General features: G+C 40.0%; 2 protein-coding genes and 2 long non-coding RNA genes across 5 annotated transcripts; 1 reads left to right on the forward strand and 3 right to left on the reverse strand.

The window, feature by feature from the left end:
* Positions 1 to 5,720: 5,720 nt before the first annotated feature.
* On the forward strand, positions 5,721 to 45,036 carry BAIAP2L1 (BAR/IMD domain containing adaptor protein 2 like 1). Its single transcript, XM_061357086.1, has 14 exons — positions 5,721 to 5,961; positions 15,010 to 15,085; positions 18,675 to 18,761; positions 35,031 to 35,092; positions 35,189 to 35,260; positions 35,591 to 35,728; positions 37,010 to 37,162; positions 37,586 to 37,753; positions 38,529 to 38,679; positions 39,801 to 40,008; positions 40,317 to 40,394; positions 40,701 to 40,866; positions 43,885 to 43,925; positions 44,436 to 45,036. Exons 1-14 carry the CDS (start codon positions 5,911 to 5,913, stop codon positions 44,509 to 44,511), a joined length of 1,527 nt encoding a protein of 508 aa, XP_061213070.1. The 5' UTR covers positions 5,721 to 5,910; the 3' UTR covers positions 44,512 to 45,036.
* LOC133214291 (uncharacterized) lies at positions 28,743 to 34,419 on the reverse strand. Of its 2 annotated transcripts, none has more exons than XR_009726079.1 (3): positions 32,435 to 34,419; positions 30,987 to 31,133; positions 28,743 to 29,342 (listed from the first exon to the last, which is right to left on the reverse strand). It is a non-coding gene; the product is annotated as an uncharacterized LOC133214291 (long non-coding RNA). The 2 variants fall into 2 exon arrangements; XR_009726080.1 differs by lacking the exon at positions 28,743 to 29,342 and adding an exon at positions 29,350 to 30,309.
* Positions 35,550 to 39,804, reverse strand: LOC133214292 (uncharacterized). Its single transcript, XR_009726081.1, has 3 exons — positions 39,366 to 39,804; positions 37,566 to 37,652; positions 35,550 to 35,659 (listed from the first exon to the last, which is right to left on the reverse strand). It is a non-coding gene; the product is annotated as an uncharacterized LOC133214292 (long non-coding RNA).
* A 1,357-nt stretch (positions 45,037 to 46,393) lies between the features above and the next one.
* On the reverse strand, positions 46,394 to 60,063 carry BRI3 (brain protein I3). The gene is made up of 3 exons (XM_061357087.1): positions 59,719 to 60,063; positions 57,963 to 58,077; positions 46,394 to 46,782 (listed from the first exon to the last, which is right to left on the reverse strand). Exons 1-3 carry the CDS (start codon positions 59,882 to 59,884, stop codon positions 46,650 to 46,652), a joined length of 414 nt encoding a protein of 137 aa, XP_061213071.1. The 5' UTR covers positions 59,885 to 60,063; the 3' UTR covers positions 46,394 to 46,649.
* Between the last annotated feature and the right edge of the window lie 885 nt (positions 60,064 to 60,948).

Here is a 60,948-nt window from a genome sequence, read left to right on the forward strand (position 1 = left end):
TCACAACACACGAATTAAACTAAGGGTCTCTCAGCAAGAAACACTCAAAAGGTAACAGGTTTGAATTAAGTATTTCAATTAACAGCAGAAAAAGGTTAGCACTCCCACCATTGCCAACTGCCTACGAGAGTCTCTTCAATGGTAAATTTACACTAAATTCTGGGCAATCTCAAAAAAAAAAAAAAATGGAAAGGAAAGAACTTGACAAAAATCTGCATTCTTCTACACCATTCTTTGCAGTCTCAAAAAATAAACCTTAAGAAGAAATCAGATCATAATTCACCTTATAACATTGCCAAATAATTTGCATTTTGAGACAGTTGATATAAAAAATACAAGCATCCAAAGCATTCATCTCCAAGACAAAACAATCAACTTTAGTCTGGAGAAAGAAAAGTTCATTAAAAGCCTTTTGCACCTCCTTGATTCCACTCCCAATGCACAACGACTTCATTACATGTTTAAACTAAGCGTTTGATTAAGTGTCTTCCTTGATCAGAGAGCTCAGTATCTTATCGAACTGACCTGAGTTACAGCTCATTTGCTTTGAAACCAGCTCGGGACAAAAGGATCAGCAGGGAACAAAATGATTTTGTGCTTGCTTGCATCCAGTTTAAACTGAACTAAATCCATGTAACTAACCAGAGCTGAATAAGACTAAAAGATTCAGTAAAGCCTTCAAAAGTTTTCTATAATTCTTTCAAATGACAATGTTTAGTGAACTTTTGTACTGTCAGCTTGTAGAGGATTAAAATACTTTAAAAAATCCTTTTAAGTGTCAACAGAGGACAAAACATACACACCAATCAGAAAAACAAGCGAGTAGAGTCACTTTAATTTCCTACTCAGAAGATTTTATTCTGACTCTGAATGTTGTTTGATGTCACTAAATAACAGGCTATGTACATTTATTTTTTCTTAATCAAGTTAAATGTCTGCTAATGACCACAGGGAATGAGTTAGGCCACAGCTGGCTATATCATGCATATGTGATTGCTGCTTAGCCACAATTTATGCAATTATTTACAGTCATATTAAAACACATGTTAAAGATCTAATGATGAGCTGCATTAATGGGTCATTACAGCATGCTTAAATCATTTCCAAAGAATATCTGAATATGCTGCTGACATGCAAATAGGACACTTACAGAAAACAGTCACATCAAAGTATTAGATTTTAAGCAGAACAGTTTTAAACTGAAAGAGGGTAGATTTAGATTAGATATTAGGAAGAAATTATTCATTATGAGGGATGTGAGACCCTGGCACAGGTGGCCCAAAGAAGCCATGGCTGCCCCTTCCCTGGCAGTGTTCAAGGCTAGGCTGGACAGGGCTTTGAGCAACCTGTTGTAGTGGACATGTCCCTGCTCATGGCAGGGAGTTGGAATGGAATTAACTTTAAGGTCCCTTCCAAACCAAACCATTCTATGATTCTGTGATACTTGTTCAAAGGAATATTTCTGAATATGGGCTTTTACAAAAGATACATCAATGATACCATTTTATCATTATCATTTCAATTCTATAAAGCTGACAATGCATGGGGAATTTTTTCTTGTCATTACTCACTTTGTTGCCAGTTTGAAATAGAATGCTCAAAACACACTAAGTCTGTTTAGAGGGAGACTTTAATTCTGGAAAGGGTGCTCGATGGTGAATTATCAAACACACATACAAGGATCCTTCACCTGATACTTACACACAAAAGTTACAAAGCTTCACCTCACTGATATTATTCCACCTACCTAATAATATTCCTTGTGATGAATGATCAAAATCCTCTGAGCCTGCCTGGGATACGGTGCTGAGCAAGCAACATCTTCTACATCACCAAAGTCCAAGTCATCCCTTTAATCTGCTATCATCAAGAGGGTCTGTTGGAGATTATGCATAATTACAGGCCTACCAGTATTGCTGTTTGACATCAGGAAAGTGTAATGTGAGGCAGCAGAATGACAGGTAGTGAGGAAGGAGCTTTGTTTTCTCAACAGGCAATGTGTGTAACGCTAATACCAAAGCTCTAGTCACAACATGGAGGATGTCTGTTAAGGATAAGCAACTTAGTTGCACAGGTAACATACCTCTGGGGATTGCCCCCCTATAAAACATAAGTACTGTCTCTTGTAACATTGTAGAATATTTTTGTGGCTTGCCAAGTTACAGTTTGTTGCAAATAGAACTGTTTCAGTTCTGTTCCTCAACTTCTGCTTCCTGGGAACTTCCTAAATTCACCTGGATGAAACCCTGAGCAACCTAATGCTGAAATTAGCCCTACTCTGATGGGAGACCTTACCAGGTATGCTACTAACCTGCCAGGGTCTCTCTAACCTTCATCATTCTTGAGATGCAGTTATTGCCTGAGATACAGTACACAGATAGTCAACAGACATAATTATACCACAGGACAGGTTCATCACCAAAGTGAGAATATTTCCTTCTTCATCTTTTCTGTCCAACAAAACAATGTATGTTAAAAGTAAGCACATAAAAAGTAATCAGATGGATTTCAGTTCCAAGCAGTTCAGACAGCATATATGATTAGTCTTCACAGCCAGACTCCTGCTCTGAATTCCTTCCAAGAGCAAAGTTAGCAAGTACTCTTTAGAGTCTCTAAGAAACAATTCCCAAATGTACAACCCTGAGTACTCAAACGCTGCTGCACCCAGAATTCAGTGCTATTGGTGAGTACAATAAACAAATTTCTAAATAAAAATAATATATCTCATGTTAGTGTGTTTATTACAAATGCTTACAGCAGTATATAGGCAACAGAGCATAAAGATGTATTCATTAAGGTTTCGGTTTTGCATGCTATTAAATATTCTGTCCTGATCAGGCAAAACACTTTGGTATGATACTAGAAGACTACAGTACATGCATTTAAATGTAAGAGCATCTCGAAGTAACTTACAAAAAATGAGATCTCACTCAACCACTGTAAATTCATGTTGTTTGCACACATCAGGATTAATTCCAGCTAAGTCAGTAACATAACATTAATCTTAACACAATGTAAGATCAAAAATCCCCTATTAAGTGAACAAAATATCTGCATTTGTTACAAGCTCAAGCAGACTCATTTTCTTGTTTGAAAACTGATGATTTACAGCAAAGGTCTGGATACTTGTAAATTAAGAACTGGATTTGCTAGTCCAGTTTCAACGTTTTCAATCACACAGTAAAACACAGCACTACACCAGAACAGGGCAATGCTACTAATTATGAATTGATACATAAAATATTTCTAACACCACAACAGAAAGAAAATACAGAAAATGTTTCCAAATGCCTAACACACTTGTAAGAGTCTCAAGATATGGAAAAAAATATACAAGACTATGGTGACAAAGTAAAACATGAATAAAGCATTAAATATATTTTCCACACTATCATTTTTGTATCAGCATCTAATTTCAACAATAAAACCTGTTGTTGCTTTTTTCCTTCATAAACACACAACCTGATCTCCTAAGGGGTTTGCAAATTATTATTTATAATGCTCACTCCTGAAATTTGAAGAAAACGGTGTTAATTCTTTCACTTTAATAAAGAAGTCGGTCCTGATATTTTCCATCTGTTAACTGCCTCCACTGTTTATGAGCATTTAATCTGTAAATAGAGGAATTAATAGAGGCAATCATTACCTCACATTAAGGATTGATTCTTCCTTGCTAGCTCCATTTTCCACTTAAGCATTCTTTAAAACTCCTTTTCCTTGTTTCCTTACCCCTATCCATCCACTACTTCACAATTGTATTTTTAATGTCAATATATTTTTTTAATAATCTACAGCACTAGAAATTTAAGAGAGATTATGTAAAAACTCTAAAAATTGTATATACATGAAGATTACAGAAATTACCAAACGTCATGAAGAACACACAAGAATATGAAGTTCAGTAAACCTTTACAATATTTATATCTGCTTACAAAGTAAAACAGCTTTTAGAAAAGTATATTTTGAAATGTTAAGCATCGCCACATTAAGCATCAGAACATTTTTAAACAATTCTACCTACATCAATTATCCACATTATTTCTTTCTGATATGCATATTTCATTACTACTTACATTGCCATTACTACAACTGAACTGAATCATGGAAACAAAACACTCTGAATCCTAGGTGAGCTGCAAGCACTCCATATCGTTCAGAGGAAATATGACAAATGCTTTGCCCCTAACAGGAATAATAAACTCCCTGCTATACAATACACTCCCAGCTCCTTTAGCAGGAGTTGGGGAAGGAAAAATCGTTTTCCACCTTCCTTTGGGTACCTGCTCCCACAAATTTGAATGCCTGTTACGGAGGAACATCCTTTTCCCACACTGGCATATGAAAACACAAAAACAGTAGTACCCAGGAACAGTCTGTTTTCAGGTTCTTCAGACTAAAAGAGTCACGAATAAACAGTACAATTCTTCATCCCATTCTCAGGCAAGCAGCCGTATCACATTCAAGAGGACTGTTTACATAAGCAAACACTGTTTAGTGGGAACATATATTGTAGACTTATGCCCAAAATAATTCACTAGGCCTATAGGACAACATTATAAATGGGATTATTACAGAAAAGCAATTAATTCCATAAACACCAGAACTCTGCAAGACTTTACCTGGGAGTATGAAGCCTCAAAAAACTGCCTCTCTGCCCTGCATTTTGCTTGTATTCAAGATAATGCTCCAACTATGCACTCTTTTCCCCAGAAGGTAAATTGTAGTTCTAAAGACATAAACATCTCCATGTGCTTGAATGAAAACATTTTTACAGCTATTGAGACTCAGTAACAACCTCCTCCCACACCAGAGTCCAACATCTACAGTACTGTTCCAAGTCCAGTGTTTGTTGCCTGCCTGCCACTTTTCTATTGCTGCAATAAAGTGTGGGAATCAGAGGGAGAGATAGCAACCAAAAGAAAGATGTCCAATGTGTAAGGGTGTTGATTATGCCTCACACACTCAATACCTTACACTGCATCTCAGCTTTAAAATACCCAAGATTATGAAATTCCCACAAAGTCCTTCAAGATAGCGTTGGTATTACATTATCAGAAAGCTATTCCAACTAGCATACTTTAAATTAATCTCACGATCTCTGGACAATTTATGGTCCACAAAAATTTATAGCTTATCCCAGCTTTCCTCACCCTGCTCCCCCCATGAAGGGCTCATGAGTCATTTCACACAGTAAAGATGACTGGGGCACTGTTTTATTGGTGTGTATTTAAAAGAAATCTCCAACTTCAGCGTACAGCATGAAGCTCGGGTGATGCACTGGACCAGGACGCTGAAAAAAGACGCTTTAGCTCTTTCCTGAGAGTCCCTGAGGAAACCTCCTCCCTCTCCTTCACGTGGTGCTACTGTGGAAGAAAGAACAGGACCCACTCCAGCCTCACTAGCACCACTAAGACTACCCTAATTAATCCTAACAAGATTAATCAATTAACTCTTATAGAATCCTCACTTAATTGCTGTGAGGAAGAATTTACCTCCCACTTTGATGGGTGGCCGCAGTACTGCTGCCTCCTGAAGAGGCTTCCACGGGGCCCCGGCTGCGCTTCGCCTCCGGGCCTCTCCGAGGGGCCACGGCCACCGGGAAGGGAAAGGGGAAGGAGGTGGCGGCAGCACCACCTCAGGTAGAGGCGGTACGCAGCCGCCGCCCCTCCCGCTGAGGCGAACCGAGGTGAGGCGATCCCGGCCCCGCCCGCCCAGCCAGTCCTGCCGCGTCAGGCGGCCGCGGCCCCGCAGGCCCCGCCCCGGCGGCCCTGCCCGGCTGGTTCCACAAGTTTTTGACAGTTTCTTAGCGGCGGGTGAAGCAGCTCAGTCGGTCGCGGCCGCCCTGCGCTGGGGCCGAAGCGCTCTCCGGAGGACGAAGCTCTTCCCACCGGCCTCCTCCCCGCAGTCACCATGTCCCGGGACCCCGAGGAGGTGAACAAGCTGACGGAGAGTACCTACAAAGTGAGTACGGGCCGGGGAGGGGCTGCCTGCCGCTGCCTTGGCCGGGGACACGGCGGCCACCTTTGCCCCCGCTGGCCGGCTCCCTTGTCGGCTGAGGCGGGGGCCGGCGCGAGGGTGCAGCGCAGCCTCGGCTCCTCACGCAGGAGCGGAGCGAACTTCTTTCTTTCCTCTTTTCTTTCCCTGTGAGCGCTCTCGCCCGCCCCAGTGCGTCAAAGGCGGCTCGGTGCTCGCTCGTAAATACCCGAAGGGGCCCGGGACGGAGGCAGCCGGAGACTCGGCCCCCCTTGCCCCGTCTGGTCCTGCCCGCCGCCGCAGAGCCAAGAGAGACAGCTCCGGACAAGGCGGGCTTTCAGGCTGGATTCTCCCTCTTCTAGCAGGCACAGTTCTCCAGCGAGTCATAGTGCCCGCAGTGTGTTTTGATGATAAAGTGGTTTGGAGATCTTGGTGCATGTGGTCCTCTGCTTGAACCGTTTCTTCGTACGGGCCAGAGCCTAAAAACAGCTTGGTGCTGACTTCAGTTCCTTGCCTGGGTCCCGAGCTGATAATCAGATTTCTGAAGGTACGCCCTAGCTGCCTCACAGCACCGGTGGGTGAGGGCAGTACAGTTTATGTGAGCGAACGTGTAAACTTTACAAAATGCCTCGCTATTTGTAGGATTTAAAATATTTTGCATACGGGCAGTAGCTGCTGATTAAACTTTCTATAAACTCAGCCCTTCCAAAACACACCAATCCTAATTGGGCAAAGTTCCCTTAAGAGCCATCCTTTTGGCGAAGTAGCAGGGGCAGTGTTGGATCTGCAATCTTCATTCTGTACTGTGTGTTGTACTAGCACTCAAATTTGCAAACGCATTTAACCATGCAAATGAACTTACAGCTGCAGTGCATTCACAGCTTTGAGCCCAAAGGAAAGCTTTCTGGGGGATTGTTCTATTTTACAATTAAATCTTACTGGTTTATTAATGAATGTTTTCATATTTCTGAAGATGTTGTTATTTAAAAGTCTCTGAAAGCATTTACTGAAGTATTTGGCTGTTAGTTTTGTTGTTCTCCAACACCCTTAAGGTAACTTTAATCCTTCAAGTAGTCCACTTATATTGGTGTCATGTATTTGCTAGTTGCTTTCTTTGGTTTTAAATATCAAATCCATGCAAAACTACTAAAAAGAAGAGATTACTTGCCTATAAATTTTGTTCTTTATATTTGATGCAGGTCATCTTAAATGGTCTGGTGATTTGTGGTATCAGTTACATTCATGGCAAGGCCATAAGCAAATATAAATTCATCTTTCTCAGAAGAACAGCCTGTAAATACAGGCTCATAGGAGAGAAATGTGCAAAGTTGACTGTTCAGGGCTGTGCCGACAGAGGAATGTCCTACCCTGTCTATTGACTTCCAGAATGTAGCTAAAACAGCTTTACAGAGGAGAGGGAAGAAAATCTTCTGTGTGATGTAACAGGTATAATATAAAATAGGCTTTAAAGGATGACAGACCTCTAAACAAACAAAACCTTCCCGGTTTTTCAGTACATATTTCCTGAGAAAGTTTACCCGTTTGTTGGTTTTTTGTTTTTAACTAATTCGAGGAGATACATAAAACTGAAATTACCAGCAAAAGCCCAGTAATCCAAAGTTAATGTTGACAGTGTGATGAAATGTCTTCCATGTGGGTATTTTGAGTGATCTGGTGCATTGCATCACATAGCTCGTACTCACAGGCCTGGAAACCCTCCTGCCCTGCCCTCATTAAAAGTTGAAACTTTATCCAGATAAGGTATAAGGGCTGCTTAAGGCAGAGAATGGATTCTCAGTCTACTTTAAAGCAGTTTTTTCTATATCGAAGTTGAAATCTTGAAAATAGCCCTTCACTTCTTAAGGGCAGAGAACACTACTCTGTGTATTTGGCATTTGCAGTGACTAATCACAGCTCCCTCATCTAAAACAAATGAACACCTCTTTGTACTGTGCTTTAGCTGCAAGGTGAGTGTGCTCTCCTTTGCTTAATAATGCACATGGAACTTCTGCTGTTACTGTTTGCTATCCTAGCAATCCAGCACTTAAAACACCATGCTGGTAATGATAAAATCGGGAGCAGTGTTTGTGTTTCTCCTACCAGTAAGAAGGGCTTGGTATGGGGAAACCAGTGTGGTGCAGCGATGGCATCTGTGTGCTGCAGGACCAAACTGAGGCTTCTGACTTCTCAAAAAACCAATTAAAAAAAATTTGGGTGACCTGGAAAAATAATAGAGAATGAAATTGAATGCCATGCTAGTCTGCTTTCCTTTTTCCCTTTCTTACAGTGCTAATCCATTGGATTTATTCAATACATAGTAACCCATGTTATGCAAAGCTTCAAAATATACTTACAGAAGTCATCGGGCAGCTAAGTAATGACCTTGTATTTTTACCTGGTTCATCCTTTTCATTAGCAACAACATCAGAAAGTGAATACCTCAACATTTCTTTTTTATTTTTTTTTTTAAGTTAACCTGACTAAATAAACAATATAATCCACAAATATATGTGTGCACACACAAAAATCAAGGCTGACATTTACTCTTTATGTAATACCTGAAGAATCACTTTAATGCATGATAGGAATGGCACGTGCAAAATGAAGCCAAAGGGTGTGGAAGCCTATGACTAAAGAGGGCCACAGCCTCCCTTTTACCGAGGAACTGCTGAGGGGTTCGCTGGTATGACACTGCCCTGCCCTTGAACTCACTGCAGCCATGTGGTGTGCTCTGGAGGGATGTTATATGACCCCCTCATACAATTGGTAATCCCAAGAAAGATGTTACATGTTGGTGTGGCATTGCAGCTCATACAGCTTCGTTTTGTCTGCTGTATGTGGGGGGAAAACTATTTGGCATCCAACTGTGATACACGCAGTGCAGGGGAAAGGGGACAAAACAGGAAAGTACTGAGTTACAAACCTGTCATTTTGTCTATGTGGTCAAAGGGCTGGGCAGGCAGCTCCCTTATTGCTCCTGTGGTTTGAGGTTTCTGGAGCACTAGATAATAGCGTGATAGCTGTAATTCACTGCTGTTGGTAATCTTGGATTTTAAAGATTTATTTAGTTCAGGTAAATCTTACCCAGAAATTTTGATTGTCAACCAAAGTGTAATTAGGAAAAAAAAAAAAGGGGGGTGCATCAAAACAACCTTTATTCAGTGGAATGCTGTATTCTCCTGAGGGGTAGGTATGATTATTTGGGTAGGCTATATTGTTTTATCATGAAAGTATATCTGATAAATTCATTTTAAAGTCCCAAATCCATGTCCCTGTGTTTTTAAAAAGGCTTGCAATGAGATTAAACTACCAGACTTACTTACCAAAATTAAAATTCACTTGTGGTCCTAGCACGTGCTGCGGTAAGGCTGTTATTTTGCATCACTGAAACGTAAACCTGACATTGGGGAAGTGGAGCCTTTGGGAGTTCATGTGTGTATAAAGTCCAGTTCTATCTTAGTGTAAATTATCTCTTGACCTTACTTAGAGTTATTCCTATTTAGAGTCTATCCTGAGTTCATAACCTGAAAAAGTTTGTATTTGAAATGCACTGATGGATGATTAATTGCTGTATTAAGCAAGAAATGTTCTGTCAAGGTGACTAATAATTAGTCATAAGAATCAGTCTTTTTGAATAAACATTGGCATCCTGATTTTTTTTTTCATTCTGTTAAACCTGTTTTAAAACAATATTAAGCTAACTTACAGCTGAGATAGCTTAACATGAGATGTGTTGAGAGCTTAATCGCACCCTTCTGAAAACTGTATTGTGGCTTTCAAAAGCTAAAGGAGAAAATGAAATGCAGTAATGTATAAAACGCTCCAAGTACAGTAGAGAGCAATATGATTTACCTTCTACATGGCTCTTCAGATCTTTGCAAGTGGGGGTTTTCAGATACAGACACTGAAGACTTTTTCCAAAAACTTAATTTTACTGTCTTCCAAGTTGAGGGATAACAATTTAAATTATTAGTAGCTATACAAAAGTTAGCTATAAATATATACATTGATGATAATATGAGTAATGTTAGACATCAAGATCTCCTTTTTCAGTGCCAGCCCTATAGTTCCAGATTTCCACCCAAATACATTGTTATCCACTCTTGCAAAAGTGCCTGCAGGATGTAAACTTGAAGCTACAGGGAGTCTATGCATTGTTTAGTTGTACTCATACCTGCTGAGCTATTGTTCTGTGAGGTGTGTCTTTAAGTAAAAAGCAAAGCTGAGCATTTACAGGAAGGCACTTCTACAATGGATATCATTTGTTTTGAAGATTAATGTTGTTTATATCACTATCAGGAACTGGAAGATATAATACCTACACACAACAAGTGGAAGTACAAGGCTTCAGTCAGCTCCTTTCTATCAGGCTGGCTAACTCGCATTGTCTTCATGCAATGAAAGGCATATAGCAACTCTTATACCAGATTATATGAGGATTAAATGACTCAGATGACCAGAGCAGGTTTATCTTATGAGTTTTCTTGGAAGGTCACTTTTGCCAACTCTAAAATTCTTTACATAAAAAGATGTTTCCTGTTGCCTGTTTTGAAAGTGTTTCCCTTTATTTCCATTCATCCTAAATAATAGAAAGCTGTAGGAGCTGATCATGTGCCTCCTCTTCTCTTCTGGTAAATTATTCTGTTCATGTGAGGTAGTGTGTCACTAGAATATAGGACACTTCATTGCCAATTAGGAAGCCGAGTGTGTGTCCCTCACTGCACAGACAAATGATGTCTTGTGAACCATTGTCTCTCCTAGTTTTTTTTTTTTTCTCTTTGTGATGTCTGTTTGGATTAAGATAAAAGTTTTATTCCCATGTCATTGTAGAGCATGGCATATAACAAGACTGTGATATTTTATGAGACTTTTGATAATTTTGTATTAGCAGTTGTCTTGAACACAAGTTATTTGTTCCTCTGTCTCTTGCTTTTTTTGAGATCTGGCTGCTGTGTCTGGCTTGCAGTTTTGCACTGGTCTTCAGCCCCACTCATTTTCATTACCTTTTCCTTAGACTGCGAGTAAGAGAAGCTGTACAACTGTAAGACATCATACGAAAAAAAATAGCTATACAGATGGATTTGAGTGGCTCTTTTCCCCTATAGCTTCTGAAGCTGAACAAAATATTACAATCACTTTAACTGATTTGAAATATCTTGGCAATTATAAAATTTATACCTAGTCCTGAAGAGAGTATTGCCAGTGACAGTTTTCCTTTAGAAAATGTGCTCTAGATACATGTTCCTGGGCAGTACTTCAAAGGCAGCAGCGATGGTTAACTATATAAAAAGAGTACTAGAAGCACAGCCAGGTTTTTCTTTGCTTTGAGAATCTAGAAAGAAAAAACACATATTATGCTTCTCTATATTGCTGAAGAGAGGAAAATCATCTAAGAATTATTTCATTATACCATCTTGGAGACCCAGCAGGGGTGGGAGAGGGGGAGCTAAGTCTATCAAACACAAACACTTAGTAGGAAAGTAAATGAACCTTGCACAGTGCTGTGAGGATGAGCTAACCATACCCTGCATTAAACCAGGCAAATTCCAAAGGGGAATTTCCATTGCAAGGGTTTTTACTGCTTCTCGGGCGTTCACTGGTTCAGGCGCTTCTGCTAACAATCAACCACTGTGGCAGTGTAAAGGCTGAAAAGCTTTCACAGGCTGCTTGGTCTGATGGAGAAAAGATCCGTTAGTTGTGTGCCTTTCAGCTACCAAAGGCAGTGACCTATAAATTGTTTCTTCAAGTTTTGAGCAGTTTTATGTGTATGTTGAGCAGATGTGATGACTGGAGCTCTTCCTCAGAGTTTGGTGTGTTCCAATGGACCTGTTGTGTTTCCACAGTGTGATCTATAGCTGCTATACATGAATGCTCAGAGAGTATCGAATCAGCTAGTGAAAGTAAGGAGCTATGCGATCTGGCTTCGGAGAGGGAAGTTTTTTGAAGGCATTTTTGTTGGGTTTTGTTCACTTCCTCCTAAATTAAAACAACTAATGATGGAGATGCAATCCCTGCTTTCTGTTTGAAATCTGAATTAGATGGCAAGAAAACTGGAATGTTAACCCCTGAATCCTTAAGACAGTCATTCCAAAATCAGTATTTTGAGACCAATAATTGCCATGTGACTGTTAGAATTTTTGGGTAGGAAGCAGTGAGGTTTTTAATCTAAGTCCTTGTTGTGGGGAGCAGGGTAAGTAGGGAAAGGAGCTGTCTTTCAAGACAATTATTTTCAGTGTCACGTGGTAATTCAAGGTGTCATTGGGATTCTTACCTACCATGGATACACATGGTTTCTACATCATATACACCTTTCTCCCCCTCCATATCCTTGGAACACAGGACTCTATATTCTAACACAATACCCTAATTCACCATTTTTTCTTTTTTTCTTGTGATTCACTGGCTCCCTGTATGCCAAGAGACATCATCTTCAATACGCTGCTGGGAAGGAATGGCAAGAAGTTGGAGTAGGAAGAAACACTGCTTGGAACAAAAGCCTCATAGTCGCACTGCCTCAGCTGCAGGGAGGGCAAAAGAGGCAGAGCAGCAACATTTACAGTAGTAAATTAAAGAGTTGTGGCAGGAGGAGGGATGTTCCCAGACACCAGAGCTTGAAATTCCATCCTGTTGTTAGAATAGCCTTCGGCATTGTTGGCCCAACCTGAAACACACTTTCCCAAATGATTTCTGGATGTGGTTTGTGAGTTAACACAAATCAAGGGCCTGAGGACACCAGGTAGTTTGTTTGCAGTGATCATGTTTGGGTGGGTAAGAGTTTAATGGTAAGACCAGAAATAAATCCCAGTTGCATTTAATTTGTACAAATAAATGTAGTGGGGCTAGGTATTCTCGTTCTGTGTCTGCTTTTGATGTCATATATATACTACACCACCATCAGAACCTAACAGGGTTTTTTGGGGGGGTTTAATAGCTATATTATTTTTACTCAATAGGACTACTAAAGTAGAGTTGGTGAAATCTGGAGCTAATTTTTTTCTTCACTTTTTAAATTGACTGGAGTTCAGGTATAGCACTATATAATAAAGTTCTGTCTGAATGACCTTGTCTGAAAATAAGACAAATGTGACGACGATATTCCTGTTCTTTCTGGATCCATGCACATACTAAATGGAAATATTTTCATTCTGTTAGTAGTATAACAGACAAAAACTGGAGGCTATTTCACTTGTCTGTGCTCTGTATTTCTTGTAAACAGACAGCATCTGTTTTGAATTCCTGGAACTTGAAAGTTCTGCTGTGTGAACAGTATCTAGAAACATGTGAGTTGTGTCATAAAAATACCATCATAAAATAGAATAGCAGAATGGTGTCTTCAGGTATCTCATGACAATAAAATTTTACAGCGTAATGTCATAGGTATAGTTTTGTTAGGAAGATTATGGGAAAACAAGGTCTAGAAGCTGCAAAAACATTAAAGCTTTTCCTCTGTGGAAATACAGAGCTTCTGTGAAAAATAAACATAATACAAAATACTTATTACCAAATTGTTCCTGAGACTCAGTAGTTGCTGTTAAATGAAACTGTGTTTTGTATGGAAGAGAGAAAAGAAAGGATTAGAACATTGCAGTTACTTGACTATTAAATGACCAAGCATATATGGCAAATTCTAGAATACTTGTTCAAGGTAGTTATTTGCATACATGCAAAAGGAGGTTTTGTTAAACAAACATGCTGTGTCTTCAGTTCAGATAGTGATTCTACCTGAAGAAACAAAGAAACCACCAAATAAGTGAAGCTCAGAGGGCTCTCCTTCAAACTTAGCGTCGTTCAGAAGTTAATTGCAACATCCAGTACTTTGGAATACTGCTATTTATGCTACATGTGTTTGAGACATCTTGAAGGACATGATTCTAAGGAATGAATAACTACTCCATTTATATCAGCATGTCAGCTTTTCTCTTTTTCAATGCTAATAACAAGATAAAAGTAATTCTGGAATATTGATTTGGGGGAGAGTTTCTGTCTCTAACCAGAAGGAAGGGAACTGAACCTTTCCTGTGAGTAGGAACAACTCAGACTTTGTGAGTGATTTTCTTTTTGGGTGAGCAAAAGCTGCTGCTTCTCTCTTCCTCACACTCCCCACCCCCTCCCCCCCCCAGACTCTGGGCAAGTTCAGATTTGAATTCATGCATCATGGCTTAACTTATTTTCTACTTTTTGCAAAGATTTGGAATGTTTCTATTCAATGGTGTAGCTATTTTCTTGCACTGTGAAAACTCCAGTCACAATTTCTACCACTTCATCAGTTCACAGAATTTGCTAGGTATGAGAGTACTCATGCTTGGAGCTGCTGGAATTCAGATTCTGGCTGTTTCAGCCCATAATTGTATTTAACAGCCAAAGCAGCTGCAGTGAACTTTTTTTCTCATTCTATTTAAATAAGGTCATCATTTTCTTGCTGAAAGGACCACAGCTTTGCACAAGGAAATGCAGCATTTTCAAACAAACAAAAAAACCTAACTGATTTCCTGTAATGCTGTCTATTACTTAGAAAAGGTAAATAAAGACTTGTCTCCCCTGATCAGTTACCTGGTGAATTTCTTTTCTTTTTTTCCTTTTCCCAGCATTACAGTTTTTTTTTCAGTTCAGAGCAGGGACACAAAAAGAACTCAAATCAAGGTTCTTGTTACTGTCTGACTTCATAGAACAGTTAGTGGGTAGAGGTTTTTCTCTCACTTTTATTTCGCCATCACCTACCACAAGAGAAAGATCTGTGCAAGCTTTGTTCACATACTTGACATCTCTTTGTATTATGAACAGCCAGATTCTTTTTACCCCAGTGGAATGTTTACCTTTTCTTTTTCCTGTTTGTTGATCTTAACTGCTCAGTTCTCCCTTCCATCCTTTGCTCTCCTCTTCCTCCCAAGTCTTCTATTTTTCACCCATCCACAGACCTTTCAGATGTACACTGTACATACAAAACCTAAAACAGACCTAAGTGACACTGAGATAAATACTTCCATCCACTGTTGGACTGCCTTGGTTATAACACAAATCTTCTTTTCTGTTCCCCAGAATGTTATGGAACAATTCAATCCAGGACTGAGGAATTTAATAAATCTGGGAAAGAACTATGAAAAAGCTGTTAATGGTAAGTCTTCTAGGTGCTAACTTTAAAATGATATTTATTTCATTTAAATATGCATATTGGATATGAAGGTTGCGTATAAGCTTAATTTCTAAGTTGAACTTTGGATGTGTTTAATTAGGAAAAAAAAAAAAAGCACAGAAAAGCACAAATACATATGTACCCTTTCCACATAGGGCTTTTTAACTGTCCTGCAGCAGTTGCATCCCAAATGCTTAAACACAGAGCTACTGCAAAATAAACTGAACATCAAGTGTAAATAACACACATAAGAATAATAATATAAAAGGGAAAAAATAACCAAGTTCTGTAAATCAGTTGTTTTCTTTTTTTCTCTGGAAATATCTTTCAAAGCTATTTCACATTCTGAGAGCTCTTTCTGCTGTCCTATACACATCACTACCTAAGAAATCCTGTGAACAGAACAACTTCAATGAGTAAGAGTTGCAGGAGTGGGTTAATTATTTTTTCCTTGTCCATACTAAATCTGGCTGCATCTTTTTAATGGAGTCAAAATCAGAATGAATAAATTTGAATCCAAGGACCCAGACTCTCAAACTTCTTGTAACATGGATGTTCACTTCCATTATTGACTTCACAGAAGCTGTCTGCCTAAGAATGGGTTTCAAGGACTGGGCCCTGGATTCCCAAAGCTCATATTGTAGGACCTGTTAGAGCTTGCTCCATTTCACCTCTGCAGACCTGTTGAGCTGCTTGATACCATATTAAAGCGATGTAAAATCTCGCTAATTTTGCCTCATTCAAGTCTGTGGCATATCTTTTCCCTATGTGTAACCTAGTACTCTGAGAAATGTGATACTGCAGAAGTAGTGCATAGCCAAATAGACATTGAAATCTCTCTTCATGCAAATTTTAGACCAGGCTTGAGAGCAAGATGAAACTAAAACCTGCTGAAGATGAAAATAGGGAAATGCTGACTTACATGCAGTAATGCCTAACCTGATGGATTAACATTGTGGTTACCTAATACCTAACCTTAGGGATTATACGTAGTACCAGAAGTAATAACAAGTATTTTCATGATTGACTGAAAAAATGTTTTATACCAGTTTCTGAGGGTTCTGCTTTTCACATACTTTACTGTTTATAAGTTACATTGTGCTGCTTCTCTTTTAATTCATCTTGTCATCCATGAGTCACAACATAACTGTGCACAGCAGCACTGGAGAAGCGATGGAAACGGTGGTATAGCAAGTTTGTCTTTCAAGACTGGCTGATAAAGCATATCTAGCATGAATGCTGAATTTCAAATGAATAAATGCTTACAGTATTGCAACTGTTGAGAAACGACATTAAAGTCATCTTTGGACTCATAAATTGTTAATCTTTTCTCCATCAGTTCTGAGTTGTATAAATAGGTCTGTAACAAGAAGTAAATACTCTGTTGCTAAACAAATACTATGCAGATTTCCAAACAAGTCAGAGTAGGCTGATAATGTTACACTTACAAGACTTTCTGATAGATTTATAATGTATTTTTATACATCTTGAACATAAAAGTTCAAAACAACTTTTCTGCCGAAGTTGTTTACTAGCCATAGAGCTGGTGAAGAGACTATCCAAGTGGAGTTCTTCATTTAGCTTGATTAGCACAGGAGAACTCATACATTTTTGTTCCTGGTTTAGTGCCTGTATTGAGAAAAAAATTGACTTGGGGCTATCTTCAGAAAACATTAGGTAGGAAGAGTTGGAATGGCATAAAACCTTTGCATATGGGTGGCATACTGCTCGTTCCATCAGTGGCACCAGTACTATTTTTCTGTTGAGAAAGTTTGAATATAGAGCACCTGTGAGACACAGATTAGAAATTACTCTTGTCTAATGCAATAAAGCCTGAAAAACAATTGTTGTTTCATCTGGAAGAGTTTCAGGTTTCTCAGTGAATACAGTTAGGTAACTAAAGTTGTCACCTTTGCTAGTAAAAATCACAAAATACAAACCTAAAATACTTTAGTTGGCAATTGCCAAGTATGGTCCTCTCAGAAAAAAAGTATTCTAAAGTCAGCAGTGAGAGTCTCCTTGGCTTCTACTTTAGGTTGAAAATGTACTTCCTAGTTTGTCCTTGCTATTTCTTTGTGCAGATCAGTTCTAAATATTGTGCAGATGCAAGGCAACAGCTGCAGATCTACTACATACATAAAATGCTTCTCACTACTGGCCTCCTTGCAGTTTGAATGCTGATGTTTCCCTGTTCATTCTAGCACAACTAGCCTTGCTGCTAAAATAGCTATAACCAGGAAATGATTAACTGAGAATAACTGAAACCTTAGTGATATATAAGAAGAGCTTATTAGTTCCTGTAAAACTGGAATTGTTAAACTCCAACTATAAAGCATAAAAGGGGGGGGAACTGTCCTGAAGGGATAAAAAGAGGTGCATCGAAGTGTTAACTAGGGTCTGTCTTTTGGTTGGGAATGTTAAGCCTTCAGATTTCTACTTAAACTATATATACACCTGTTGCCTGAGGTTGTTATTGCTTAAAGTACTTGGAATACTGATTTTCTCTGCCATCCAGAGTTCAGTAATGAATACAAAAGCAGACACTTTCCTGGACTGTCAAAATAACTCTGTGCAGAAATTCTATGTATGAGAGCTAGTTTTTCATGTCTGTCCAAGAAACCAGAGATCTTCCAGCATTTTAGCTTATTAAGTTGCTGAACAATGTAATTTATAATGATTTTAGGTATTGGTAGTACATTGAAAATTAAGAATACCAAATGGATTATCTCCAAAACCTGAACATCATCTTTCAGAGACTTAATTTTTGAAGTTTTAACTTTTAAGGCCTAAAATTTCTGGAAAGTGCAAAAGTTAGCGTCTATATATAGAATCCTCTTATTGCAATGTATTGTTCTGACAAGAACTTGTAACTGATGACAGATGATGACTATACAGTGTTATCCAAAATGGTAATTTTTAGGAGTGACTTTATCCAACCTTTCACATTTCACCATTATTTTAAATCTGTCACACCTAGCAACTGCATTCCATCATAGCTTTTTTTGAAGCAAGTTACTCTTTCATCTAACTTAAACTATAAATGATGGTTTGTTTTTGAAGGGCTCCCTGTCTCATTCTGGCAACTGTAGGTCCCTTGTCTCATAGCCAGTAGCCATTTCTCAGATATGTGACCTGGCTCCTCAGTACAGGGCAGAGACCTTGGCATTTCTAGGAAGTTTGGGACTGCATTTCTGGTTTTGTTTTTTTTTCCAGCAGTTTTATCTGTACCAAGGAACTTTGTTATGTCCTGACCAATGGCTTATGGCTAAACCTACCCACTGGGTGCTCAGTTCTTCCGGATATGAACGAAAGTTGGAACTAAGTAACAGGTGGAAACTTCATTCATGTAGTCTGGTCTTCTGTTTTTGTCGCCTGGTTTCACAAATTAGCATGTAGCTCAGTGACTCATGGAACTTTTCCTGGTATCAGAATTTCCTTATTGCTATATACCCCTCTCTTACTATGTGCCCTGGATTACAAGATTTTGTAGGAGCATAAAGTAAGGATAATGGAAAATAATTTGACTTTGACTTTCAACACTCTTTTGTGGTTTTCTTCCCTCCCCCCCAAGCTATGGTAGTGGCTGGAAGAGCGTATTATGATAGCCTTGCAAAGATTGGGGATATATCAGCTGATTCTCCAGTTTCTAAAGAATTAGGTAAGTGAAATTGCATTTTTTAAAATCACTTTAAAATGTTTAAAATATAATCATTACTTTTGTTTTCCTGCTGGTACTTCACAGCACTGAAGTACAGAAGGATCAGAAAAAATGTCTCTCTCTTGTGTGACACATAGATGGAAGGGATTAGATTCCTCTGAGGTATATTATTTATTTCTCAAGACACTTATGTTGTGACAAAAATGACTTTTTTTTTTTTCTAAGTTTGTGCCTATGCATTTAAAAGCATCTATTTTTTAAGTTCACATAATTTTATAATGAATTAATATATATGGGAAAATGTGTAGTTTGATTTGTAGTACAAAGGTAAATGTTAAAATACTTCAGCAACAGAATACTGGTATGAGGAGTCCTACTGTATGACAGCAGTTCTAAACTAAAACAGTTTTCTGGATGAGTTTAGTTCTACTTCACTGGTTTTCATCAAGTATATCACTGAAAGTTCTCAGATGCATTATATTTATTTTCTAGTTGAGCTGTTGAAAGAGAAACTGTAAAGTTAAAGATGCACATTTACAGTAATGTAAAATTAATCCGAGTTCTCTACTTTCCTGAAAACAATTTCTGGATTTTTGGAAGATGGTCATCAGCGCTTCATGTTGTACTCCTCTGGCTAGTGTTGACATGATACTGCTCAATCTAGGAAAGTGAAATTGTCATCAAAGTATTTATAATGTTTCTGACAAAAGATTCTCTAACATCACTACAAAAGAAAGAAGCAAGAACTATGCTGTAATGAGGAAACATTTGTTTAAAGCCTTCATTTGCTCTTTGACAAAAATACCTTGATAAAGTGTCTTGTGTCTGAGCTTTTGATTATGGGCAACACAGGAGTGTCAGTGGTGTCACACGCATCTGCTCCTGTAACTCACACAAGCAGGTTAATTCAGCTGATTAAAAAGGATGTTTTTACTAAATGTTTTCTTCTAATGATTCTGCTGAAGCTGAACTGAGGGAAGACTCTTCTTGAGCAGTGGTTTCTCTGTGCCTGCACACATTTTTATCATCTGTGCTGAAACCGCTTTTGTGTGAGTGTTAACATTGTGTGTTCAAAGTTGGGAGCGGCAGAACAGCAAACAGTACAAAGCAAACAGTCCTAATGCAGTCACTTGCTGTATTTGCTTTGCAGGCTGTTTACAGAAAGCAGAGCTGCTGGTTTCAAACTATAGAACAGCAGAAGTATGAGCAAATGAAAAGTAGTAACAATGCAGAGTATTATAAAAGTATCAACAAACGCATAATAACAATTTTTGCCATCAAGTAGTTGGTCAAATGAATCTATTTATGGAGCTTCATATGACTGTGGGATATTGCCTGCTTCTTTGCAAAGATTATCATTGGGTTATTTTGAGCTGAATTCTGAAAATAACCAGGTTTCCTTATTATTGGGGACCATACAGAACTGTGATTGAAAAGATACTTTTTTTGTTTGTTTGTTTAGCTAGGTATTCTTCCCTGCAATTATAAAACCTTTTTTAGATACACTGTATTGGGAAAGTGTGGCCTTCTTTGGGGTCAGGCCTCTGCCACTGCTTTCTGTCCACCTTAAACTGGTACTGCAGAAAAATATTTTCTTCTTAAGGAAAACAGCAGCTCTGGATTTCTTCCAGCATATACTCTCTGACAGAATACTTCAATTAGAGATAAGGAAAGGCAATGAGCATTGAAAAGGCAGGATAAGGTGGTTAGGAGTCTGTGAGAGATCGTTTGCAGTTTCCTGAAAAAGTCTCCATAGTTCTGAAGCTGGGCTACAATCCTGAACTATTTAGCAAAGAAAAGTGGTACACCCCAGATGGCTCCAAATAAAGTATCTCTGCTTAAAAGGAAAAGAGAATTTACTGCACATTGTAGTATCTAAAAATACTTGGATCCATGCTAAGCAGTGTCAGATGTGTAAAGACTAGATCAAATTTTGCTTATTTGTGGACCCTGTTAACCCCAGTGGAGTTACCTTAGGTGCAGCCCACTGTGGAGTGTTCTCTTCTGTGAGTTTCTTTGGACTTGCCGTAAGACATGTTATTGACCACTAGCAGCTCCATCATGCATAATACTTACACTGCCTTTGCCAAAAAGGGGATCAGTAGCTATCAGTTAAGCTTCGTGATATGCCTGTGAACTGCTTTTCTGTACTGTGTTCTCCCGAGCATCAAGTGAGCTGACACAGTAGCTTGTTCTAGAAGAGCTGCAGACTAAAGGTGACGGGCAAGGAAGCAGAGGAATTTCAGTATCTCTGTGTATTCATGTTATCTGGAATATATCTGTAACTTTTTACTTTTCCCTTGCTTAAAATTATAAGGCCTCGTCCTGCAACCCATATTAATTGAAACCAATAGCAACATTCCCATGGATGTCAGTAGGAGATCATCATAGGGTTTTTTTTTGTACTTAAGACATTATCTGGGCTCTTCCCAATGAATTTGATAAACCCAACAGGGTCAAAGTTTAAACCATTTGAGAATGCTTTAATATTTGAGGACAAATTGAGGTACTGTGATCTGATGTGGACTTCCAGCTTTTATGTCTTTGGACAGCCTGAAAATGTAAATGTTTTCATTTGAGTAACAAAAAAATTACAACATTCAAACTAATGCTTAAAACAAATCTGTTTAAAAACAAACAAGCCCCTTCCCTCCATGCCTTACCAACGTAACGGCCATCAAGACAATTTGGCTTATGGATGGTTAAGACTTCATGATAGTCTGAAATCCACAGTGCTGTATTATCTACAGCAGAAATGGTGGCAAAGCATAGCTGCCAAGTAATTTTCTTTGACTTATTTTAAATGTACATGGCTCTTCTGTTAGCTCTGTGGTTTGCCCATCAGGTACTTTTTGACTACAAAAAGGTGTTAGAACAAGATTTCCCCCTTTCCCTTTTCTCTGACAGCTAGCGTATCAAGCTGTAACTTTGGCAAATACAGCCCATAGTAAAATTAGCATTCTGAATAATGAACAGTGGAATTAAGCAGGAACAAGGTTTCACATCTTTCCCGTAGCAACTTCACCTTTTGAAAAATAATACATTATTCTGAATTCAGCCATGTTGAATTAAGGTTCTTACACTTCATTACAAGAAGACTACAAGGCTCAGATGGCTAAACCAAACATTCTTTAGAATTTATGGAGGATCTTTACGGGCACATTGCACTGTCACCTTACAGTTCAAACCCAAACCTGCTGGGTGACCTGGAGTGTATCTACTGCCAAGTGTGATGTAAAGATTTGTATCAAAAACACAGTCAGTCCTTCCTTCTCATAAGGAAATGCATAACATGGTCTTCCGGTAATGAAACAGTAAAATGGATACCAACCTCCATAGCAGGATAGAAACAGAAACAGAAAAGAAACGGGAGAAAGGAGAGGGTAAAATGCATAAAGGGAAAATAAGTAGTGGGGCAAAAAATCAAGCAGAAATACCAGAAATTGCTTTTCTTCTGTGGTATGAGATTGCAGCAGAAGAAGGAAATGATTATTTAATGGAAATCTGGATATTCCAGCTGATTTGGAGCTTTTGTACTAAGTACCTGTATCTTTCAAGTCTGGTTGAAGCTCTCGGAATCATTTTAATACAGAATAATTTACTATAAGTTGCGGAAGTAGAAGAATATACTGCATTCATAATATAATCCTTATGAATAAGGGATACGTTGATTTAGGTCAACGTTTCTTCTAATTTTTTGTATTTCCCTAATTTATAAGCTTGTAGTCCCTCAGACTTGGCTATGAGCATTGAAAAACATAACCTGAATTCATGTGGTTCAGGTTATTCTGCAATATGGAATTTGCATATCTTTCTTTCCTAGACACCTTTTGTAAATCCCACTAGGAAAAAGACAGGAAACAAGAAAGTATGTATAAAAATGATAACATTTCATACTATTCAGATTTCAGCAATACCACATCAGCACAGTAAAATCTGGGGGTTCAGTAATTTCATGTAGCTCCTATACCACTGATACAGTGTTAAAATAGTAACTTCCATTTTCTGTTGCTAATCTATATTTCTCTTGCCCAAACTCTGGGTCTATGAGGCTTTGTTGTACTGATTTTTAGGAGTTACAATTGTAATAAAGTCTCTTCTACTAACATTGGCCGCCGCCTTCACTTACTCAAGGAATCAAGAAGTTATTTCTTGCTCACTCAATGAATACTACTTCTCGTATCCTCCCTTTAACACCTGCCGGTTATCATAGTTACAGCTCATTATATTGTGGGTGTAAAGTCCCAGTTTGTTTTGTGGCAACTGTATCTATAGCAGTCACCACAGTTATATTGTGGGCCTGTACATAGAGCTTATTGCTCAAGAGCTACTCGGTGTCTATTATTCATTGCTTGTCAAAATATTAAAAGTCAAATTGTAAGAAAAATATCACATTGGGTTGTCTTGCCAAATGGAATGAAAGTGCAAGTTCAGCATGTTCAAAGGAAAATCAGAGAAGACAAAATCTCTTCCCTAATCTAACCAAGACTGGTAATTTGTTTAAAGGTTACTCTGATCTAGGCTTAATGTTTTTCATAGTCTCATTCTGTTCAAACTTACCTGGAAACAGGTATGCAAAAGCTTATGCTCATCTGCAATCTGCAATTTAAGAATGTGGGAAAAAAAATGTGTTCTTTTCAGGAGCAATTTTCTGTTTAAAAACCACTAGAAGTAACCTAAAGAAGCATGTATTGGACTAAAAGATTACTCTCTCTTGTGGTAATCACAAGACAGGGAGAGGTGGGTTGAAAAAACCCCAGAAACTTCTAGCAGTGCAGAGAGTAAGTGTAATTTTTGCTGCCAGGGGGATGAGCCCTGAACTGGATGTTCCTCTCCTGCACAGAAGAAAGGACTGTTCTTCAGGTCCAAAAGACATCTTTGACCACATTGCAAAATGCAGGTTTGCTCACAAAGTGGTGTAATTGTAAAGGTCTCCACAGCTTTGTCATGCTTTGTCAAATACAAAAATCTCTATTGTGAAGTGACATAGTAAATACCTATAGTGATCCTGTAACTATAGTAATACTACAGTATGGATAACCAGGAGTAGGGGTTCTCTATATGCACATTTCCTTTTCAGAGATCCCTTATACTTCCCTGCAGTTAGCCAAATGTAGTTCCTGGGATAACTGCACAGTACTTTGATAATCAAGGCTGATAAACCATCAGTGAGGTAAGAGAATAAGCTAAGGATTAGTGACTAGGCCTGCAAAGTTAGCATTTCTTATGAATCCATGTGAGTAAGCTGGTAAGTTAGAACTCTTACATAACTTATAACTGGATCATGGAGATACTTTCTTAGCCTTTTTTTTAAAGCGAACTAACAATTAGCAATTTGATAATAATGTAAATTTAATGCTAATGTAGTCAGTTACGTGAAGTTCAATCTATAGAGTTCTCTGTGTTTGGGCTCTTTTTTTCAAGTGATAACGAGTTCATTTTACATCTGCAACTAAGAGAAGCCCTGAGGACTGTTCTCTCATCTCTATTTGCAGAGATGAGAGATTTTCTGTCAGAAACTGATCTTTAAGTGGCCAACTCAGAAAAATTTTTGCAACTGCATTGGAAAATTATTTTGCTACAAAGAACATATCTCCTTGCTGAGCAATTTCTGACCAGACTAAGGCGATACCTGTTTTTTTAAAACACTCTCCTGCTAGTGTCATTTAAAACTATTTCCTTTCTGATTGATAAGGAAAATCGTTACTTGAGCAGGTGCTTTCCAAAGCTATAGCACTCTCTTGCTACTTCTACAGTACAGTACTTGTCATTCTCACTATTGACAAAGCCAAGCAGAAAAAGAGAAAAGCCCATTGTTTAAGGTGAATGTAGCTAGTTGCACTTCAGTTAAAAGATAAAGGGGAGGCAGGGGGGAGGTGGAGTTGTTGGCTTACTTTAGCATATAAATTGACCCTTTCAGCTGGAATCCTATCTCACTTGTGTTAGAAAGATGACACCTCGCACCCTTCCCTTCACAGGCTCATTTAAACCATAGAAAAGAGATCTGACGTCTTGTCTCCTGGTACTTACTGCAGCAGTGCTGTCTCTTCTATAGTATAAATGTTCTGCTTTTGGAATAGATTTTGTTGGCTAGAAGGAGAAGTGAAGTGTGCCAGCAACTACAGAACCCCTTTAGCACTTCATCTGATGGAAACTTCTGGGAAACCAGCTTAGAGGCTGCAGTTTAAGTAGCTTTTCCTTGGAAGGAGATGAGCCAGCCTTCATAGATACGTTTTTACTGATGAAAACAGTGACTGGATTAGTGGAAACTTCCTGCTATTTATAGATCTACTTTTCAAGGACATTTATAAGGTTAAAGCAAGCCAAGAGTCGTACTGACTTTTTTTCTGTCTAGAGTCACAGTTGTGGGGTATGATGTTTGGTATTCTGCATTTAAACTTTTGATAAAAGTCTGCTGGCAGAAACTTCAGTCTTAGATTCTTAAATATGAATAACTTAACTCCACATCTAATAATTTTCCTGAGCATCTATTGCAGAGCTGTTGGAAGCTCTATATATTCACTGATTTAAAATCAATTTAACTATGCATATATTCATAGAATCATAGAATAGTTAGGGTTGGAAAGGACCTTAAGATCATCAAGTTCCAACCCCCCTGCCATGGGCAGGGACACCTCACTCTAAACCATATCACCCGAGGCCTCGTCCAGCCTGGCCTTGAACACTGCCAGGGATGGAGCATTCACAGCCTCCCTGGGCAACCTATTCCAGTGCCTATTCATAAGCATGTGCCCTGCCAATGGCCTGGCGAAAGCTCCTGCAAGACAGTGTTGTGAATGGTGAGGAATACTTGGCACTGTGCTGTTAACAGACCAAAAAGAAAGGCAGGAGAAACCCATTACCACATTGATATACAGAACTATAATTTAAAAAGGAACAGAAACCATGAAGCAATAAATCAGTGAGAAAGTTTGCTGCAAAACATGTCTGTGACAATGAGTGTGATCAGGCAGCATCACACAATGAAGCTGAACAAACAGTTGTTAGCTTAAGGGCTTCTGGTTGTTGTTAAGTTCTATAATCTTTCCCTGCTAAAATATAAAGTGGGAATGATCCTACCAAAAGATGGAGTAAACGAGAGGTGGGCTTGTTGCTAAACAGAATGTATGTAAATGCTTAAAAGTGGATATTGCAGCTTGTTCTGATAGGACTACCCCAAACAAAAGTTTGTTCTGGAAACAATCATGTTGTTGTAACTCCTGTTATGAAGACTTCCAGATAAGATGCAAATTTTCTGGTTCTAGAAATGGCTGAAGGAAGGAATGAAAATAGGCAAGGCTCTTTTTTAGGAACAATTGCAGTAGCACCAGGGAAAGCAAAGACAACAGGTATTCATGGGACTTCAGTAATATTTTTCATGTTATTTTTTCAGATCAAATTCTAGATAATTGGTCATATTTCAATCGCATGAGTCTCATACGTACTGAAGACATCTGTCATCTTTCCCTGGAAAGGACACCCTGACCTTCCCTGAGGTGTACATACCAATACCTTCTAGATTGTGGGTAGTGTATGTCTAGAAAAGAGTAATTTGGAAGTGTGAGTGCTGGCGTTCTGTGTGCACGGGGTGTGTGTTTGCCATAGCTCTTCAAACTCACCCAGAGTTAGCACAGGCCTAAGGTGGTGGAGGCACTACAGGAGTAGTCCTGCAGGCAGGAGGCCCTTCTCTCAGCTCATACTTAGCAGTTGTTCTCTACCTCCACTCCCAGGTATGTCTGTTGGGAAGGAAACAGGCCTGAAAGCCTGTGTGGAGAAAGTACACTTGAGTTGTCTTATCAGTGAGAGAAACAGATGGAAAATGGAACGTAAATTATAACATTGCAAAGCAAATGACATATCTGTAACTAGCTTGTAGGTCCTTTAACTCAAGGTCTAACTATATTTTGTATGCAGTCAGCACTTCCTCAGAAGTTACTTAACAACAAAAAGACAGTATCAGTTGTAGATGTCATGAATGCAAGGGGGGACCAAACCCACTTGTTCTGGACTGCTGAGACAGACTCTTATCAAAACTTCTGGCTTGATTTGCGTGTGGATATTTTTTTCCTTTTGGGCACTGCTCAGACTATTCTACTCAGTGGCAGTTCCAAAATGCTGTAAGAAAAGTTGCAGTGAATCCTTGCATTTTATTTAGTTTCACGTAACACTCACAAGGATAACTTAAATATTTCTCCTCTCCAATACTGGAAACCCATTGCCAACTTCAGGTTTTGCTGTTCAGTGTGATTTGTTTGTTCCAGTCCTGCTGAAAAACAGAGATTAGCTCTGTTGTATGATCTTCCTGAACTAATCTGCCTAAAGCCAGCTGGGCTTCATACAGGCAAGTTCAGGCTTGTGGTTGTATTGTAACTTACTTTCTTGCACCTGACTTGTCTAAGAATTACAAGTCACTTGTTTAACACTCTTGCAGTTGAAGTATGAAAAGCGATTGTATATAAGCCTTACAAGGCCTTATGAAAGATCAGTCACAGACACACATACCTTAATATATTGTGTTTTTATACGTTTGGGTAAAAAAAAAGAAATGCCTGCAGCAGTCTTTTTATGTATTAGTAACAGAGTAACAGGTGGAAAAACAAGTTTGCCATTTTTCATGCATTATTTATGTGGAATATGCATTTCCTTTCCTCTTTTTAACATTAAAATTTAGTTACTCTGCTTACCCGTCATCTGAAACAAGATGAATATTTCATGTTAATTATCTGTTCAATGATACGGTAGATTTAAAAAAATCTAATCTGAATCTTTTTGACTAAGAGATCAAAACAGCTTGGGAAAGAGGGGAATTAGGCTAAAACTGTAATGAAGTCACATTCCTCTTTAAAATATAATGTAAGGTAATGTTTTTGGTCTGTTTAAAATTGTGAAATAGGAGCATCACAGCAAGAACAAACTCAGAGTAACTGGAAATTGTAATAATCTTGATAGTCTCTTAAATATTCACTCTTGTAAAGTCTGATGTGGGAACAGCTAATTGATGCACAGTTCACTGCCCACTTAAGAGCATGTAATGCGCAGTGTGAATTTTGTTGTACCATTTAAAATCACTTGTGTCAAACTGAAAGAATTTGGCATTAATTTTAGGCTAAGTAAAGTATATTTAAAAAGCAAGTTGATCCTTGGGTTTAACTCAATATGACTTTTTTTTTTTTTTATAAACAGTCCTAGACTTTCTGAGGAGCTCTTTGTGTATTTTAATACTTAAATATTCCAAAGCTTTAAAGAACAATCAGAATTTTAATCGTTTCATGTATCAGGCAAGTACTTCATTTCACCATCTTACACTATTTTCTTCCACATGATCATCAACAAAGACACGGAAAGAATTACTACAGAACTACAAAAGAAAATGCTATCATAAATAAGAGTTGCTGGGCTACTGCGCTGGAAGTGAACTGTGATGTGTCCCTTCACTGTTTGTCTGATTATGAAATGGGGAAAGGATTTTAGAATAGCAGAATTCTTTGATTCTGTTCCTCACACTGAGAGCAATGTGTAACCTTAACAGTAGGAGAAGTGTTAAAGAGAGTATTGCCAAGTATGTGTTCTAGCAAATTTCATTCCAAATGGTGTACAGCTAAGCACCTGAGAACTGGTAGTTAGGCCTTTTGGTTTACCCTTTAGAGAGAGAAATTCATTTGCAGTAAATCCTAGCCATCATCTTATAGCTGGTCCTAAATACATTTTTCAAGCTGCTTCCACAACACAATAAGCCTGTGACTGGAAGACAGAGGTCGTTCAGAAGATGGAGGCCACGGCTGAGCTGCCACGAGCAGTGCAATTTACCCAGTTGGCTGTATGCTTCTGCCTGGATGTAAGAAACTTGCTGAAAGGGAGAGGAACCAAGAGAAAATAGCAACAGTAGCAGCCTGCTACTAGCCACCTTTATTTTCTGATGTTTCACTTGCTGCTGTTTGGCTCTGGTGCAGAGCGAACAGGCTGTCAGTTAGATATAGACAGGTGTCTGTATGTATATGCTATGTAAGTACATGCAAATATATACATACCAAATAAAGCAGATATTTTGTGAAGGATAGAACTTAATGTACAGCACTTACTGTAAAATGGTAAAAGGTCTTTTTCTTCCAGTACAAGTATGTTGTACCTAGAAAGTAGTGTCTGCTGATTAAACCAGCTGTGGACTCAAAAGTATGTTGGCTGTGGCTGGAAAGACATTATTTGGCTGGATAAAAACAGAAGCCATAGAACTTCTTACCCGCCCTTGATTTTCAGCTTCAAGCAGATGAAGTCTTGATTGTGGTCAAACATAGGTAAGAACACTGGGCTAGAACATGTTTTTTCACTAGGGAGCCGTATGAGGCACACAGGCAGTGAAGCCCTATGTGAAGGAGGGAATAGAGCACTAGGAGTTCATCACCACCTAACACCATAGGTGCCTAACTCACAAAATCAGCAACAATATCTTGTACAGTCCTATTTGTTAACTTACTTGTTTTGTCTGGGCACCGAGGAGAATACGTAGACTTGGGCATCTTCCAAGGTCTCAGAAACTTTGGAAAACTTGGTTATCTCTTTTATATCAATGAGACTGTGAAATATCTGAAAAGATTTTAAATATTTAGAAGTAAGGGAACTTGTGGAAAAAGTTGTGATAAAACTGAGCTCTGGAGAAATTGAAACTTCTTAACTCTGAGCATTAAATCAGTTTCAGATATTTACCTGAATTAGTGTGAGCTAACTTTAAATGAGAAATGATGCTTTTTTCCATGTCCAATAATGTCATGATGTTCACTTTCATTTCTCATGACTCATAATCAATATCACTTTGGGATTTTATTTTAATGGACTAGTACATGAATACATTGTGTCAGGTTTTTATTTCCTTTAACCCATGTTTAATCTGTTTTAAGTTAACTTATTTGCTTGTTGTATTGCAGAACCATCTCTATTCACAGCCTTAGTGAGAACTCTGCATATTTTAAAGTAAAAATCGATCTGAGAATGCCATTTAGAATGTGAAGTTCTATTTGCTTCTGGTTTTATTTGCAGATTTGATTATTTATTTGCTGTTCTAGCAAAACATAACTATCTGTGTGGAGCTGCTGCTTCAGGGCACTACATCTAGCACGTATAATGGACTTAAAATACGTTGTTATACTCTGAAATCTCTTCCCCTTTTCTCTTTTGTTATTCTTCCCCTTCACCTTCTGCAGTCACCTTCATAAAATGGCATTGAATGGTCATGTGTCAATGCCATTATATAAAATGAACTATAGGGAGATTTACTCCTTGCTTCCTATTTCATGTTCGTTCATGTGGTAAGGAAAGGCAGACTTGACCTCGTCTTACTGATTTATGTGCACATCAGTATTAATTCTACAGATTGTGGGGGTTTTGGTTTCGGGTTTTTTAAGCTTTCTGGACAAATTCTGTTAGAGCAGAGTACAGACAGAACTTGCAAAGTTTTACATTGCTTTGTCCTTCTTTATGATTTTATTCTTTCACATTAAATACTATTGAAGCTTTTCACCTTCTTTAAAACATCTGTTGCACAATTAAATCTTTCCTATGATGAAATGATAAATTTAAAACACTTGAGGCTTAACAGATGTTTTGTTCAGTCATTTATTTGTTATACTGTATTCCTTTGCAACTTTCTGTTTTACTGCCTTTCACATACTAATGGCTTCAAAGGACTTTGTTTCCAACTTTCCCTTGTCATCAATGCCTTTCTTTTGAGCAAAGGGTAACTTGGAAAATAGCATCTTGACAGAAACAGCAGGTAGTAATATCCTTGAACTACATTGTCTCCATGTGGAGCTTTGACTCAGCCTTTCATTCTCCTGTTTAATGTAAATAATTTTTGGTTTCATCTCTAAGACATGAAGTTACTCGACCTGCCCTGGATGCAAAACAGGACAACAGGAGATAAACGTAATTAACCACTCTGTCCATTCCCAGACGTCTAAGAAAGTCTCTGTCAAGAGACTTGAAATCTTTCAACCTCAACCTTCTCTAACTAAAACCAAACTGTGAAGTATATTTCAAGTAAGGTGATGCAGTTAATACTTCTATTGATTCTAATATAGCTATTTAGTAGTTTTCAAGTTTCAGTGATTTTGCTGGTAGCTGTTAGTATTTGTTTCTTGATCGAGGTCAGGATATTTTACTAACTTGAACTAATTCTTCTAGTCTTCTGTTCCTAAGAACAGTCAACAAAGGGTAAATAAGCAGTACAGTTACCCAGTGCAAACAGTGAGGCTGAAGTGCAACTGCTGCAGGAGTTCTGCATTCTGGCCTTACAATGAGTATTTCTGTTAGAAATTGCTCTCCTTGTTTTTCATCAACTGCAAAGATGGTCTTTTAGGATGTCTTCTTGCTCATGGGATGCTGTGTATGGAGAAATAACTGTTACACATTTGGGGTTAGTAATTTTTCTTTTTTTATAACAAACCTAACAGCATTCATGGAATTCTAGTCTTGTCTTATTTTCTCAATAGAAAATATAGGCACAACCAGCAGTCTTGGTTAAGCCTAAAAATATTCCAGAGACTCCTGAAGTTTCAGCTTAAAAGATCTTTGTACCTGTGCATTGAACCTATTTGAAACCAAAATAAATTTACCATGGGACTTGGCGTTACTGTGTGTGGTCATAGTTCAGATTATAGCTGTGTTATGCAGCATGGTTTCAAGAACCATGTAAGAGAAATGTTTAGAGGTTTTTTCAAGTTATTTAAGATACTTGAGGTGTTCTCCCATAATCCCTGTCTGAAAGAGATTTTCTTCTCTTCCCTGTTGTGCACTTGAGGTAATAGCAAAATAACAAAGCAAGTATCTGTAAACATTAAAACTCTGTTTTCTTAACCAAATCTGGGAACATTTAATGTGCCTCTGCTCTTCTAGTCACAAAGATTTCATGTTCAGGGTATGGGGGAATGGAAAGCAGAAAAAACACCTTTGAAAGGCAGGTATTTTAATAGTTATGCTTATCATCAAGATCAGTGTTTGTGGCTTATTAATTTGCTGCATAATATAATGCCAAAGAACTGGTTCAAGTTTACAGCATGTCTGCCACAAACTGGACTGAAGTGACCTGTTATCATGCAGTCTGGTTGTGTTACTCTGTTTGATAGGTTTGGGGGTTGCCAATAAAGGATGACAAGGTTAATACCTGGTTATTGTATAGCATGAGCTCTCATGTATAAAACCTCATCATGAACAGCTTGAATACAGAGCAAAGTGGCTTTAGTTGATGTGAGAAATAGATATTTGTCTTTACCTGAAGTAGTTTCCTTTACCTTTTCACAAGATTAATAATTAGTGAACACTAGAGTCTGACCTTAGGTTATGCTGTTAATAATCCAGAGTAACCTACTGTCTTTATTAGAGCTATATTGTTACATGTAGGCTAGGGGTTGTTTAGCCTCTCCTGAATTAGTCTTCTACAAAAACTTGTCTCCTTATATAAATCTTACTTGGGAGGGTACAAAATGTGGCTAACCTGTTGTCTTAAACTAGCAATAAAAACCATGCTTTATATTTGCTGTAAAAAGGTGCTTTCTTTATTCAAAGTGCGGGATCTGACCTGTAATTTAAATCTTAATAGGTCAAAGTGTGCTTACTATGGGTTCTTTTCAAAATGTTGATTCGAAACATGAAAGAGGAAATTAAATGGGTGAGCCAGTACATACAGTGACTGTGGATTACCAGTGGCAGTAGGAGATCCAGCATAAAATGGCTTTTGCCTGGTGCACAACATACAGAGAGTCTTTGGTTGAGAGAAAAAGAAAATGCAATTAGAGATACAGTCACTAGTATATAAAAATACTATTTGAAAGTGTTCTAGAACACTCTAAAATAAACTTGTAAAATAACCCAGCCCAAACCATTTAGAAGGAAGTGTAGTTTTTAAAGTTCTCTTCATTTCAGGACATGTTTTGGCAGCATTCTTTGTAATAAAGATGAAAAAACCCTCTTTCTAACTAAGCATTCAAAGCCGAAAGACTTGAAGGCTGCAGTCAGTTCAAGTGCTGTGTGAGACAGAAATAACAACCTCCCAGCGTCAGGTTTTCCATTCTTGCCGCACCAGGTGAATGGGTGTTTTATTGAGCGTCTGCTCTGTGGTGGCAGCGCAGGCCAGAGGAAGGGAGGGTGAGAGCTGAGTCAATACCCGACCTTGTTGGGTGTCTGTCGGTGCTCGGACACGGGGGCTGGCTGCATTAGCAGTGCCAAGGGATAGCCGAGAGTGCTGCTGTGGCAGCAGATGCTCAGAACGGGCTTTTTACAAACAGGGAGAGTAAGCTTGCTTTTAAAAGGGCAAAAAGTCTGTCAAGGCAGTTATTTTGAGGGGCACTTGAACACATACCCTGAACTTTTAGAACTTCCCCAGTCACTTTCTAGTCTGCATATTTAAAACCAAGCAAACTTTGTAATTTTGTTTGTGCTTCTTGGTTATTTTATTCCTGATTTCTTTTCATACTGTTTTCCTTTTAAAGTTGCAGATAAGTGTTTAAAAAAGCCTTTTAAAAGCCTGTTAGAGTCTAAAATGCATCTTTCAGTTGAGTTCAGTGTAACAGAAACGCAGTGGACTGAAGTGCATTCACTACTGCAGCCTTAAAATAACAAGGTGGCTTACTCATGTCTGTTACTTCAAGTGTTTATGTAACCACATCGTATTTACTTTTCTATTGCATATGAGCAACTAATTACTAGAGCACCTCTTGCTCTCATAGTATTTATATTTCAATAGTCACCAGCAACTTTAAATACAAACAAAAAGAGGGACCCAGAAAAAACAAGGTATCTATTAAAAAAAAATAATACAGGACCCTTTGTCTCTCTCACCTACCATCCTGAGTATGAATTCCCTTTTTCTTGCTAATCAAGAAGTTAACTGTTCTCACTGTATTCTGATTCTTCTTCCAGCTCTCACATAGTCTGTTGTGCAAAGAGACAGAGAAGTGGGGATTGGGGCATGAAATGGGAGATGCTGTAAGGAAAAGCACATTTTTCTTCCTGAAATGCCTCATGTTCTCCCATAAACAATAATGCAGACCCATGTTTTTTGTTGTTTACCTGTATCTGTCTGTATGTTAGGAAATTGCTATTGGTTTAACACTGGCAGCACCCAGTATTCGCAGTGGGGTAGCCGTAAGGTTGACTGAGGAATAGATTCCTGAAGGAGGCATGCCAGAGAACCAGCTGTGGAACAGAGCCTGCTGTTCTTGCCATGACAGTAAAACACACCTCTAGTCACGGCTCTCAGCTGTGACACAGTCTGAGAATCTGCTCATGGCCCCAGCACTCTAGTTTTTTTCAGCAGCTCCTGGCTGAGACCTGGTAACTGTGTGTACACGTCTAACGTGGGTGAAGTCAGACTGGGTGCTTCAGGACACTTCAGCTGCTCTTCCCAGCAGTGTGTTGCAATCCCCAGACAAGACTGCCACGCACTCAGCATGTCAGTGCCAGCACAAAGAAGGGAGTGGGGATGATGTGGCCATCTGCATCCAGAGCTGGATGATGTGGCTGCGTGTACACAGGGCAGGACCGCAGCAAGCAGAGTTTACCTTGGTTTGCACACAGAACCACACCCGAAGGATTGAGGTATTTTCCCTCTTGTATCCTCCTAAAGCAGAATGAAACAGTTCAGCTTTTAACTGCTCAGGGCTAAAAGCAAGCTGTGCTGGAGGGCAGCAGAGCCTAAGATATTTAGGATGCTGAGAAATCTGCTGCTTCTTGGCTGTTAGTTAATGCTGTTTGTCAGGCTGTAAGCCCTGATAAAACAGCATGGGAAATTAATCAGCATATGGATTAGCAGGTGTGCTGTGAATGAATGTGAGAGGCTACTTTGTTAATTCTGAAGGTGCAGTTGGTTAATAAACATTAAAGTTTAATTTTCAGACTGAAAATGGATAGCAGCTATTTGGATAGTAAAAACTATCTCTAGTTCTGTGCTATTCTCTGACTTGGCAAGAAAAGAGGCTGTTACTAAATCAGTGTGAGCTATTCTGGAGAGAAGGAAGTATTTATTTTGTCTGGCACTCCATGTTCCTTTTGCATAATAATGAGTGATTAATTATTTTTTCTATCCCTTATATGCTTCTTGGTTTGTCTGTGGCCAGATCTGGTTACTTATTTAAACTACCGGGATGAGCAACAGCAAGAAATTTCCCATTCTCCTAAATATATTCCAGTTAATGTTAGTTAAATGTATTTTATTACTGCTCTTTGTTAACTAAATCCAGAACTATCTGAAAGAAACAAATACAGTTGTATGTTTATCAACAGGCCAAGTTCTGGTAGAAATTTCAAGAACACACAAGAAACTCAATGACAGCCTAGAGGAGAGTGTAAGTTAAACCATTTCTTTTTCTATTTTCCATCTGAAATTAGAAATAATTTTTTTTGCCAATTTGTAATAACTCTTCATTCATTTGCTTTTAAAGTTCAAAAAATTTCATAAAGAAATTATATCTGAACTGGAGAAGAAAACAGACCTGGATGTGAAATACATGACTGTAAGTACATTCAATTATAAAAATCATATTTTATCCATCTATGGCTACTCAAAGAACTTTTCAGAAATAGGTTCCTAGCAATTAATCACTGTGTTAGAACTGAGCTTTAGATGCATAAACACTAAAAAAATTGTCATACTTATTTTGTGTTAAAAAGGAACCAGTGCAGGGCTTTAAGAATATTTTTAAACTAAAGTGGAGAGAGGCAATTGGCTGAACTCATTTGCTGTGTGATAGCAGCATCTCATAGATGATGGCAGTGCTTCTTAGTGACTGACTTACCCAGTCCGGGGCTGAGTGCACTGAGATGTTTGAATGCTTTGATTGCAGGCAACTTTAAAGAGGTACCAAACTGAACACAGAAGCAAATTAGATTCCTTAGAGAAGTCTCAGGCTGAGCTGAAAAAAATCAGGAGGAAAAGCCAAGGAGCACGAAATGTAATGAAATATGAGCACAAAGAAATGGAGGTGAGTATGTTGTCGCTGATCTGTTTCTTTCTTTGTATCAGAACTGGTCAACAGCAAATGTCAAGTTATTACTGGCCACATCTGAGTCTGCTTTTAAAACTCGACTTCTGAAGCTTACCATGATTTTTGTGCATGCTATGTCATGAGTTAATACACATAACTCCTCTGTAAGTTGTTCAGCAAAGAGTTAAACTTTACGGTTTCAAAGAACATGCATTTCTGGTTCCTCAGAGTTGGTTTGTGTTAAAGGCACTCCTAGAATATGTATTCCAGTTGAAATTATGCCCCAGACTGCTCTCCTGTATGCATTCAGAGACTGTTTCAGTTTCTAGGTTTCATCCCTTGACCAGTACTTGATTTTTTTTTAATTATTATTATTATTTTTAAAGCACCTCTGTATCTACACCTTTATACAGGGGTTTACGCAGGGACTTAGCTACTCTATGCAAATTCAGTAGTCATTTGTTGTAACCATTTCCCAAAGCAGGCATAGGTAACCACTACTACCTGTCCTACTGATCTTAGAGCAGCATTGCCATCTTGAGGCGAAGTAAGAAATGGCAAGACAATGAAGAGAAACTTAATTAGGAAGTCTTATCCTGGTTGTCACATCACTCTCAAAACATATTTGCTATTGATGCATTTTTTGCACTTCGTGCTAGCTTATATAATTTTTCTCCATATTTTTCTATTTCAATTTTCAACATGATTAGTTCCAACTCCTATTTCTTACTACCTACATAACAGTCCAGGTTTTTTAAGGTATAGGACTAAAAATTCAAGGATTAGCATTTAATCACAGTTTAGCCATGAATCCTCATAACCTCAGAAAAATAGAGCTTATTCTTTTTTTAACTCCCTTTCCCCTCCCTAAAACACAGTAACACGGTAGAGGTGCAGTGTAACTTTGTGGGAGTAAATGTAACTGCCATGGAGTAGATAAAGGCAATTAGTCTGATGAGAGCACCTGTGGCCTTAAAATTGCTCACCACAGTTGCTGCTTTGAAGTCATATTCTTATTTACTGAAGTGTTTTATTTAGAGGCTAAAAGTGTGCTGCTTGTTTTGCTTCACTTTCCCCATGCCATAACTAGATGATCTGTGCCTGATGAGATGTGGGAAGTTGGGTGTGTGCAGGAGGAGAGGAACTTGGCAGCAGAGCCACCCTATCCCACCCTTCCAAAAGCTTTTTTCTAAGGCTTTGGGACTTCACTTTAGGAACTGGATCTAGTACCAAATAGAACTCCGAGTGCATATGATTATTTTTTCTTTCTTTCCTTAGTATTTGGAAACAGTGAGCTCTCGACAGAGTGATATTCAGAGGTTTATTGCAGAAGGCTGCAGAGAAGCTCTCCTTGAAGAAAAAAGAAGATTCTGTTTTCTGGTTGACAAGCACTGCAGCTTTACCCAGCACATGCACTTCTACCACATTCAGGTGAGTGGCATGAGTGAAGTAGAAATGAAACTCCTGAAATCTAATCATCTCAGAGATTGTAATTATCACCTGCAGTATGTAGATCTGACTGCCATAAATAGCTAAGGAACACTGTAGTGCTAGACAGATGTGCAATATTCTCTTAAATGTGCTGTAGCAACAGGGTTCCATGAGTTTTTAAAAAATCATATATTAAGAAAAAAATGTATGGCTGGATCAGGTATTTCCAGTATCTGACCCTGAAAAAGGACAGTCTCCTTCCACAACGGTATTTGTTTCACACAGATATGACTTACAAAAATCTTTAAGGACTTCCATTTAACTGGTGTTTCCATTTTGGTATCATGAAAATTAACAAGTAGGTCTGTGCAATTTATGAAAGAAGCCTATCTTTGACAAGTACCTTTTTAAACTTGGATGCAGTGTGCGGACTTCCTGAAATCCAAGCTGCCTGGGTGGCAGGAGATCTGCAGCGATGCCACCAAAGTGCCTGAAAAAGTCAGAATGATGATAGATGAAATAAGGACACCTGGTTCCACCCCAGTATCAGGAACTCCACTGCCTTCCCCAATGATAGAGAGAAATACCCTGGTAAGATGTACTTTAATGGTTAAAGGTTCTCATCTCTGCTCCCCTTGGCTTCACTACCTGCTTTTGTACCTAAGCATGTGGGATCGAGTCTACAATGTACCTCAGCAGGAATAATGGGCTGGGTATGAAGCAAAATCATTTGCTGAAGTTCTGCTAGTGGAAGAACACAAGATAGAGTAGGCAGGAGCACAGCTCCAAACAAGTTCTGTTTTCAGTTGAGTGCCAGGAACTTCTTCTGAAGAGCCCAGCCTCAGGACAACTTTTGTCCTAACCATTCATTTCCTACATTCTTATCTTATTATGTAAGTAATAGTAATTACATACTCAGTAGTTCAATATAAACTTAAACAAAACGTTATTTTCTATTTTCTTTCTTCCCTTCATGATTCTTATGAAGCTATTAGAGCACAGGTTACATTCTAAATTCTACCTATTTGTATGTTATGTTACCATTAGTTGTTGAATTTCTGAATTATGTTAGTAAACTTCTAAAAAAATAAAATAAAACCTGAAAAATCTGGATATTATCTGAGTGTAACTGTGCTCTTTGTGGGAAAAAAGTCTATCCTAGCATTCCCACTAACAAATGTTTATCAAGGAACAGAAGTCTCATACAAACTATTCCGTCAGCAATTTCATCGCAATGTGAGGATTTTCTGAAGGTCCAAATATCAATTGTTTGGGAATATTTTAGCATTGTTTTCAAAATTTAATGTTGAAAATAAGTTTTCACCATCTCCTCAGTATCATGACCCTGTTGTTTTTGTGACTCTAGATTGGACATGATTTTTATCCTCACAATGAGAATGCAGCGAAGGTGCCCCCTGCTCCGACGGGCAGGGCCTACACCAGCCCTCTAGTTGATATGTTCAACAACCCTGCAACGGTTCCCAAGGCATCTTCTGAAAAGCTAAATAATTCAGCAGGTGAGTGTCACTCTCTTAAGTGTGAATGACATCCTGTAGTGTTTAGTGTTATCTCAGGACTACTGTCATCACGTGAATTCCAGGATGTATAGAGGAGCAGAAAACGGTCTTTAGATACATAAATTACCTAACAGGAGCTATGTACATTATAAGAAGAACTGTTTGCAGTAAATTCAGGTCAAGATAGGTAGATTCTGGTTTAATCCCTTTGTGTGTCCCTGATGAATCCAGCTTAACTGCTCTTAGGACTTCAATCTTACCAGAACATGTTCTGTAATTTTGCACAAGGTACATCTGTTATTTCAGTGCACACAAAGAAACGTCACAGTCTAGGTTTTGGTTTCCTTGAAGAGCATTAGGAAGGAACACACATGGGACAAAATGAGCACAGTAATGTACTTATTTCCTGAAACATAAAATCCCATTCAGATTTGGTTTCTAAGTTTCTAATATACTGGACGTTTTTAATTTGTTCTACTATTGGGCAGGAAGGGAAAGGACTAAGCCCAGATCACAAAAGATATGTAGAACTCTGCAGTGGGATAGCAGCAATTCCAGTATTTCCTCCTTAAAAGTGTGTTTACAATATATTGTACTGATCAAATAACACACAATTTGAGATCTCCTTTATGCTGTTTTCTGGTAAACATCTGGTGTCTGCAGAATGCTGAGTCTCTTGCACTCACATGGATTTAGCTGGAGCTGATTGCTCGGCACATTTGGGAATGAAATCTTGGACTTCACACACAGTGACAATTCTTTAGAATGGAAATTTTCAGTGGTCTTTTCCAGCTGAGAACGTTCAGCAGCATTTCTCGTGCCAAAAAAGGGAAGAAGTAGAAGTTAAAACTTACACTGTTGTTCATGTCTGTTGGTTCAACTTTATTGTGATGGGGGGGTGTGTATATAAATGCACGTGCTATTAAGAACTTGAAGGTGATAATAAACGCTGGCAGGTAACTGAGAGATGTCTGAGTGGGAAGTACAAGGTCTCAGAACTTGGTTTGCACTCACGTATTCCGTTATCTACTTTTTATTTTCCTGTCAGGCTACTGATTTCTTTGATTTTATTAGTGTAGCTAATTTTGCTTTTTTTGCTTTGTTGTTCTGTTTTTTGACAGAGAGTTCAGAGGATGCCAGTTTATCACGTTCAACTTCTGTTGCCACGGGGCTCAATATAATGAAAAGGCAAAAAGTAAAGACAATCTTCCCACATACTGCTGGAAGTAACAAGACATTGCTTAGCTTTGCACAGGGGGATGTCATCACCCTTCTTGTAGCTGAGGAAAAGGACGGCTGGCTTTATGGGGAACATCAGACAACCAAAGTGTAAGATCATCTATTACCCAGGGTTGAACGTAAAGGAAAAACATGTTTCATAAGAGTTTGTTTGGAGATGTTAGTAAACGCTTTTCACCTCTTTTACTGCCTGTCACTGACTGATGACTTGGGATCTTTCTGTAAGGTGAATCACTGCAATTACTTCAGGGAGATTTTGTACACTAATTTGGTATCACCAGAAATAGAGGCTTTAAAACTTAAATCTCAGTTCATTGGGTCTGTTTTCTCCACTGCTATCTCTTGAAGTATCTTTCCAATTTTATATAATATGAATCTGAGAAACTTTTCCATTACAGAAAAGGATGGTTTCCATCATCATATACAAGACCGCTGGAAGAACCAGCAGAAGAAAAAGCATTTGCCCCAGTGCCAAGGTAACATTTTGTGTAGGACTTGCAGAAATGCTCAAATGTTATTTTTCTACTCATGTTCTTTGTTGTTTAGTAACATACATAGTATATACTTCCTGACAGTGTCTAGTATGATGCCTTGATTACATTAACATGTTCTGATGGTTACGCAAAGACCCAGGAACTGCCTTCACCCCAACTTTAGAGTCCTGCTGACTTCAGCAGGGTTGTACGCTGTTAATAACTTTCAGCTCATGCAGTTTTGTGCTTCTTGGGGCTAAAGTTGAGAGAGATGACTGCAAATGTCATTTGTTGGGTTCTGTCTTGCAGCCCTGCACCAATCAGAAGTATTAGTTCTGTAAACCTTGTGGAAAAAGGTGATGTTGTCCTCCCACCACCAGACTACCTGGGGTCTTTGCAAACAGAGAAGAGAATGGAGCCTTCCAAGGGTGCTGCTGTTAAAACACCAACTGACAGACCAGAAAATGCTGGCCCGGTAAGTCATTGATGTATCACAAATCTAAATGTTCCCCCTGCAAATGTTCCCCCTACTTTTCTTGACCTACTTAGCTGAGCTCTTAAATGAGGCTCTGGAATGTTCTACTTTAGCTACTTGTGCTTGACTTTGCTGCTGCTGTCTTCAGGAATGTCATCAGATTTTGGTATTTCAGACCACCAGTAGTAATAGGAAAGGAGAAGTGTTCAGGGATGTGAGAGTACTAGGAGACTTATTCTGCATAGCAAACTTCTCAGGAATGTAATCCGTTGAACATGAAAAGAAATTCTCACAGAAAATAGTACAAATTAAAATACTACAAAAGTGATTTTTTTGTAATGTCAGATTTTATACATTGGTTCCTATGGCTGGTTGTTGAGACCTCATGGGATCAACGTGTCCTTCAAATGCAATTATGTTCCCAGCAGTTAAAAGATGTCAGCCCATGGAAGCTGCCAAGCAAGCAGTTGAATGAGTTCTCTGCCCTGTGACAAGTTGCCTTACTCTAGAGCTTAAAAATTATTGCATCTCGTGAACTGTCTGGGTGTCATGGTGTTGTGCTGCTGGTGTTGCTATGGATAACTGTTCTCAGTCTCAAAAGTGATCACTATAAGCATTGCTTTATTTGTTCTGTGGCATTAGTTCAGGGCTTTTGGGAATAAACTTAGGACTTGTGGACTAATGTTCTTGTTGAACTGAAAAAACAAGGGGAATGGCAAAGCATTTAGTTGACAGACTAGGCCAGAATTCTAATTAGAAGAGTATATTCTCTTTGGAGGCCAGAATGGAAGCTTACAGCATTTCCAGAGTGGAAAACAAATGTACCTTTTTTGAGATTCTGAACTGCCACAGGGAAAGCAAAACTAAAAAAAAGAAAAAAAGGCAACTCTGAACTATAAAATAATACCTGCTGTTGAGATACCCTTTTACTGTGCTCTCCCCCCCCCCCCCCCCGATTCTTCTTACCTGTTACCATACGAAAGAAAGAAGAAAACTGTAGAGGAGAGTGGCTGCTCTTGCACCCCAGTGTTCTGCTGGAAAGTCACTATTTATTTTCTTTCCTCCTGAACACCTCAGAGCTTCCTTGTCGTTCCTGCTTCCATGCAAGGCATCAACCCCCACACTACTGCAAGGCTTTGGAAACAAGCTCATTAAACCAGGCTGGTCTTTAGGCTGATACAGAACTGACATACATGTAAAGCAGTATGCTTATAGTGTCTGTTATGCAGAAGCAGGATTCCTTGAGGCATCTGGTTTTTCAGAATACACTATAAAAATAGCTCAGGATTTCAAGAAGGAAAGATGAGGAATGGCTCTTGCAAGTTATATTGTTCATAGAATCATAGAATCATAGAATTGTTAGGGTTGGAAAGGACCTTAAGATCAAGTTCCAACCCCCCCTGCCATGTAGGACAATACTATGAAGAACAGTATCACCTAAGAAAGACTTAGTAGTTAACAGGGCTTTGATGAGAGTTGGAGTTCAGCGAGAAGTAGCATTTGTTCATTCTAATTAATTTTAGGGCTAATTGGGCCTAATTCTAAGGTCCAAGTCTATTCATGACTGATATACATGAGCAATTTCATTGGAATCACAAGTCACGCACATGCTGAATTAGGTCCTGATTAAATAGGTTTCTTCATGTGCACCATGATATTGTGAATATGGTAGGTAGGACTACTGGCACAATAGAGAGTGTGCCTGAAAACAACAGGCTCACAGGCCTTTGCTCAGCAGTGACATTTGAAGTCTTAAAACCAAAGTGACCATAAAGACTGAATAATTAATACAACTCAAGCTGTTGCATAAAAGGTGGCTGCATATTCCTGCTTCTACATGCAAGAGTGTGTATTCAAATGTTCATTTTGAACTGTATCTGACACCTATTAGAAGGAACACAATTAGTTTGCAGTTTAAAGTACAACATTAAGTATGATTATTGCTGAAAGTTGGGGGGGAAGTAGAAATTAACTGCCCAAACTGCCATGTAAAATGGGCTTGCAAAGGGTAATACAACAGGCTTCCGTTTTATCACACCTGGAACAGCAGGTCCTGTAGCAGCATGGTGACAGTGACACTGCATCTCTTGGGTTGTCCTGCCTTCACAACAATGAAGCACACTTCATCCACAGGTACAGTGCAGGCTGTAGCTATAACAACAAGGCTTTTCAGATGATTGTACACTTAAACATGACAGCTTCATTAGACTGAAATACTAGCAACAGCAATGCAAAACCATTCCTCCTTTTGTATCACTCCCATACAAGCAATGTAAATTATACATGTACGTCCAGCAGCTGTTTTCTTGCTTTTCTATTACTCACCACTCCTACTAGCAGAAGTCACAGGAGATAACTGAACTTGTACTTCGTGGATCCACAATAGTTAAATGCAGTATTTTGTAGGAAAAAAAAAGAACCCTAGATCAGAAATCTGCCCTCACTCCAGGCTTTTAGCATTTAAATATGTCATTATGCTGGCTGCTGCCTCTTTTAACTTCATGGCTTTACATTTCTGCGAAGACTCACTGAAATGTATTTGCTCTGTGAAATCTGCACCAAACCTGGTTTGGTGTTTTACTGTGAGAACTGCATTTTATAAATGCTGCTATAGAAACAGAATGGTGGTTTTGTGCTGAATGTGTGAACAGAATGGTGTATTTGTGCTGCAACGAGTTCTGGCCTTTTTCCTTTGGTTGATGGTTACTGCAGTGAGTTTTCACTTGCTCTTTTAACCCAGAAAATGCCCAGTGAACCTTCAGGTGATCAGTAATCATAAACCTCAGGGGGAGAACACCACACATAATAAAAAGCCAGACAGTGCTGACACCATTTTTTTACCTTTTTAACTTTGTTCTGAGAATTCTCTCCTTCCCAGTTCAGCTGAATTACACAATAATTATTCTAAACGTTTTAGCTGCTTGAATGACGAGGTCTCTTCTTTAGCAGGGTAGTGAGATCACCTCTAGCATGGCTTTTGTACCTCTATGTAAATATAATCTTCTTCTTCTTCTACAGAAACCTGACGCAAATGGCATTATAAAACCACCTTTTCTAAGGTATATTTTTTAAAAAGCTTTTACATTAATTTAGTTGTGTTGAGCTTTATATTGACTTATTGTATTGTATTGATTGTGAGGGAAAATGAAGGATGGTTTTGCCAAATCTGTGTGACCTTTCCTAGGCACTGGTAAAGCATTACAGCGGTAATTAAAATACCTCAAGTAAAATACAATATATAGGCCCTTCTGAGAAAAAAGTGTTTCTGCAGTAGTTTGCCAGGGAACAGAACTGTCTTTGTGGGTTAAAAATCTTTCAAAACTGGAAGCTGTGTATGAAAACAAATGCCCAAATCTAACTGGGCATTAACTTCCCACATTTTGGATCACTGCAGTGAGCCTTCATACATCAGCTTCTTCTTAAAATTCAAGTTAAAAAGAGTTACCTGGAATCCTTTAGTCTAAAACCATAACTTAGTCTTCAAACAACGTGGACAAAGGAACTGCATGGCTTAAACATGGGGTTGTGTTGTAGCAAACCTTCTAGTAACTGTGTACATTTCTTTTCAGTGGAGAAAATCCCTTCGCAACTGTGAAACTCAGACCAACAGTAACAAATGACAGATCAGCACCGATTATCCGATGAATGTACAGCCCATCATGTGTACTTCCTCCGTAGAAACACCATTTTCAGTAATTATTACTATCTAAACTTGTTCCAAGAATTTATTTAAATGTAATTACTGTACAGTAGAAGCAACCTGGAATGGATTTCTCATTTATTTTTAAACCTGTACTTTCTAATGAGGTAACTGCTTTGGGCTAATATCTGAGCACTTTGGCTTGATTTTACAGTATGCCTTTTTGTAGTAGGAATTGTGAAAATACTGGGGCTAGCTTGGATTCTCTAGTGAACCAGTGTAACTAATAGCTCTCAGATCTGATTCTTTGGCAGTTGTTATTTGGAAACTGCAGTGGTAAGTTCTAGAGCACAAGCCTGCATATGCCACTTACTAAATAAGAAAAAGATGATGCCCCTTTCCCCCCCAACAGAACAATGTAACAACTGCCTTATTCTGGAATAGGCAATTACCTGTATAAAGTGATGATTCATTATTTTGTTTAAGAAAGACACGTTAGGTTATAAATAAATATTTATCCTGTAAGAATAGACAGTTTGTAATGCTTTGCTTAATGTTCGGATACGAATTTTCAAGTGTTAACATCAACTCATTCTAAGTCTGATGTTGTACTGTCAACACATTCTTCCATGGTAGTTTTTTCTTTAAAATATGTTGTCAAACTTTAGTCTTAGAAAAAGTCGTAATAAAACAGTGCCATGTTTTTTCTCTCAAATGCTAATGTAAAAACTTGCCTTTGAAGTTCCTCCATTACTGAGCCTTTCACAAAAGAAAAACAGATGAAATCTGAAAATTGCTGAAGCAGCCCAGCCCAACTGCTGGCATAGTGCAGGGTCTGAGGTGAGTGAGATACAGCTTTTAACTTCCATCACAAGGAGAGTTGGGCAGTTTGTTACCTAGGGCTCAGATTTCCTACATCCAATGGAGCTAGCTTGTCTGAAAAACTCTTCCTACATTAATAATCATCTCAGAAATTAACCTGGAATTTTAAACCTGACTCCTCACTCTGCACCAGCAGCTGGGGCTTTACCACTGTACAGGTCAGGTACTTCCCACCCTGAATTCTGTATTGTGACTGCTGCCAGTCATCAATCCTTACTGTCAATAATTACACGCTTCCTACAGCATCCCATGGCTAATTCATGTGGTGGTGTCTGCTTCTACTATAAACTGTAAATTCAAGTCATGTGAAATGCCTTTCAGTTACTTAATGTCAAAAAATAGTATATGAGCATGTGATGGCTGAAGAGGTAGAGTCCATTCATTCCACCTCCTCCTCTCACACAGCCTTTCAAGTTCAAGGCTGAGGACACCCCATGTGCTGTGTGGAACCTTGCAAAACTATCCATTATCCCCTTTTGACGCACCAACCTTTCAGAAGTGTTAATTTACACCAGAGCCCAATTTCTAAAGCCTATCAGAGGCAAGTCAACCTAGACTGTATAAGCTTTCAATAGTTCAGAATCAGAATTAAATTATCTGGAATGCAAAAACCTTTACTGAGGGCAGCTCTTACCTGGCAGTGCTGCAGCCTCTCTACCGCTGTCTGTGAACTACCACCAGCTTCAGCAGGTACGATACTGCTACTGTGGGATGCAAGACCTTCGCTAATGAAAACAGGGCTCCCACTGTTACTGCTATAAAGAGGGTATATTAGCATAGCGGTAGCACACACAAGCACTTGCAACAGTTTACTCAAAAACAGCTGATTTGCTTAAACAAGTACAACCCTAAACCATGGGTTTGGTTGGTTTTTTGTTTGTTTGTGGGGTTTTTTTAAGATTCTGGCAACAATTTATCCTTCTTTGTAGCTAGGATTACTAAGTCTGCTTTCTGGCTACATGCTATCTGACACATTAGTCACATACTTAATAACCCAGCCACAACTTGAGGATTGCAAAAGGAAAAGCAGTTTTATTTAGTTTTCAACAGGTGCCACTAAACATGGAAAACAAGTTGGGTTTTCATGTTTTGCAATGCACATGCTCATAAAAGATTAAGTTTAAATTACATGCAAGAGACTAAATTTCTTCACACTTTACAAAACAGGTCTGAAGCAAATAAAATGATTGTACATGACATTTACATTAGAAAGAGTACGCTAACAGTTGTAGCTTCCATAAGCATGTCCACGTTCATCCCATTAACCAAAAGCTGCCCCACAATTTGGGCATCTTCTCTGCCTCAGTGCAAGACAGAACAGAATCCCAATTGGAAAGAATACAATGGCACACAGAACACCAAGACAGGTGAAGGTGTCCTCCAACACGCCAACCCTGCAAAAAGGGAAAACAGACTCAGTCAAGGACACCCACCAAGTTTGCCCCAAAGTTACCACCTTGTGATTTGGTACTCACTAAAAATCATGTAATTTTATAATGCAAGATAAGGTACAAAGAGGTTAGGGGGAGAGGTTTTCCTTTAAAAGGCCTTTATTTTCACAGCTTGCAGCAGCAGGTTTTGAATTAGACCACATAAAGAAAAACAGGAAAGTTGCAAGTGATCAAACTGTTTAGTTCCAGACAACAGCCATTTCTCTACCACTGCAACCAGGACTAGTACTTTGATCAGAACAGTCACTACACCTTGGACCGCTTTTATCAACTCCAACTACTGGTTAATGCAGCTACAGTGAAGAACACATCCAGACACAGCACTCACAGAACAGCAGGAACAAGTCACACTCCCACATAAGAGAGCTGTAACAAGCAAGCTGTGCCTCTGCAGTCACCGCTGGGCTCTTCTGCAGTCATGCAGCCTGGCTCAGCCAACCTGGCCCAGTGACTACAGAGGAATAAGAGATCACACACTTGGGACAGTATCAAACTGTATTCCTTGCTTGCCCTTCCTGGGGTACAGTCCTCATTCCCAAAATGAGGAAACAGTCTTCCAGAACTAACCCTTCGTGTCACTGGAGTTTACTCTCACCCATGAAAAGCAGCCTGCTTTTAGAATAATACACTGACTTCTGGAATGACAGTGCTGAAGATCTAACTGTACCAGTATTGTTACACTGGTTACTGCACACCAAAACAGCTCTGTTTCTCAGCTTTTTTAGCTATTTCCCCACAGGCAGCAGTCACACTGGTGTCATATGCTTTGCCTGCCTAGTTTCCGCAATTATCCTGGGATGAACCCTCTCAGTTCACTTAACCTCAACTCTCCCACAGTGTATGTGTGCTGGAGCTCCTTCAGAAAAAATTACCCTGTTTTCTGAATGCTTTGATCTGATGATTTGGTGCTTTTTTTCCTCATCTTCTTCCCAAGAGAAAGGTTTGAATGGGCAGTGTTGTGTAACACTGGTGAAACATCCAGCTCATGTTTTCACTAAGCAAGTTAAAACCACTGCAGACAGCGAGATGCAGACAGGTTTGTTTCAGTCTGTTACTTCAAATTAATACACAACCTGGCAATGCCCGATTCCTGCAGTTGCCAGCACATTCTCAGATCTGCTGGTGTGTCTTCCTTCAGAAAGCACAAGTCAATGTAACTAACATGCCAAGGTCTGGGTGCACTGGGCATTTAGGGCTCTGACCAAGTTAGCAGGATAAGAATGACTTAAAAATCTTAACTGTAAATCTACAGCAGAAGACAACTTTGAATGTCAGCACTCTGTTGTGGAAGGTGCCAATTAAGTAAGTGTGTAGAGGACTATGCTAACTACTCACATTCGGACTTCCTAAGTCACCACAACAGCTGAGAGCAGCACTACTGTCATGAGCTGTTTAACAGGTTTATTTCTGGTAGCTAGGAAAGTCCAAAGGCCAAACACACATCACTATTAAAATAACCCTCAGTAGGTGTTACTGGTTTCTGCTTCCAAAACCTGATGTCCCTTTAGAACTGTAGGAGAACCTGCTACTGATGTCAGCCAGCTCCAGCTGAGTCCTCATTGACTGACCACCCCACAGAGAAATTCCTTTTCAGCACAGCTCTGTAACAGCACATAATTATCCAAATTTCAGTACCTGACTTCTTTCTGAAGTGCTGTATCTCAGCATCCCCCAAAATGAAGACAAACAGTAAAGCCTGAGTATTCAGACCTCAGAAGTTTAAGCAGCTACACTAAACAGTCAGAATTTGGAGTTCAGCTGAACACTCAAATAAGATGCATCCCGTTATATTCCCTGGTACAGTGAAAGTCAACAGAAACAGAGCTAAGTGACCTTGAAATACACTCTAAAAGCAAGATGCCAAGGCCAATAAGGAGTTGTTTCCTACAGATCACTCACAAACCACCTATTGTACACAAAAACAGAGTAAAGGAAGGAAGATGCAGACTCAGAGACCATTTCCTTACCACACATGGCTAAAACATTACAACTTGATTAAACTTAAGAACTATTCCCCTTCCCCTCAATCACTATGAGAAGCCAGAGGCTTTTCAAAGTGTTCTTGATGCTCTCCTGCTTATACCTCTATCACCACATCACAAATCCAGGTATCAGCATTGGCCTAACATAAAACTTAAGTGTCCATGGTACTTCCCAAATTCATAAAACCACCCTTCTTTAGGATGGAATTGCCACACTCAGCACATGTTGCAAAGGACAATGCTTCTGGCATGTCACCCACAGATACTAGTGATAATATGAGAAGTACTAAAACTCCCTAACGTTTACTGAGCACTTTGTACAATAGCTTTGGTATCACTTTTACTCACCGACTGAAGCAAAAGCAAAGCTTAAGGAGTCAAGCATAAGGTAACAGTGGAAGTTTCTTGTTTATAAACAGATTTCTTTGTATCTCTAAAAGGACATGAGAGTCTCCACCAATGAGATCTAAACACAGACTGCCAAACAACACCAGACAAACTGCAGTACCAGGCAGCTGGTCCACCTTACCTGCCAGGGCTTTGTGTTTGACTGATTCTTGCCACAACGAGTTCCTGACTTAAAGAATATATAGACCTAACACACAATCCTATCTTAATTTATAGTGTTTCTACTACAAGTCTCTCCTGTAGGTGTGGCTGATACCACAAGAGTTTCTTTTGGGAACAATGAACTGTGTGCCATCAACTTGCCTTTATACTTCTGCTGACTTGATGACAAGTATGTACAGTGGGTTTGTGAGAGTCAGAGAGAAAGGAATCGTGTACCCCCACCTAGCATGCAACACATCCCTACCTCTGCAACAAAAGTGCTGACAAATTATACTATATGCCAGCAGCCAAGAAGGAGCCAGGCCATTCCTGCTGCAAAGCAGAAACTCACCCTTGTCCTGGCGCATTAGTCACTGACTCACAGCACTTGCCCTGCAAGCAGCACTCAGAGAAACTACAGGCATAAGATTTGCTCAGCTTGGTTAATATTTCTTTTTTGTCTGTGTCTACTGTTCTTCTACAAAGAATTTTAGCCCAGGACTCCCATCAGTGTGGTGCCTGCCTCCCTTTCCCTCCCACCACAGGGCATACCAATGGGGAAAACAGTCCAATGGGATAGTGCTGCCAGGGAAAGAAATATGGAAGGAGTTACTGAAAAACTGTAAGCCCAAGAGCAGTTACTGTCACTACTATAAAAAAGACAAATATACAGGATCATATAATGAAGTAAACTTCCTATATATTATGGATTATTAATGCTTCATCCAGACCACTGTATACAGCTTCAGCCTTCAAGAAGAGTCAACAGGAAAGAAAAATAGTAGAGAAAATGAGTGGCCATTAACTTCCCCTCATTACCCAACTTTCAAGCCCAAATCAGTTGTTATACCATTAGTCTGTGCCAGGAAAAAGATCAAAATCTGCTTGCTAGGTTGAGGTCAGAGCACACTAATGCAAACAGAAATTCTTTTATTAGGCTGGCTTTTAAAGCAGAATTGAAGACCCTCATATTAATCGTTGCTTCTAGAGATTTCCAACTAGCTGTCCCCCCTGAGTGTACTACTGTGTATGAGGAGGGGTTACGTAGTAATGCTTAAGGCTAACTGGAAAGCTTTAGCATCCTTTCTTTGCAGCACAACCTCTTTGCCTAGGGCATATCTGGACACTAAAACTGCGAAATTACATTGCAAGTGACCCTCAAAATTAGACTGCAATTAAAGAACTGAGCCAGTAAACAAGGCTGTCATACTGTCGACTCCATTCACCGGGGAAAAGATGTGCTACTAGAAGTGCCATCTCCTGGGAAGAAACTGCTAATAGGACTGAAATGCAAAGCAATTCAATATAGGATAGCCAGACTGGTTACAGGTACAGTGACAGAACGGACGCCAGCTTTCAACCACAACTGGCAAGCCTGGCTGCAGCAACTGAATGTGGCAATTTGTACTTGTGGAAATGGTCGGAATGCTGAGCAGCCTGGGAGCAAACAAAAATCAGCAGAGGACACTCGGGAAGGGAGGCCTCTCCTTTTCCCCCCCCTACAGGTTAACCCAGTAACATGTTGTGTGTACAGAGAGGCTCAGACACAACCTAGATGTTTCTGAGTAATTAAAGATTTAGGCAGGTTTGAGTACTACAGATCCACCCAAGAAAGGAAAAGCTTCTTTTCCAGGCATTTCAGTGACACCAAAAATAACATTACTTGCTTTGTTAGTGTTTTTAAATCTTCTCCTTGTCTCTTAATAATTCCATATTCAGCTCCTACCCTGAAGTCTACCTTTGTGAAAGTAAGCCAGTGTGTTTAGTTAACAGTATAACCAGCCTAATTTTGATCTGACTTTAAAGAATAAACACATTCATTAAACATTAGATAGGGATAAATCAGGTTACTTCCGGTCAGCCCCAGGTAGCTGCAAACCCAAGTGCAGATGACTGCTGTCTAGCCCATTACAATCAACTCTCTTAAGCAGCTTGCAAGGCCCAAGTCTCAGATGTCCCTGACACTTTAAATAGATTTATTTTAAACTCCCTTCCCCCTAACCAGGGTTACTCAGGAAGTTTTGTGGTAATGCAAAACGCCAATTAAAAAAACAGGGAGGGAATAAATGACCATCCACACTGAACCCCAGACCGAGGGAAAAGGCGCCACAAGGAGCAAAGCAGCCCCAGGAGCACTGCTGGGACAGCAATGGAGGAAGATCAGTGGCAGTGCAGCCAAGCAGCAGACTAAGGGAGCTCCAAGTGACACTCATTTGGAAAGCTCATCAGAATTGCAGCTGCATGACCTCCACCCTAACATACCTGTTATTTCAGAGCCAGTTCCTGTCATGTCTAGAGCAGGGGGATTACTACTACAGCATTAGCTACACAAACACTTTTTGGCTTGTGCTGATTTGTGTCACCACCTAATTTTAGATGAACACTTATCCAATCACTGCTTAGCCAGTTACTAAATCTAAAAGGAGAAAAGAGTATTTTTTGTAAGGGAGACTATGCTTATGTCAGTCAGTGTTCACTTGCGTATCTTACCTGAGCTGCAGAGTAATTAGAGGCTCCATATTCAAACTGTAGATTCACTAATGTAAACGAGCAAATTTTGTTCTACAACATAAACCACATTAAAGCTGATTATAACTGCACCACTCCCAATCTAAAAATAAAATGGAAAGAGTTATTTATACTGCAAGCAGCATCTTGGATTTAAGCTGTAACCGCAGCTGCCAACTCTATAAAGTAAGGTCAATTATTCCCACTGACAAGCATCTAAAACCAAATTACTTTTCAGGCAAACCCCTTAAAAGTAAGCCTTAAGACATTAATATCTTAAGTCAAATGCTCAGAATCAGAGGTCTGATAGTGGGACCTATGAACCGGCATCAGCACAATTCAACATGTGCATCTGAGACATCACACTCCATCCCAGTATTTAAATGGGTGCTTATCCGCATTTTTCCTTCCTTGCAAATTAAGTCAAAGGGTCATCCCAGGTAATCAGAGACAACCTGGTTGTACAACAAGCTCTGCAAAGCCTAAAAAGAAACTGAAAAGTCACTGAAAAGGTGACTGATCAAGCAAGAGGAAGTTTTTAATCAGCATCTCATCTCTCCTGCCACTGAGGTCAGCAAGTCTCTAACTTTAGATTTCAATGGAAACATCAGAGCAGTGACAAGCTTGGAGTCTGGAAGCTGCACACTTGTTCTTTAATTTTGAACATGAAAACATAGATAGCTTTTCTTTACATCTGCCCTAGCTAATGCATCACCAGCAGCTAGGTTAAGCATGTTCACATTTCACCTGCAAGCAGCAGAAGAGAAAAAATTGACAATTATATATGTAACTGCTGAGTAAGCAAGGGCTGTTGACAGTTTTAATCTCCGTGAAGAGAGAGGTGCCCGCTCCTCTAGCCTCAGTTTGAAGGCATTGGATGGCTATTGATCCATATTCACAGAAAGGACCACAAATCTATATAAGCCTCTTGCATGCCCTTCTCAACACAAGCTACACATATATGTAAAGGCAATTCTCCTTAAAAGCCACCTTCAAGTAAGAGACAGCACAGTATCTGCAGATTTATCTGAACTTCCTTGTACTTCAGGCCCATTTCCTATCCAGAGGGTGGGCTGCAGAGCCAGAGAAATTCTGGCAACAGCAACAGCGTATATCTAGCTGTTGCCTTTCTGTAAATGCCTACAAATCACCAGCCTTCCACTGCTTTACTTCCAGTTCTGAGAACACACTAATGAAGAGACAAGCTTCCTGGCTTCACATCAGCAGCCTGGCCTCACAGCTGAGGTGAAGCATGCCAGTTCAAATGCTCTGTGCATGGTAGACATCTATTCATGACAAACTAAACTGAGACCCAGTGTGGTTTTTCCAGACTTTATCTGCATACGCAGCCAAATCAGTATCACCTCTGGCTACCAAAACCAAAGCAAGTTTCCTCCTCTCACCCAGAACAATTCATTCCTGCATAGAAATTCTAATTATCAGAATACGGACACCAAGACAAATGGTGACAGTAATAAAAAGAAAATGCCACTAACACAGACCCAGTGACAGACTGTTCTCACTCAGGACCTATTACCAGGCTTACCACCTCCTCTCTTCTGAGCTTAGGTAACATTTCCTGCTAAGCAGCTGCGTGCCCCAGCTGCTAGGCATGGAGGAAGAAAAAAGTTAACAGCTATCCTAGTCGGTAATTCCAAATGGCAGACTCATGGCATCTGCTCAAGTCTGCTGTATCAAGGCTTTCTTCTTTGGAATCACGTGCACAAGCCACTGCTGAATTTCATGCCCTAACTGCTCCAGCCACCAGATGACAGCACAGCAGGATGAACATCCCAGTCTGCCTCAGCAGCACACGCTCACAGAAAGCTGCACACTAGAGTGTAAGGAAGCTACAGTATTCCCAATGAGGGCTGAGCATCTGTGTGACAAAAGCCAGTGCCAGGAGCTACTGCATTATTATACCTGTTCCCCTTTATATCACTACTGCAAAGCTGGCTCCAGTCACAAGATTCAAAAGGATCTCTGGCATGTCAGCCTGCTGCCAGAAACTGAAAATCCACAGTTTTCCCTCAGAATATCAGACATAAGATAGGTTTTGAATAGATATATCTGTACCTCTGAATAGACAGGTTTTGTGTTTGGGTTTTGTTTGGGGTTTTTTTTATTCTTTGCATATTTAACCAGTACATATTATGAAATTATATTAAAGAATATTTACATAAAGTTTAAATATAATTGTTGTAACTATAGAAAACCTATATCCTGAGCAGCCTTCTCTCAAACAACATAGAGATTTTGTAATTGAAATAATTGAAGTAAAAGCAGAAGATTGACATTTTGAAGCATTTGATTACTTAAGTGCAATTTTCCCAGTCTTTTGTCAGGAGACAGGCACTTATTTGGAGAAAACTTCAACCAAAACCTGAGAACATGCTACTTTGTCAAGTAAAAAAAAAACAAAACTCAAACCAACCAAAGCCCACAGAAATAGTCACCCCCAAAAGAACAACTTCTGGCAGGAAGAAGGCAGTAGGAGATATGAATAAGTGAAGTTTTAATCAAACTTGCTCATCTTCCAGTCCTAGAAGCAGCATCAATGTTCCAATTTGGGGCCCACTACAATACTTCTGAAGCAGCTGTTTTGTAACCATGAGAAGAGAAAATGCTACAATGCAGCAGCGTTGTGTCCTTTCCCTCACCCTTTCTTCCAAGCAATTGAATTCTTTTTAAACAGGAAAATAAAAACCCAACAGGGCCCATCACAGGCTCCTTCCCAGATTTTGAAAACAAGAGCTTCTGCAAACATCAAATCAAGAGAATGTTTTCACAGTTTTTAAATGGACCTTTCTTCTGTTAAGCAATAGGAAAGCAAACATTCCTCTGCAGTCTGTTCTACCAAACAACGCAAGACCGAGAAATAGAAAACGAAAGTGACCACAAGAGAAGCAGCCAGGCTGCATTCTGCCAGTTAAAAAGGTAATTATACAGCTGGATCACTAAAGTTAGTGGCTGTAATGATTTAATATGTATTTGGGAACATAGAATAATTTAAGAGCAGGACTGGTCCATTTCTTAGACGTCAACTACAAGCAAGAAGGCTGACAAGTAATTCTCTGTACATCAGGGCTGGGAGAACTCACAGCAGGACAACAGCACTACAATCACCCAAGACATTTTAATAATGCAAGGAAGGATGAAACGTACATTAATACTGAAGTCTGTAATTAGAAAGCGACACTGACCAAGGATGAATGAGGATGAAATGACTAATGAATAATTCTGAGCAAGAGGTACAGCTTGCAAGACAGGAGAATCACCCCTCAGATGCAGCAATGTTTCAGAGACAGAAGGAAATAAAATGCAATTACACAGTGAGCATGGGCATTCCGCCTACTGTAGAAAGGCTACTTCTGGAGATACTTTTTCATACTTCATAACATAAAACAAGACCAAAGATGAACTGTAGCTACCTTAATACTCCCAAGATCATTCATGACTGCAATAAAATAGACTCCTACACAAATAACAGACCAATACTGCATATTTATCCTCAACACCATATATTTTAAGTTGGAAATGGCTTTGATTTCTATTAGCAACATTCATACATGCCAGAGTGCAAAAGCCTGCTTTGTGTTTCTGATGGTAGAAAACCTTGTGATAGGCTTTAGTCTACTCTATCAGTTACATTATTCCACACCCACAAAGCTTTTTCCTCATGACCTAAAGCAGATGGACTTCTCTAACAACCATACACAGCATCAAATCAGAAAAGTAACATGATGACTGACTTGGCAGTTTAATAACAAAGTTTTTATGTACCACTAATAGCTTTTTATCAATGCCCTTTCAACAACTTTTCTGCTCAGTCTTTTATTCAGAGTGTAGCTGCACATTGCATTCTTTATAAAATAGGTTTCCAGGCCAAGGAAGTAAAACCAGAACTATGTTTAAGGTCTTGAGAAGTCAAAGAGGATTGAGGTCTTTCTTTAAGAGAAGCAGCCAGTGTAACCTTCCAGAACATGAACCCTGACCCTTCAGGTTCCCATGAGTATTTCTAGTATCACGCTTCCCACACAGTGTCCCTGTCGCTTCTCTGGAAGTAGCAGACTTGTTATTTGTCAGAAGGCAAGCAAGCTGAGATTTTTTCCTTCTACCTTGACACTTGACTCTTCCTCTTAAGACAGTTAAGAAAAAAATGTAGTGATACTGCAGAGAAGACTGACCCACCATTTCTAGGTAGTTACTCATCCTTGGGATTCCCAACCAAGAATATTTCAGAAGTGCTGAGAAGAGTCCTACAGTCCCAGCAGCAGTATTATGCCTCACAGTAATCAAAATGTCATCGTGCTCCTCACAACTTTTTTTTTTCACAGCCTAACCCAAAACACGAGGATCCAAGAGTAAGCAAGGTTTCTGTGGAGAGTATTTTGCTTTAAGAAAGAGTCCACAATTAATACCTCCACCAGAGCAACCCTCATGACCTTTAGAAAACTATTCAAGTGAGGCCACTTAAAAACACCTTACAAAAGAGTGCTCATTTTCCCAAATTTGGCTCAAGAATACTTGCAAATGATTGTTTCAAAGGTGTCTCCTAGAGCATTCCAGGATAATTCCCAGGAAAAAAAAAAAAAAATCCCAAGAATAGCAGCAAGAGTCTACCAAGTTACTGCAAAGACCACTTCCATAGTATAATGTTTTCAGATTTACTGAGTTTGGGGACAGAAGTATAAATACACTGCCTGCCTTTTACCAAGCAACACATAAAATATTTTCTGTCTTCTGGTTGAGCTAAAGCATAAGCATTTTAATGCCACTCATGTGGCAGGATCCACCACATCCTCTTAACAGCTCAGTGGTTACTATCCCTCACTGTTTGAAACACACATCTGCTAGACCAAAAATGCTAACTGGTACAGGTCTTTCAGCTGTAAGCAGTGGTATTTCAGCAGGCGCCTGTTTTTACACAGCTCCACAAGATACTTCTTCTCTGAATCCACTTTTCAAGGGATGCAGTGACTCTCAAATACCATTTCTAACAAAACCAAAAGGCATCTGGGGCAGCCTGTGCCACTACAACAATCTATCACATTCACCATTTCAGCTATCTAGCAAGTCTGTTTCCTACACAGTTTGAAACAGGTAAGGGTTCAGATCCGCAGAACATGAAGTGCCTCCTGGCAAGATGCCACAAGGGTAACTCCCATACATTCTTACAGAAGGAGAATGATTCTGCACTTGAACCAGAGCTGACCAAGCACACCAGTGTCTGAACTGCAGCAGCAGCAATCTGGCTGCCCTCAACCATTAGTTAATATCCTGGGATGAGCAAAACTGAGAAGTGAAAGGGACCACAGCTGACTTACAGCACTTGTGTGGAAACAGAATGCCTCCTTCCCGTTTTTTTTTTATGGCTGTTGATCTCTGAGGGGTAAGTTGTTCTTTTGTTGCAACTCCCACTAATAGCTAACCACATTTTCTGGTTTTTACGACTTCGTCAAATTAACACTTTGAATCAAATCCAGTAATCTCCCTGTACTTCTGCAGTAAAAGGATTTTTAAAGTAAGAGATCTTTTAAAGCCTTAAGATACTGATGTTTTCAACCAATACTGACCGTCACCCTGCCTGGTTTTGCACAGTCTGGATGCTGGTACCGGAGACACACACCACAGCAGAAGCCCTTCCACAGGACAGCCAGATCACAAGAAGTGACTATGGTCAACAAAGTTTCACAATAAAGTCATGCTACCCATTATCACTTGGCATAACACACCAAAAAGGACTTCCTGTCATCCTCTCCCCCAAGAACTGATCCTGTAACATCTGTTACTAAAGTACTTTTTAATTAAAAATACCACTTACAGATCTTCCTCCATCATAAAGAGCAGATTCATGTTTATATATAAAGTCTGTTGTATCAATTATAGTAATTGTCACGAGCCCATCAGGACAAGCTCATGCTACAGAAATCAAAGCACTCCATTGCTAAATCTGTGTTTTGTCAATCAATTAAATTCTGATATATACACACAAAGAGAAAGTATTGAAAAGCAAAGAACTGCATGAACGCCTGCAATTAACCCTAGACTTGGGTTGATTTCCCAACCAGAGAGACGGTTTACCTGCAGGCAGGACAGCCACCAACTACTACGACAGAAGTGGTAGCAACAGGCTGCTGAATAATGGTGTACGTGCTCGAATAGTTTGGCTGTGATGTCGGTGGAGGAACAGCATACCCTAAAATAAGGAAAAAAAAAATTCAATCACCACATGTAAGGCACAAAGAACAATGATCATTATTAAAAAGTATGCAAACAGAATGTGGAAAAATAAAGAGAAATGTAGTCTCAACTGAGGACCTGAAGAAGCTCTATTAAAATCAGAGTTGGAACACACTACTCAGCACATCTAATAGCAAAGCCACTTCATAAATCCAAGTATCTAACATAATTTAACCACTGAAAAAGGACAGTGAGCTAATAATTAACTTTATGAATTTGTTTCAATGCTCTTTAAGCACCAGAGAAAAACAGATTAAACAGAGAACGACCACAGGTTTCACTTCTGGATGTTATGTATCAGGTACGTCCCACTCCAGAGGGCAAACTAGTTTAAACAGGATAAATATTCCTCCGGTTTCCAGCTTAATTTCAACATATTAGGTTTGTAATTGCACAGAAAGGTAAGAGTGATTGGATTCAAGTGGAAAAGAAGCAAGCTGCATACCATAGAGAAAAAAACAACTTTCAGAAACCCCATGTTGTCACCCAGTGAAGGTGTCATTTTAACAGCTGTAGTTAGAAGACACAATCCTTTAACTACTGCATTGACATTAAAATTTAAAAGGGAAAAAAAAAAGCTTTTTGAAGGGACATTTAGATGTATGCAGTGAATCCTGCAGTCGAGGTACACTCGGCCCAATTATGAGTAGTTTTGAGCTTCTCTTCCAGCGAACAGTTCTCAGATTTTCTTGAGCTATGTTATGCATCAGTAAAGTCTAGCATTGTCCCTACTTAAAATTAACCGGAAAATAATCAGTAATATTTGCATTGTGGGAAAGTAAATTCCAAGGTATTAACTGGAAGTTAACCTATAGCCTCAGGATTCAAGCCAAAGCTTGCTAACTGCAAGATGTGCTATGTCTGCTGTGTATTTTTATAACTTCTGAAGCACCCTTAACTTTAGAATCTTTCGCAAGAGGCTACTTCTTTCTCTGATGAGGTCAGCATTAATTCGGTTAAGAGAAGTATTGTACCTATTCACCTCCTTAAGCCTCTCCAAGACTGCTGAAGTGTACCAGGAAAAAACAAACATTAACCAGAGTACAGTGAAGTGTGCGCAAAGGAAAGTGCAGGTTTGGGGTCTGTTTCACTGCTAGCGCAGCTGTGCCTCTGCTACTTGTTTTGAGGCAGAAACCGCCACACCGGAGGGACACATGCAAAGTCGGTCGCATTTTCGGGAGGGAGGCACACAAACACATTTCACCTCAGAAGCACCTAAGGAAGGAGGGGAGCGGGAGATGGCGCTTTTAAACACCTGGATCCCCTCCGCACCTCCTCCCTGCGATGGTTTTAAGCGTGAAAGAGGTCCCAGCCGCCTCGCTGCTGACAGGGAACACGCACGCAGGAGGCTCAAGAGTTCCCCCGCTCCTGCCGAGCAGTTCCTCAGCGGCGCAGGCCACGGCCCTACCCCACAGCCCGCGGGCACCCCACCGCCAACCCCGGCCCGTCGTTGGGCTGAGGGGGGACCTCTCCACAGCCCCCCCCACACACCGTCCCAGAGAAGGGGGCAGCGCGGCACAAGCTCTCTCCTGCACGCCGGGGGCCCCGCACCCCGCCGAGCTGGCGGCCGGCCCTTCCCCCGCCGCCTCAGACCCACCTGCGGCGGCCGCGGCGCCCGGGTAGGGGTACGGCGGGGGCGGCTGGAACCCGGGCTGCGGGGCGGGGATGGCGCCGTAGTTGCTCTGGCCGTAGTCGTAGCCCGCGCCCTGCGCGGCGGGGCTGTAGGCGGGGGGCCGCTCCTGCAGCAGGGGCTTGTTGTCCATGCTGGGGGCGGCGGCGCTGCCTGCCCGCGGAGCCGCGCCAAGCGCCGGGAGGGCGATGAGGAAGCGGCGCCCTCGCCTCAGCGCCCAACTTGGCGGGCGCCGCCCCTCCGCCCCGCCCGGGGGCGCCGGAGCTCAGCGGCGGCGCGAGCGCCCCGCCGGCAGCGCCCCGCGCATTCGGGGCCGGGCACGAGGCACCGGGGGGGGGGGGGGAGAGGGGGAGGGGGAGGTGTATGAGCGGCCCCTGGCGCGCGGGAGGCCCCTCCCCGAGCGCCCCGCGCCGCTGCGCTCGCGGCCGGTCACAAGACTGCACCCCACGTGACGCCGCTCCCCAGCGGCGCGGGGTGACTCTACGAGAGGCGCAGGAAACCCTCGGCCTTAAAGGGGCCGCGCTCCGGGCGCCCCCCGCACTGAGACCCGCACCCCGGCAGCCGCGCGACCCGCACCCACCGACCGCATGGCCTGGCTCTGGCTGCGAGGGTGCTGGGCCCCTCCTGCTGCCCCTGTGTTGGGGCGAGAGCAGCCGCCCTTGGACCTCGGGTCACCGGGTGATGGTGGATTTCTTAACACGCTCGTTGGGACCCTTTCTATCATCGTTTTCCTTCAAGTGCTCCTCTCCCAAAACGAAGTGCCTGCTGGAAACCGGCGGCCTGAACAGGAGGAGGACGAGGTTCATTAAATCCCAGCTAATGTTGGGGTCAGCTGCTGCTGGAGGGTCTGTTCAGTCCGGGAAGGCCCTGGGAACAATGACAGAAAGGGGGATGCAGGAAGTTGTCAATTCTGCACCTCTAGTAACACCCAGAGCCACTCTGAATCATGCAGTAGCTAAATGAATTCAGTTGAGCTTTGGGAAGATGGAGACGTTGAGAGATGGTGTCTCCATATATGTAAATATGTACATACATATATATTCTGTGTGCATATGTATTTGCTTTTACACAGCACCCACAGTCTGAGGAAAAAGCAAAAATCATCAGCAAATGGTGGTGTATCCTGCAGGGACTTCTGCAAACTCTTGTATCCCCACTGGGAAGAGCTGCACTTGAGCTAACGGGAAGAGAACAGTG

The sequence above is a fragment of the Neopsephotus bourkii genome, unplaced genomic scaffold (genome assembly GCF_033783945.1).
Source record: "Neopsephotus bourkii isolate Nb327-2 ecotype Australia unplaced genomic scaffold, CSIRO-AGI_Nbou_v1 NB_882, whole genome shotgun sequence".
NCBI classification, from domain to species: Eukaryota; Metazoa; Chordata; class Aves; order Psittaciformes; family Psittacidae; genus Neopsephotus; species Neopsephotus bourkii.

Coding starts and splice junctions, on each gene's coding strand:
- BRI3 (XM_061357087.1), bottom strand. CDS start 59,884: ATGGACAACAAGCCCCTGCTGCAGGAGCGGCCCCCCGCCTACAGCCCC. Junction 58,078..59,718: donor GGGCGCCGCGGCCGCCGCAG/GTGGGTCTGAGG, acceptor TCCTTATTTTAG/GGTATGCTGTTCCTCCACCG. Junction 46,783..57,962: donor GGTGGCTGTCCTGCCTGCAG/GTAAACCGTCTC, acceptor CCCTTTTTGCAG/GGTTGGCGTGTTGGAGGACA.
- BAIAP2L1 (XM_061357086.1), top strand. CDS start 5,911: ATGTCCCGGGACCCCGAGGAGGTGAACAAGCTGACGGAGAGTACCTAC. Junction 35,093..35,188: donor ATGACAGCCTAGAGGAGAGT/GTAAGTTAAACC, acceptor TTGCTTTTAAAG/TTCAAAAAATTTCATAAAGA. Junction 40,867..43,884: donor GACCAGAAAATGCTGGCCCG/GTAAGTCATTGA, acceptor CTTCTTCTACAG/AAACCTGACGCAAATGGCAT.